General features: G+C 38.4%; 3 protein-coding genes across 3 annotated transcripts; 1 reads left to right on the forward strand and 2 right to left on the reverse strand.

Moving 5' to 3' along the window:
• Nucleotides 1-2,031: 2,031 nt before the first annotated feature.
• On the reverse strand, nt 2,032-19,077 carry LOC146728619 (zinc finger protein 862-like). The gene is made up of 3 exons (XM_085496113.1): nt 18,775-19,077; nt 15,205-15,477; nt 2,032-2,975 (listed from the first exon to the last, which is right to left on the reverse strand). The coding sequence occupies exons 1-3, from the start codon at nt 19,013-19,015 to the stop codon at nt 2,032-2,034; spliced, it is 1,458 nt and encodes a 485-aa protein (XP_085352239.1). The 5' UTR covers nt 19,016-19,077.
• A 4,633-nt stretch (nt 19,078-23,710) lies between these two features.
• On the forward strand, nt 23,711-25,429 carry LOC102804553 (zinc finger protein 862-like). Its single transcript, XM_006817803.2, has one exon. The coding sequence runs from the start codon at nt 23,711-23,713 to the stop codon at nt 25,427-25,429; it is 1,719 nt and encodes a 572-aa protein (XP_006817866.2).
• Nucleotides 25,430-26,006: 577 nt separating this feature from the next.
• On the reverse strand, nt 26,007-31,592 carry LOC146728620 (uncharacterized). Its single transcript, XM_085496114.1, has one exon. It carries the CDS (start codon nt 31,590-31,592, stop codon nt 26,007-26,009), a length of 5,586 nt encoding a protein of 1,861 aa, XP_085352240.1.
• Nucleotides 31,593-72,089: the final 40,497 nt, after the last annotated feature.

A 72,089-nucleotide genomic window follows, 5' to 3' on the forward strand; every position in this document is an offset into this window, starting at 1 on the left:
TTTGATTGTGTAAACAGAAATAACAAAGATTATCGATGTATCCAAAAATCAAATATATACGTTTTGTGATTTTGCAAGAACACTAGAAAACACTATCAATTTGCCTCAGTATTGCCATCTCGTACTTTGCGGGATTATTACGAGATCTTTATCGTATATCACACCGCTTGATGTTAGTTTGTGTGTACGTTGTGTAAACCGGAAACAAAAACTATCAACAGAGTGAGTTTAACAACACAGAAGATAACAACAATGAGGACAATTAGAAAGACACATTTTTGTTATCAGGCTTGTAGTGGTCAACAAAGATTCCATCACAATTCTGGTCAGCCAATCACGCCGGTGCCATTCAAATATTTTATAATCCCTGTAAAATGTGGATATATTTTTTTTGTATAACAATATTTGTGAAGAATAATCCGAAATTTTGTTTTCTGTGTGTAGTTTCAACCATTATTTGTAACCATGTTTAAATTATTTGTAATTATATACTTTTGTTTTAAACAAACATTGCGATTACATTTGAAACTTTTAGTGGTGCAAGTTTTGTGTGTGTGATTTGAACTTGTGTGTTTGGGGAAATGAAATTCTAATTAAGTTTATCTGATGGAACATTAACGGACTAACTAACAAACTCCTGGATTTAGACTTTATCACGTTTCTTACATGCCTTGACATTATTTGTCTCACAAAACATGAGCTAGTAATTCCACACAATTCGGTTTACCAAATTATACTGCATGTTACTGGAAAGAAATTTCCATTTTTGTGAAGAATTCCACAAGGATATTCTGTTTACGTAGTCTGCACTATGCTAGTATATAATTTTTACTTGTCACCGGACGAATCCAAATATGCAAATGATGTTACATTCCAGGTGTGGTGTGTGAAAATTTCAATGCTTGCACTGCCAACCTACCTGATGATATTTTGGCGAGGATGATTTTATCTCCGATGACGACGTAAACAGTGGTGCAGATCTTTGTCATAAGTAATTTTTTTCATATTAAAAATGGCTGATATTTCAAAAGCGTGGCAGTGGTAATTTTACTTTTCTTAATGGGGAAGATGATAGTGTGCTTGTTTGTCTTATTATCACGTGACAGCCTATTCATAACATGTGCTACGTACGTAGACGACATGATTAAATCTTATCATCGACCTATTAGTTTTAATTTACGTTCATTTTTAAACCTCTGTCAAAACAAATGTCACAACAATATCAATAATTGTTCTGTTTTTAATTGTAAGTGGAATAACAATCTGAGAGATTTTGTGTTAGACTTTTGGAAAGTAGATGATTGTGACAACTCATAAAAGAAATTACTATGTATATTGACGACGGTAAAATTGATTCGGCTGTGAATATTTCAGGTTTATTTAATACCCCGGAGAAGTATGACATCGAATTTGAGGACTTTTACAGTGAAATGTAAGAATACGTTAATTCAGCAATCTCCATAAATCGATCTAATACCAATGACAAATATGACAATGTGCATAAAATAATTTAAACCAACCAACAGTCTGTTGCAATTCCGATGACAAATTCGTGAAAATACATATAAATTGCGTAAACGAAGAGTGAACGCAAAAGTCCTGTAACCTGTAACCACGAATTCCCAACAGTATTGTCTGGTGTATTGTTATGGTCTGTGGCTAGGCTGCTCCACTCTCTGTGTAATGTATATCCAAATTTACAAGCCCGAATATGGACGGTAATGTGAGGGGGCTTACACTTATTGCAGGTCTATTGGGATTTCGTGGTTACTGGACTTTTGCGTTCACCCAAGGCCTGTCATGTATTTACAACACAATATATCTGTCCATGTTGTTAATCAGCCTAGGAAGTTAACGTTTTGGCAAAAAGCAAAATGCTCCTAAGCACTAAGAAATTAGGAGCAAAATGCTCCTAAACCTAAAATTTTAGGAGCAAAATTGTTTCATTCGTAAAACAAATAATATATGTTATGTTAAACTTTGCGTATACAACTACAATAATGACATACTGTAATGCGAGATACTGTTCTGTTACAAAAAGTCTTGATTTGTATCCTGGTCGGAGACTGCATGTACGATGTTATCAGGCCACATCAGTTTCACATTTGGTCGTTTGGCCCGCACTGATTCATGCATCCATATGTGAACAGAACTTGAAGGATCAAATTCAGCCATGCTAGGTCCTTCCAGGCTGATACGTATTAGATCACCCACACTTTCTGGATACAGAAAATTACGCTGTTCATTCTTGATACGCCTTTGTGCAGAAAAACCACGTTCACACTGGGCTGTGGTTACGGGCAGTGCGATCATTATCTGACACAGGTGGAGTACATTCTTATAATTATCACAATACGGCGTCTTTGTTAAGCACAGGGCCCATGGAGATGACTGCGTTTTATCACGAAACTGATTAAGCACCAGAAGCTTTAGTTGTCTCAACTCAGCAGGTACATTTGATGCAACACACCCGTTTTTCTCTAAGATTGGACCAAACCATTGCAAAAGGAAAGCTAATTCTTCTTGCCAATATACCATAAGCCTGGTAACATCATCTGGCCATGCATCATGATTGAACAGCACAGACAAACAGCAGACAACTTTAGCTGGCCTCTCTGCATTTGCTGTACCCAACAAGTTGTCAAATCGTGTTTTGAGAGCATATTGTACGGTTTCATCACATGTGTTGTTTATGTCAGCTTGTAACTGTGTCATTATTTGAGTTGGGCGTCCTTTTAGTTTGGTTTCTTGGAAAGTAACTTGCTCCGAATCGTCATCTGTACTGGCAATATTCTCATTTATTTGTTTAGTGTTCATTATTTCCTTGAACTTCTCCAGGGAACCATTTTCAACAGGCAGCATTTTCATTAACTCAACTGTCGCGATACACGATTTAACAGCTTGTATTGCCTGAGTGAGAATCACGTCATTTGTTTGTAGAGTGCGACTCAACGTTGCAATCTCCGAAAATAAATCTAACAAAAAATGGCAATATGCAGCGAATTTCAGGGTGGTCATTGTACGTACAACTTTTGTGGCCCGACCTTTGATGTCCGCGTTTCGTGTTGTTGAAGCAAGATGTTCACTGTGGGCTAATACAGCGGCGTACTGACCAGCCGTAGTTGGATTGTTTTTATCGACTTGTTTGGTTGGTAGAAAAAGGGACTCACTAAAACGAAGGACCGCGAAGGACCGAAGGACCGAGCCGAAGGATCGAAGGACTTAAACGGGCGTAATGACTATAAACCGCTGATAAAAATAACGTTGATATACGTTGCATTTTATCGGAGATTAATAATATGAGCGAAGGAACTCAAATATATTATAAATATAATCGTGATTCGTGGCAAATATGAGTGAAGGACCTCGATTATATTATAAATATGAGCGAAGGACCACGATTATATTATAAATAAGAGCGAAGGACCATGATTACGTGGCAAATATGAGCGAAGAACCGTAATTACGTGGCAAATATGAGCGAAGGACCTCGATTATATTATAAATATGAGCGAAGGACCACGATTATATTATAAATAAGAGCAAAGGACCATGATTACGTCGCAAATATGAGCGAAGAACCGTAATTACGTGGCAAATATGAGCGAAGGACCTCGATTATATTATAAATATGAGCGAAGGACCACGATTAAGTTATAAATAAGAGCGAAGGACCATGATTACGTGGCAAATATGAGCGAAGGACCGTGATTACGTGGCAAATATGAGCGAAGGACCTCGATTATATTATAAATATGAGCGAAGGACCACGATTATTATAAATAAGAGCGAAGGACCATGATTACGTGGCAAATATGAGCGAAGGACCTCGATTATATTATAAATATGAGCGAAGGACCACGATTATATTATAAATAAGAGCGAAGGACCATGATTACGTGGCAAATATGAGCGAAGGACCGTGATTACGTGGCAAATATGAGCGAAGGACCTCGATTATATTATAAATATGAGCGAAGGACCACGATTATATTATAAATAAGAGCGAAGGACCATGATTACGTGGAAAATATGACCGAAGGACCGTGATTACGTGGCAAATATGAGCGAAGGACCTCGATTATATTATAAATATGAGCGAAAGACCACGATTATATTATAAATAAGAGCGAAGGACCAATATTACGTGGCAAATATGAGCGAAGGACCTCGATTATATTATAAATATGAGCGAAGGACCACGATTATATTATAAATAAGAGCGAAGGACCGTGATTACGTGGCAAATATGAGCGAAGGACCGTGATTACGTGGCAAATATGACCGAAGGATCGTGATTACGTGGCAAATATGAGCGAAGGACCTCGATTATATTATAAATATGAGCGAACAACCACGATTATATTATAAATAAGAGCGAAGGACCATGATTACGTGGCAAATATGAGCGAAGGACCGTGATTACGTGGCAAATATGAGCGAAGGACCTCGATTATATTATAAATATGAGCGAAGGACCAAGATTAAATTATAAATAAGAGCGAAGGACCATGATTACGTGGCAAATATGAGCGAAGGACCTCGATTATAATATAAATATGAGCGAAGGACCACGATTATATTATAAATATGAGCGAAGGACCACGATTATACTATAAATAAGAGCGAAGGACCAATATTACGTGGCAAATATGAGCGAAGGACCTCGATTATATTATAAATATGAGCGAAGGACCACGATTATATTATAAATAAGAGCGAAGGACCATGATTACGTGGCAAATATGAGCGAAGGACCTCGATTATATTATAAATATGAGCGAAGGACCACGTTTATATTATAAATATGAGCGAAGGACCATGATTACGTGATAAATATGAGCTAATCTATGCCAAACAACTATTAACTTTATGGTCAGTTCGAAAGATAATCTTCAAGGTAGGTTGGGATACAATCAACTCGATGGTCAAAGATTTATTATATGTAACAAGTTATTTCTCGAAAATGTCCACAAATGTGCATGTGCGAGAGGAGTTGTATTCGTTTTAACTGTGTTTATTGGCCCTGTCATGCAAATGTTAACAATTATCTTGTTGCATAGAACACTAGACAATATGCACTTTTAAATGTAAATGCAGGAAATCGTGAATGCAGATTTATAGGATATGTGAATGAATTGTCAACAATATATTAACGGAATGCGAAAGCCCGGTGCATGGGTGACCATATAATGCTCACTGTAGTAATGTTGAAAAGAAAGTTTAAGATCGTTGCACCGTGACCAAACTTTACCCGAATGATATCTTCACCAGAAATCATAGATGATGAATAACTATGTATATGGGATATATTCCCCATTTACATTTCATGTCAGTCATTCCTGTTGTTGGTGAGTAAGTAATTACTCAATTAGCTTAACTATTTATAGTATATTCCAATATTTTTCAAAACGTATTTGTGTTGATTCATATTTTGTATTTTTTCAGTAGATAAATTCACTACTTTAGATACAATCTAAGACAGGATACACCAATAGTGAAAATATCATGTTTTTAAAATTTCATACATTATATATTTACTATGCTCCTAATAAAATATAATCACCCCGTGTTGTACTTTACTTTCGTAATAGAAACGATTTTCTTTAAGATGGTCGACAGACACTGGAAAAACGGGAAAGCGACAAAAAAAAAGATATTTTTAAAATTATATATTGCCAATGGTAATGAGAGCTTTAAGTTATCAAAGAACGTCAATATTACTTCGGGACACTTATTTCAATAAAACATAACTGATTGAATGAATTACGTGGTGTCTCTAACATTATTTTCAATCATATTATTTTCAGTGTCCCTGAAAATGTTATCGTCAATGAAGATGATGTCAATAAGAATGCAGGTTCTACAATATCAAACGTTTGGTGATTTGCAGTATGTATGTTTGTAATACACTCATATGTAATGAATGTGACATCACCGAGGACAAACGTTCCTCCTAGCATTTGTACACGTTCGAGTCATGGGAAGTAATAATGCGAAGCAATTCTGTGATAATTAAATGGTATGTTATTGTTATGATAAAATAAAAGAATACATTCCAAAATTATGATCAGCCAAACATACTAACTTTTATTTATTTATTTTGATAATATTATAGTAATAATTGCATGTACATTTAAATTTCAGACACCTTCTGTATGTCGGCCGACAACTGGGTGAATTAAATAATGAGGTATGGTATAACCCATATATAGTCAATCTGTTAGACTTATGAATGTAATCATTTATTTAATAACACTCATATATATGTCCAGCAGATACATAATTTGTTGTCCTGCAGATTATTAATGCGTATACAAAATTGTTAAGGAAATCATTACCGGATGAGGTAAAGTGCAACACATTAAACACCTCTAGTTCAGAGTTCACATTATAGTTTGGTATCGATTACTTTGCATCGCTATTTTAGTTATATTCCTTTATTGGACAGCAACAATTGTATTGCAGATCGCAAACTAAATATGTGTTAGTAGCACGTCTCTGTTACCCACAGTCGTATCCAACATGGCCTATGATAGCTATATAACACAGGTGAGGGACATTACGTAACATCGTTTGTTATTTGTGGGTTGTAACGTATTTTAAATCATGTCATTGACAATGTTTTTCGATAGGGTTACATTCGTGGTGTAGTCTATGATTTCTTACAGTTAATGTTGTTAAATGTAACTTTGCATAATCGGAAAGAATACATTTTTCAGCTCTTCTATAAATGTGTTTATACTTAGCTTTACAATTCATTAATTTACATTGTATTTATTTCACAGAAGTCGAAATTGTTCGATCTCCAGAAGTTGTTCATACCCATACATGTCCCAAGTAAAGCCGGAGGCCACTGGAGTACGACTATTATTACATGATATAAGTACCAAGATTGGGGTGTGGTTAATATGGTTATTTTAGCAATTATTTCAAACTATGTTATCACGCAGAAGAAGTCCCTGTTTTTTTTGTTTTTAATCCATTATAATGTAGCCTTGACTCCAGTCATTTAGTTGCCCTTCTCAGTGCATCCGAGAATGATCTGCTGAATTGCAACGTTAATACATAGACGGCACAGGATTCTGTGTCGTCACTGATTGGCTGTCTCCATGACCTCAGTTCATTCTCATGAAAACTCTCATGCGCTGACCGAGTCGTAAATAAGGTCCGCTCACGCCCAGAACGATTTAGTAGTCTATTATATAATCAAGTTTAATTATAATGTCAATTGCCTAAATAAAACCAAATGAAATGACTCCAGTTCATTTCCCATTGACACATTATATGATAATTAATGTTATTTGTTTAATTATTGATAGTTTATATTTGCTATTCTTACAAGCAGGGTATAACTCGTCAAAATAATGACACCGACTGTGGCGTGTTAAAGTTTTGTATTTAATGTTCACCAAGTTACGATGTCGCTTGTTTTTGTTTTTATTTTGATTACCAACATTAGCAATGATTGGGCATTTTGACACATTTTTCTAACCATGCAGGCCGGGATGAATTGCCGTTGTTTAGTGGATAGTGGGCTCGCATCACATAAGTGAGATATATGAGTTCCATCCGACCCTTAATTGTTCACTGGATTTCAATTTGCTTTTCCTTCATGTTGAACATACAATGCGTATGCGTAATTCAATGCGTAATTACAGTCAGTCCCGCGAAATTTAATTAAGTCAGGCATATTCGGTTAAAAGGATTTCGGATGGATCAAACTTGTGCACTGTGTCAATTGTTGAATTGTTGAATTATGGGTATTCTTAATGAGGACAATAATGTATTACCATATTATAGCACACGGGAAGTTTATAAACATAAACTAATTATTAATTGTTATTTATTTCAGTATCTCAAGAGCTGCATTTTACAGGAAACTCTTCGCTTTAGTGTAGGTTATCAACAGTTAAAACAGTTAAATAATCAATCCAATCATGTTAAATAATTGTGCAAATACTTAAACAGGTATATAAAGTTAGGTAACATACAAATGTGATTTTGACAAAATCAAATAATGTACATAGAGTAGACATGCACGTGCGTGTTTTATAGTGGTGATATATAAGGGCATTCCATTCTTGATTCTTGATATGTGAGCTACTGGTATATTATCAACATGTCAAAATGGCGATATTAACACATAAATTATTACTTTGGTCCTATTGCATTCATAGTGCATTATATTATTTATTGTATACAAAATGAACTCAGTTAAGAATGTACCGTATATTAAATTTTGTTGGCATTGCTTATTAGTGTGGCTCTAAATATCTGCGCTCTGAAATAATGATTGTATATGTTGTTCTGTGCCTGTGACTTAAAGTAGTTTCTGAAACACATTCATAATATGATGTGCAATCACTCATTTATTTGTAACTTTGTGCTCAGTTTTGCTGTTATTTAAATACTAGAAATGATTAACGTATTTCTAAGAACAAGTAAACATATAAAATTTTGCGTCTATATAGTCAAAATGGAGCTGTGATTGTGGTAAGGAAATTGTTAAATGGAAGTCATTTGTTTATATATATCGTTATTCACAACATTTTCAAATCCATCATTATTTGTTGTAATAATATATTCACATATACCTATTATTTCACGTTATATTCCAGTTTGATGACTTAATACCCCACATAGACAAAGTATTGGAATGTACGGGGACGGCGAATTGTGATACACATTTAACTAGGCATATCAAGTATCTAGAAGAATACAATCAGAACTATAACCGTTAAGAAACAACATCACAGTAATGTATGGAGTGAAGTATGTCTCAAATAAAGTAATTATTTGTTTCTAATTTAATATTACCAGCATTTTTGCATAAAGTGTAAGTGTGCAAAAATAATAGATAATAGCAAACCTAAATAATATCGCAAAATTGTATTGATTGCATGCGAATATATACTGCTGTTTTTAGTGCGCATATACCAGTGTTATTTGTTATATTTTGTTAATTTCAGGCCCATGACCAGCTTCTACGTCTCTTGGGGAGAAGTTTACCACAACCGAGTACGCTGAGAGTGTGTTTATAATTCAACACTATATGTCATTCATCAAAATTTTCATTAGGCGCAAAGTGTAGATACGATGTCACATTGTTACACATTGTATGTGTTTGCTATTACAGCTTATATTTGTATGAATTTTAACGATATAAACACTAGGGAAAGATCACCAGTGTCGTTAACACTTGACATACTTGTTTTTTTGTCTGCAATACATTTTAACTGTCAAAGGTCAAGGAAACACTATATATTATCATTATTTTATTTTCATTTCTCTAAAGAAATATACCCCATTAACCTGGGGGAACAGGTTACAATGCATATAAAAAAGAAAGTTACAAGCGTGACTTTAATCTTCTCAATAAAATATAATATTATAACTCATCTATTGGAGAACACTAACAAATTATATCCAATCTGAAAAGCTGTGTATACAAATCTTGCAAGAATTTGGATGATGTTATCTTGAGAAAATATATATATTGTGGTTCAACGCAGTTAATTTAATCAAAAATTGGTTTTCGAATATGGTAACTTATATGCTGGACAAACTACCAGAAAATGAGTCTTAACAGCATCTGTACATATTTGGCAGGTTTTATTTTCCACTGGAGTTCCATAATATCTACCGCTCTCAATGTATAACTTAAGAGCACTGAAAGTTAGTTAAAGCTTGTCTGTACAGGGGAACACGAACGATATCCAAATAATAAAAATATTTGTTTTAAATTGGCGAAACGTTCGTAACTTATTTCTATTGTTTGGGGATCTACGAACATCGTCAAATAAAGCACTTTCCAACGTTTTAAATAACAATCTCTCTCTTTCTTTCTTTCCAATTAACAACGTTATTTCATCTCATCAGTAAATCTATTCTCCCAAATAGTGTGCATATTTTGTTTACTTAATAATTTCATAATAGCTAAAGCAAAAGATGGCTTTCCTATCAGTGCCAATTTTTCGAACTCTCCATAGGCTTTATAACGAGTGGATTAGAAGACATTTTTAGATTAAGTTTTCAAAATTAAATACGGATTATATTTCTGTGGAGATCGCACGAGTTGCTCCATAACTGCATTGTTGGTTGTATTTTCTCCCACACTAATATATATTTACACCACTTTAACTGAACATCTTCTATTGGTTTACATTACCAATTTCCTAAAACTGCGGCTCCTTAGTTTAAAATTCGTTCAATTTTAGAGTTAAATATTTTTTGAAGTAATTTTTGAGAAATCTTGTTACCAATTCCTTTCCTGACCACGTACGCTGCATTTGAAGCTTTTCCAGTCAAAATTCCAAATTCCAACTTAAATGAACCATTTTCGGCAAAGACAACACCTAGATATGTATAATTTACAACAATATCAATTTGATTTCTAAATATTTTCAAATCCAAGTTATCGTCATCACAGTCAACAATATCCTTATTGAAGATAATAATTTCAGTTTTAGTGGTGTTTACAAACATTTTCCACGTATAACAATAAAATTGGAATCTGGCAAGTAACTATCAGCACTATCAGATACAATAACGGTGTCGTCGGCATACATAAAACATGTTAGTGGATAATCATCCAATTCAAAGCCTTTTCTTAATCGTTTAGAAAAAACAAAAATTGGGCTTAATATGCCCCTTGCTGTACCCCAATCTCAGATGTATACGTTTTTGTATAACCATGCGGTAATTTTACACAAGATTTAACCACACTGTACACACTCATTAAAAGATTGACTATTTTACAACTAAAGCTTACTCTAACAAGCTTTAAAAATAAACTAGCTCGATCAACATAGTCAAACGCCTTTTTAAAATCTACAAAACAAACGTACAATCTTTTTCTAGCGACTCTATATTTTTCAATTAGCGTTGACAGGATAAAAATATTATCCTCAGTGCTGTGATTTGCCCGGACGCCTGCCTGATTATCACAGAGAATATTATTTGTATCAAGCCATTTGACTATTCTTTCGTTAATAATAATTGTAAAAAACTTACCAAAACAACTCAATAGAGAAATGCCACGGTAATTGGCGGGATCGTGTATGCTACCTTTCTTAAAAATCGGACAAATCAGTAATCAAATCTTGATTACTATTTTGAATAACTCATTTCTAAAGGCATCAAATCCGGGTGGTTTTTTTCATTTTTAATTTCTTTATTGCAGCTATCACTTCTTCCGTACTAATCTCCATATCAAGTTGTAAAGTATCAATATAATCTTGTCGTGTATTATCATCAGTGGGAATTTCAGAGCCCACTGTCTCGGAAACTGGTGCTTTACTCAAACGCTCAAAATAATTAAACTAATCTGTCTTCGAAATATATGTATGTATATAAGGTCTAAATTGTAGCTCTGACTGTTGAATATTGAAATCTAGCGCAGACTGACATCTCTGAGTTGTGAGTGAGTCCATCACATGGTAAACTATACACAGCATATTTAATAGTGTATTGAATTTTAACTTGTTTAGCCCAATATGTATGTACACAATTATTTCAAACACAGAGATTTAATTGAAAATTTCTACTTTAATTATTCCTCTTATGTTTGTTTTGCGGAATGTTTGAATGCAGCGCACAGTCGCTGTGCACCAGTGAACGATACATGTAAAAAATACAGGCACAGTATTTTGTAAGTATTTTGTGTTTTTTGTACCAATGACTTTTAGTTTCTCTTTAGTTTTTAGTTTTTGCTTATCAAATAAATATATCAGTTCTTCTATATTATATATATATAGTGACTGATAATCAGATAATTGTTTTACTTGCCATGTTGCCATGTGATGTGTAATTTTCAATATTGAAACTCTATCTTCCTTGTCATCGCTTTAAATAACGTGATACTGTTGTATTTTCATTTTTGTTGGAAGTTTCCCGATGGATGTACTTTATAAAGAAGCAGTATCTGTACTGGTTTCAACTCTTCGAAATATTACAATATTACAATACATGTGGTTTAAAGGAAACGCCAATACATTTATTAATCTTGTTACGCGTTTAGTGTTATGTACTCGTCAGTGCCTCGGTCATTCGAATAGAGTCACGTGACAGTTTAGCATAGACAAAAATAAATGATTAATTTGATAATTGTTGTATAATAATTTCTCTTTTTTTAGCTCCGCTTACGACTTTGTCGATCGGAGCTTATCATATAAGTGATTGTCCGTCTTCGTTCGTCGTACGTGTCAACTTTTTCATTTTCAACTTATTCTTGAAAACTACAATTCTTATTGCTTTGATTCTTGGTGTCCTGTACCTTGAGTAGACCTCTCTTAGATTTTTTCATTTCGTGTTGACATCTTTAATTCTCCAATTTTGATGAATATTTTTGTCATTTTTGGTAAAAGTTATATTTTTGACTGATTGATTTGATATTATATATATATATATATATATATATATATAGGTACTACATGTATACCTCTCTCAGATTAATACATTTTGTGACGATATCTTTAATTCTCAAATTTTGATGAATATTTTTATTTAAAATTGATATTTTCAACTTCTTGTTGAAAACCAAAGTCCGATTACTTTGATATTATAGATATTGTTTGTTCATTTTCTAATGAAATATTCAGTTCTTTAATTGAAATGTGCATTGCTAACAGCGGAGCGGAGCCGACAATACGTGATATTGAATAGCATACATTACAGTGATTGTTGCTATTTTAAATTTATTGAGCGAATCTACGTTCTTTTAAACGCGGTCCTTCGCTCATATTTATAATATAATCGTGGTACATCATTCATATTTATGATATAAACGTGGTCCTTCCCTAGTATTTGTCACGTAATCATGGTCCTTTGCTCATATTTATAATATAAACGTAGTCCTTCGCTCATATTTATCACGTAATCATGGCCCTTCGCTCATATTTATAATATAAACGTGGTCCTTCGCTCGTATTTATAACGTAATCATGGTCCTTCGCTCATATATTTATAATATAAACGTGGTCCTTCGCTCGTATTTATAACGTAATCATGGTCCTTCGCTCATATATTTATAATATAAACGTGGTCCTTCGCTCATATTTATCACGTAATCGTGGTCCTTCGCTCATATTTGTAATATAAACGTGGTCCTTCGCTCATATTTATAATATAAACGTGGTCCTTCGCTCATATTTATCACGTAATCATGGTCCTTCGCTCATATTTATAATATAATCACTGTCCTTCGCTCATATTTATAATATAAACGTGGTCCTTCGCTCATATTTATAATATAATCACTGTCCTTCGCTCATATTTATAATATAAACGTGGTCCTTCGCTCATATTTATCACGTACTCATGTCCTTCGCTCATATTTATCACGTAATCATGGTCCTTCGCTCATATTTATAATATAATCACTGTCCTTCGCTCATGTTTATCACGTACTCATGTCCTTCGCTCATATTTATCACGTAATCATGGTCCTTCGCTCATATTTATAACGTACTCATGGTCCTTCGCTCATATTAATAACGTACTCATGGTCCTTCGCTCATATTTATCACGTATCTCGTGGTCCTTCGATCATATTTATAACGTACTCATGGTTCTTTGCTCATATCTATTATATAAACGTGGTCCTTCGCTCATATTTATAATATAAACGTGGTCCTTCGCTCATATTTATAATAAAATCATGGTCCTTCGCTCATATTTATCACGTAATCGTGGTCCTTCGCTCATATTTATAATATAAACGTGGTCCTTCGCTCATATTTATAATAAAATCATGGTCCTTCGCTCATATTTATCACGTAATCGTGGTCCTTCGCTCATATTTGTAATATAAACGTTGTCATATTTATAATATAAACGTGGTCCTTCGCTCATATTTATAATATAATCACAGTCATTCGCTCATATTTATCACGTACTCATGTCCTTCGCTCATATTTATCACGTAATCGTGGTCCTTCGCTGATATTTGTAATATAATCACTGTCCTTCGCTCATATTTATAACATAATCACTGTCCTTCGCTCATATTTATCACGTACTCATGTCATTCGCTCATATTTATCACGTAATCATGGTGCTTCGCTCATATTTATCACGTAATCATGGTCCTTCGCTCATATTTATAATATAATCACTGTCCTTCGCTCATATTTATCACGTACTCATGTCCTTCGCTCATATTTATCACGTAATCGTGGTCCTTCGCTCATATTTAGCACGTGCTCATGTCCTTCGCTCATATTTGTCACGTAATCATGGTCCTTCGCTCATATTTATCACGTATTCATGTCCTTCGCTCATATTTATCACGTAATCGTGGTCCTTCGCTCATATTTAGCACGTACTCATGTCCTTCGCTCATATTTGTCACGTAATCATGGTCCTTCGCTCATATTTATCACGTACTCATGTCCTTCGCTCATATTTATCACGTAATCATGGTCCTTCGCTCATATTTATCACGTAATCATGGTCCTTCGCTCATATTTATAATATAATCACTGTCCTTCGCTCATATTTATAACGTACTCATGGTCCTTCGCTCATATTTATCACGTAATCGTGGTCCTTCGCTCATATTTATAATGTACTCATGGTCCTTCGCTCATATTTATAACGTACTCATGGTCCTTCGCTCATATTTATAACGTACTCATGGATCTTCGCTCATATTTATAACGTACTCATGGTTCTTTGCTCATATCTATTATATAAACGTGGTCCTTCGCTCATATTTATAATATAAACGTGGTCCTTCGCTCATATTTATAATATAATCATGGTCCTTCGCTCGTATTTATAACGTACTCGTGGTCCTTCGCTCATATTTATCACGTAATCGTGGTCCTTCGCTCAAATTTATAATATAATCGTGGTCCTTCGCTCATATTAGCCACGTAATTACGGTCATTCGCTCATATTTACAATAAAAACGAGGTCCTTCGCTCATATTTATAATATAATTGTGGTCATTCGCTTTTATATTTATCATGTAATGTATTTATCAAGGTATTTTTGTAAATTCAATCGCTGCTGCATAATTTGTGAACAAATGCAACGTATAACAACGTAATTGGTATCAGCGTTTTATAGTCATTACACCCGTTTAAGTCCTTCGGTCCTTCGGTTAGGTCGTTCGGCCGGGTCCTTCGGTCCTTCGTTTTAGTGAGTACCGTAGAAAAATACGTAACGCTCGTTCCACGTGTGGCGCCCATCTTGTACCAGTAACTGACTTTGGAGTATAAACATTCACCCCTAATTCCATAGCAAGAGATCCAAGTTCCCTGTAACTCTTGGGTGAATAATGGTATGTTTTCCATATCATATTCAAGACATCGTGTACATTCCTCACCATAGCAACGTTTTTTTGAACGGCTAACATCGCAAGTTCCAGGCGATGCGGCATGCAATGGATTGACACCAAATAGTTAGCCACGCCGTCACGAAGCAAAGTAGAGACACTTCTGTTTCTTCCCAGGTTTACTGCTGCCCCATCTGCGCAAAAACCAATTAATTTTGTGCTCCAACTTTCGTCAACATATTCACACAAAGCTTTGGTGGCACTCAGTACGCCATCTGCAAGTGCGTGTTCAACCACATTTTGCCCGAGCAGATTCACTGTCGCCTTCCCATTTTTGTCAACACGTCGTACGTACACGATTTGCTTTTTTGAGCGTCATAAAACATAATTTTCTTTTTCTTGGCCTGACCGAAACATGGCTGAATTCAAACTCTAACTTCTCTCAGTATAATTTACCGTCTTATAATTTAATTACATGCAACCGTGACATTTCAAAAGGCGGAGGCGTAGCACTGTACATTCACGAATCCTTGTCTTTTACCCGTATTAACACATTCAAAATTATGCATCGTGAATCGATCTTTGTGGAAACCCGCATAAACAACAAAAAGATTATCATAGGCGTTAAGTACCGTACACCTAACACCCCATATCATGAATATTTTAACAGTTTGGAGCTATGTCTACACCAGTTGTCAGCCAAGGCTATTGATTCTATTATACTTGGCGACGTGAACATTGACACGTCTGTTGATTCCCCACCTGCCACTCACTACAACACTATTCTCAATTCGTACAAAATTTTCCAAATTATTAACACACCTACTAGGGTCACTGATACTTCTAGTACTGCAATTGATCACGTTCTTACGAATGCCTCCGGCTATTTTATACAAAGTGGAACTATTCACACAGATATTAGCGACCATTTTCCCGTTTTTTGTAATTTTGAAAATTTTCAGCACGCTTTTAAAAAAGAGGATACGGTCTTGAAATATGACTATACTAATTACAACCAATCCATGTTTATTGCGGACTTGAACGAGATATCTTGGCAGCCAGTGTATGATCACTCCGACCCTAGTGATGCATATAATACATTTTATGACTTATTTTATACGGTTTTGTGTAAGCATTTGCAGGTCAAATTAAACAAAAGGAAATTAAAACATCCATCTAAACCATGGTTGTCAAAAGGTATAATTAAATCAGTTCAAACCAAACACAAATTATTTGCCAAGATGAAAAAAAATCCTGGCAACTTTGAAAAACAAACGGAATATAGAACATATAGAAACCTTTTGACTAAACTCCTCAAGTCAGCAAAGAAACGCTATTATTCAAATAAATTCAAGTCCGCGCATGGCAATACTAACACAACTTGGCGAGTAATAAATAATATTTTAAATAAATCAACTAAAACATTACCACGTACTTTAAATTCATTTAGTCAGTTGCCCTGTGAAAAAATCCTGACAGAAACAACAGATATTGTTGAAGAGTTTAACCATTTTTTCACCAATATCGAATCAAAACTCGGGATAACATTACTGCCCCGGGCGACTTTACTGATTTAACTGGCAATTATAGTGACTCTTTTTATTTTCGTCCTGTGAATGAGAGTGATATATTCAATGAAATCACTGCCCTAGATCCTGGAAAATCAGTAGGACATGATGGTGTCCCCCCCTAAAATTGTCAAGCATGCTAGCCATATCATTTCTCACCCCCTTGCCCACATTATCAATTGTTCAATTCGCCAAGGTATATTTCCTAATGCTCTTAAAATAGCGAAGGTCATTCCCATTTATAAAAAAGCTTCCGCAAATGATGTCAACAACTACCGTCCAATATCCATTCTACCTATTTTTAGCAAAGTATGCGAATCAATCGTTAATAAGCAATTAATTACATATCTTGAGAAAAATCCATACTCATTGATACTCAATTTGGCTTCCGTAAAAAACACAGTACAAAACTTGCCTTGGCTGACTTGGTGTCCGACATAGCTGACAATCTGGACCTCGGCCATATCACCTTTGGTATTTTTATCGATCTCAAAAAAGCCTTTGACACCATTAATCATGAAATACTGTGCTGCAAACTAGAACACTATGGTATTAGAGGTCTTCCTCTATTATGGTTTAAAAACTACTTTTGTAATCGCCAACAATTTGTATGTATTGAAAACACTTCATCTTTGCCACGACCTATTACCTGCGGGGTTCCGCAAGGGTCGATTCTAGGCCCAATCTTATTTTTAATATATATTAATGATATAGCCAACTCTACCAATTCCTTTCATTTTCGACTCTTTGCAGATGATACTAACCTATTTAAATTTATTCAAAACAATAAAATCAATCTCTCAGAAATTGATAATGATTTTCAAAGGGTTCGTGAATGGTGCAGTGCTAACAAACTTACTATTAATTCTGAAAAAAAACAATTACATGATAATTAAAATACCACAACGATCGGTCACTACTGAGGGCAACCTGGAAATTAACGGTTCACCGATAGAGGGCGTATATGTTGTCAATTACCTTGGTGTCTCCATTGACCAGAATATGTCATGGAAAGCCCACATTGATAAAATTTGCAAAGTTATCGCACCAAAAATTGGATTAATTTCACAACTACGTCATTTTGTACCTAGGAATATCCTAATTCTCTTATACAATTCCTTAATTCTACCACACATTGCATATTGCCTGGAAATCTGGGGTAATACATATGCTACTCTACTGCAACCAATATATCTCTTACAGAAAAAAATAGTACGCCTCATCACTTTCTCTGATTCGTATTCCCATGCTGCTTCTCTTTTCAAAAAACTAAGAATACTAGACATTTTTTCACTCTGCAAGTTACAAACCAGTTTATTTGTCTTTGATCTCAGCAATAAATATTTTGTACATGATATTTACAACTATTTGGATCCTTTGTCCCATAATTATCAAACCCGTTTAGCATGTAGCTTGAACTACTATACTCCAAAACTGAATCTTACACTCAACCAACACAGTTTTAAATACTCTGCAACAAAACATTGGAACTCTTTGCCTGATGCATTTAAAACCATCACTAGGAGACATATATTCAAAGCAAAATTAAAAAACTATCTCTTAAAAATTTGATTTGTAATATTTTTTCTCTTTCTCTCTTTATTTGGAGATTTGTGTGATTAAACTATGAAATTATATATACAGAAGTTACGGACTCGACTAGTTCTAATGAACTATATCTGTAATCCCCACCAAAAAAAAGAAAAGTTATCTAAGTAGAATTCGTTATTTATTTATTTATTTATATATTTATTTATATATATATATATATATATATATTTATTTATTTATTTATTTATTTATTTATTTATTTATTTATTTATTTATTTATATGTATTTACTACCTGTGCAACTTCTACCTTTACCGTTGTTTTTTTTTTTTTTTTTTTTTTTGGTGAAATAAATTTCATTCATTCAAATTTCATTCATTCATTTCGCATTCCTTTGCAGCGTTATCGGTGTCACCATCGATAAGAATGGAAATGTAGTTGGCATTTTTAATATTGCCCGATAACTCCCTTTTCATTCCATCTGCGATATTCGCTATAATTTCAGCGCACTTGTGTGTATTATCGTATGTTGGGTTTATGTCAACTCCATTTTTACGGTGAAGTAGCAGTAACTTTGGAAACATCGAATACGGCATTTCATGTTTAGCAATCATATATACCAAAGTAACTAATATGCTGGTTGCTGGCTGCTGGTTGCTGGCTGCTGGTCGCTGGTTGTTGGTCGCTAGATCAAAATTTGTTAGTATGCGATTATTTAAAAATTTGCTTCAGTTTAGATGATGGCCACATCACTTGGTGACTGGACCACCTACCGTACACACTGTCAAAACCAAAGTTATTTTTGAATTTTCGATATCCACCCAGCTGATGAAAAAGTAATAATAATAATAACAATCTTTATTGATATCGTATCCCCTCTGGGATCTAGATTAGAATACAATAAGGATATAAGGAACAATAAAATACATAAGTAATAATAATAATAAAAAAGAAATAAATAGTAATACTGTGAAAATATTATTATATAAATATTTTTTGGTGTTATTTTGAGGCAGCTGGTAAATTGCTTTTCATGAAGTTCTCTCTTTTAGTGAAACAGTCGCTGATAAACTTGGCAATTGCTTGGACAGTTTCAGAATTTTTGTTATTGAGAAGTGCTTTCAGATTACCGGATAAGTTTAAGTTTTCAAACAAAGCATCTCTTTCAAATTTGTACAGGATACAATTGAAGAGGAAGTGTTCTTCGTCTTCAATTTCATTGGAGTCACAGACAGGGCATGTTCTATTTAAGATATCTATGTTGTGATATCGCTCAACTTCAATCTGAATTATGTGGGCACTTATCCTCAGTTTAGTCATAGATGATCTGTGGATGGTTTTTTTAATAATTTCAGGGTATTTTTCAAGTGCAAAATCAGTTTTCAGCTGTCTGTAGGTACGAAGTTTATTTTTGTGATTAGTGCCTTTATTGTCATTATGCATTGTTTCTGTGCAGTGTTTTTCAAACATATTTTTTAGTTTTTTTTGTAGCTATTGCAAGTATTGCAGAACTTGTCACCAACATTCTCTTTATCCGATCATCACAGGTATTTGTCATTGTAATACCAGAAATGTGTATATTTTTGTGAATAAACTTGGTATGATGCAACTGGTCATTTTGTGGTTACATTTATTCAAAAGTAATATGCCTGATAGTTTAACAGAAATAAAGTTTTCAGACTTAAAAAATATCGCGCGAGTTACGCCCTCTACGATGATCAGCTTAACGTTTGTTGCAGTCCGAAGGAGGCGCCATTCACACCTCAGTACATGTCAGGCTAATCCAAAATAATCAAAAAAAAGGTGAAACAGACCTGTAAAACGTGGGGGGGGGGACATTTCGACCTACAATTCACTCAATAGTATAGAGATTATTGGACTGAAATGCCCTTTCTACGACTTTCTTATTTTTCTAGTTTGATCAGTAATTTCCAGACTTCACCGATATAAATAATTATATGTTTAATGGCAGCATAAAATGGCCAGAAATTATATTTATCTATATTTAACCAGGATAGTCCATTCATTTTCTTCCCGAAGGAGTTCTATGGTTTCCAATGGAAATCAAGAATGGAATGGAATAGATAAATAACTACTAGCAAACCCCCAGAGTAGTAAAGACTAAACCAATATAATAAGAAGCGTAACACAATCTGGCTTCATCACAAATATGTTATAAACAGGAATGTTGTCAAACATCATTTGTGAAACAGAAATGTCAAATTTATAGTTAATGGTCAGTCTTTTAAAAACCATTCTGAATGTTACAGGTTTATACATACAAAATGTGCATATATAAATCAAATTTGTTTTTTTATGGTATGACCGTATTTCATATTTATGAATCATGTTAGTGAAAGCAGACCATTTACTTCCAGAGTCACTTTATTTAAATAACGCAAAATAACAAGTTATTAAATTGAAAGTAGGAACAGAATTAAGTAGTCGGTAATGTTGAAAACTCCCCATGCATATAGTGTACTTCTATCACTGCCACACATGCTTTTTTATATGATACCTTTGGCGCAAACACAAAGTTACATTGCTATTGAGGAAAATGTAGAAATATTGATCAGTCAGGATGGCAATAGATCAGTCTACCCCCTTCAGAGCTAAAAAACACAAAAAGTCAAAATCACAACAATTTGTTAACTATGGAAATGCCATAAACGAAGGGCAAATCAAAAACTACATACTGTAGAATACTTTATTTGCGCTTGGAATTTATTTCCGCCATTTTAGTCGAAGGGATCATTTTGTGAAAATAAAATCCAGCGAATATACTTTTTTCTTATATTTCACATTCAGCTCATCAAAATTCCGTGAAAATAAATTCAATACAAAACGCCCAAAAAGCTTTTTCAGCGAAAATCAATTCCAGCTAAAATAAAGTATTTACGGTGTTACTCTATTATCTAAATAGATGGTACTTTTAACTAATCTTCAGCCAAGTGAGGAAATCCTGCCTTTTTCAGGACTTGCTTGTGTTTATTTGTTAAAGCAAACTGAACTGTGATTGGCATTACAACAAGTAAAGGTTCAAAGTTGGGTTGAATTGTTCGCACACAATGTAAACTCAGATGATAGTAAGCATTTTGCTTTTTTTCCCCATTAGATATGTACCACTTGTTTGAAGCTCTGTTATAGCAAGGCCTGACTTCTGGGTGCTTAATTATCAAGTCGTATGGCTCCGTTTTCTCTTTATTACTGTACGAGTCATTGCATCCATAACACTTTGAAATTAATCCATGTAAAAATACAATTTCATAAGTATCTCTATCTGTGTCAATTGCTGTATATAGTTTCAGCTGTTCGGGGCTGGAAGTTTCTAACATTACATGTGCAGGTGTCTGCGTGATCTTATAATTTTCTAATTTTGTTACAATTTCTCTTATTTCTTTTTGGTTATAACTAAACTGTAACATAATCTTGTCCTTTTCTCTATACCCAAGAAGTAACAGAACAAAGAGCCGATGCTTGCAGGCCACAACCCCTTGTCGAATAGAATTTTGACTATCAGCAAATGGACAATTGCATCTCGGCATTTCAGCAAGTGTAATAAAATATATGTTCTCATCACTGCCTTCAATGCACAGAGATGCCTGTGTTGGAGAATTTACCTCAATCTCAGTCATTTTATAGTTGAACATTAGTTTGGCTTTTTGAAGAGAGGCATTTAAACTATTACTTATGTTCACTCTGGTTCTTCCTTTTGGCCTTATATCAATATCTCTACCCTTATCTGCTCGATGAGATGCTTCTGGATTCGACTGAAAAGTTGATGTAGATGGCATAAGTGGACCACCATTTCCATCATACTGAGTATCTAGTTCCTTCATTAGCACATTCACCGTTTTATCTTCCTTTTTTCTTTTCTTTTTTGTTTTACCGCATAGGATGGGCCTTTACCACTTTTGGCCGTGCCTTCACAATAGCTTATAATTTGTTGCCCATATTTAAATGAATCAGCAACATCATATACAGCTGCCTCGGGTAATGTGATATCTGAACCACCACTGAGTGTCATGGATGCATGACTTGCCTCTGCTAGATTTGTATTGGGGCATGACAATGGTTTATGTCGGTACGCTTCCATGACATGATGACGTCTTTTGTCCCACCAATGTAACCATCGAAGTAATCCGGAATTTCCACTCTCTTTGATGAAAGTTTCTATTTCCCTGTAGTATGTCATATACTCATTCACTGTGACAGAATACACAAGTTCATTTACAAGAGATTTGAATTTTGTTACTGTATAGTTTTTGTTTAACTGTCTCATAAAAGCACTGTTGGCATGTCGGAGAGCACACTGCATAAGATGTAGACGACAACTTACAACATTTTCATCACAGTATTGTCTTACAAATCTTTTTTCATGACTACAATGAAGAGCACCATCTTCATCAAGCATCCAGCCTGCAACAGGTTTGATGAACTGTTTAATAGCAGAGTTTGTAAAGCTGGACATCATTTCATCAAACATTTCTAGGAACAACTCTACTGTTTCACTATTTTCTTGTTCACAGTCCATTCGGGCTAACCAAACGACCCTTTTCAACAAAGGATGGTAAGTACTCACACTAACACTTTTGAGTTTATGTCTCTTTGACTTTACTCTGTTGTGCTTAAAATCCATGAAACACCATTCATCACACATCATGTGTTCTGTATCCATAATATGTGTGGCTGTTTTCAGTCGCTCCACAGATGACTTGATGACGTAAGTTTGATACTGTTCTGGACAGTTGGTTTGAAACTCGTGTTTAGAAATTTTACCATCTTTGCAGGTTGACTGAATTACAAACCACCAGCCTAGGAAGTTGCGAGTACCTACTCGCAAATGCGCCTAAAAAATACGTCTATGCGAGTAAAAACTTTTAAATATCCGCATTTAGCTTGCAGTTTTCAGAAACTACTCGCATTTTGCGAGTGAAAATTGAAGCAGCTGAAACATGCCGTGCACGCGTCAGACTAGACGAGATACCGAGCATCTTTGAATAGTTAACGATGTACTCGGAAAGTCTAGTTTCAGGCGCATGGCAAGTGTCATGTTGCAATTGAGAGCGTACAAGCCAAAATAAAAAAAATAGTAACATTGTAAATATGTGATTGGCAGTTTTTGTTTCTAGTCAAAATACGGGCATACAGTTTTTTTTAAATGAACGGCGGTTTACACTGTCGGCGGCTCTTTGATTGTCAACAAAATAATTTTCATTGGCTAATGTGACTGCGTTTTTCAGTCTCAAGTCGCGTTGGAAACATTGATAATCTAAGTCACACTGTCGCTTTCTCCGCTCGAACAAGACATGGCGAATAAGCAGATTACTAATTTCTTTCGGCCGGTTGAGCAGAACGAAATTCCAACAACTAACACCGGGACATCAGATCCTACATCCTCGCATCTAGCCACAAAACGGAAGATTGCATGGGATTCAATTTTGGGCACGAGTACGCGATCAAAATCTCGGAAGCCAAAACAAGATGGAAAAATTGTGAGATGGATCGAGCAATTCGAGTGGTTAGACGTTGACACAAGTGAAGGCGGCCGACAACTCGAGGCTGGCAACATATATCGAGTATGGTGTAAATGGTGTCGATCGACACGAGAGAAGACAGATTATGCCTCAGAACGTGGTAAACTGGTCGAAAAAAAAGAAAGTCTGACCGAACATAGCGCCTCATCAAGACACATTCACGCACGTGATAAATTCTTTGCCGGACCTGTTGAAACAAGTTCACTCGCCAAAGCATTCCGGAAATCAGCTGACCACAGTGTTGATAAAACTGTAGCTGAATTGAAAATTAAGTTCAACATAGCATATATGATTGCTAAACATGAAATGCCGTATTCGATGTTTCCAAAGTTACTGCTACTTCACCGTAAAAATGGAGTTGACATAAACCCAACATACGATAATACACACAAGTGCGCTGAAATTATAGCGAATATCGCAGATGGAATGAGAAGGGAGTTATCGAGCAGTATTAAAAATGCCAACTACATTTCCATTCTTATCGATGGTGACACCGATAACGCTGCAAAGGAATGCGAAATCGTGTACGTACGACGTGTCGACAAAAATGGGAAGGCGACAGTGAATCTGCTCGGGCAAAATGTGGTTGAACACGCACTTGCAGATGGCGTACTGAGTGCCACCAAAGCTTTGTGTGAATATGTTGACGAACGTTGGAGCACAAAATTAATTGGTTTTTGCGCAGATGGGGCAGCAGTAAACCTGGGAAGAAACAGAAGTGTCTCTACTTTGCTTCGTGACGGCGTGGCTAACTATTTGGTGTCAATCCATTGCATGCCGCACCGCCTGGAACTTGCGATGTTAGCCGTTCAAAAAAACGTTGCTATGGTGAGGAATGTACACGATGTCTTGAATATGATATGGAAAACATACCATTATTCACCCAAGAGTTACAGGGAACTTGGATCGCTTGCTATGGAATTAGGGGTGAATGTTTATACTCCAAAGTCAGTTACTGGTACAAGATGGGCGCCACACGTGGAACGAGCGTTACGTATTTTTCTATCAACGAAACAAGTCGATAAAAACAATCCAACTTCGGCAGGTCAGTACGCCGCTGTATTAGCCCACAGTGAACATCTTGCTTCAACAACACGGAACGCGGACATCAAAGGTCGGGCTACAAAAGTTGTACGTACAATGACCACCCTGAAATTCGCTGCATTTTGCCATTTTTTGTTAGATTTATTTTCGGAGATTGCAACGTTGAGTCGCACACTACAAACAAATGACGTGATTCTCACTCAGGCAATACAAGCTGTTAAATCGTGTATCGCGACAGTTGAGTTAATGAAAATGCAGCCTGTTGAAAATGGTTCCCTGGAGAAGTTCAAGGAAATAATGAACACTGAACAAATAAATGAGGATGATGCCAGTACAGATGACGAATTGGAGCAAGTTACTTTCCAAGAAATCAAACTAAAAGGACGCCCAACTCAAATAATGACACAGTTACAAGCTGACATAAATAACACATGTGTTGGGGAGTAAATGTAGTGTGTAGCAGTTAACTCCCCGGGGTAGGATTCGGGAAGACTATACCGGAACAGAACCAGACAGATCAGTTGTATACAAAAAACACAGTGATGGTTTATTGCCAGATAGACTGATATAGTAAGTAGTAACAACAGATGAACCCTGGTGAAATACACAAATTCTGAGTATATATACTCTCTGAACGAGCGTGATAGAAAACACAACTCTATAAAGTAGTAATCGTAACGCAAATATAAATTGGCGGGAATGTGTACGATAGGTCAATAACATCTCGCCTGTGATAGGCTAAAATTAAAACAATCTGATTGGCTGAGAGATTTATCTCAGAATCCGAGACGTAACGTTACATGACTGCTTCTCTAAATTCTCCGCGCCTCAAAAATAAAAACATATGAAAATGTATGTCTACTACATTATCAATGAAATCATGTACCTCGAACAATAATAACGGTATTGGATAAAAGATTCAAGTAAATAAAGTGTCCACGGAAGGCATTTCAGCCGACTGTCCATATTTATTTGGTTGAATATTACGAATAAAAACATAAAAATGAAATTGAAATTTCGAAAGTCACATTAAATCAGCAATTCTTATTCGGGCTGCCACGGCAGAATCCCTTGTTGGTCGCTTAGGAATAGTGTCACCAGTCATCTGGGTGGTGGTGACATCTTTGTCAGCGGTTAGTCCAATATTTTGTATTGTCTCTGCAGGTAATCTAACATCTGATTGATTATTACTTTCAGGCGACGTTAATTCCTTGGAAACAACTTCTAACGGATACAATTTATGTATCGGCCGATTGGTAGGTCCGTTAGCTGTATTTAACTCAGCGGATCTCACAAGTTGGTCGTTGCCGTAAACTAATTTAGTTACGGTGCCAAGATGCCATTTCTGGCGTTTATCCACATCACTGTGGATTATCACAACATCTCCAACTTTTATTGTATTCCCTTTACTTCCTGTAGTTGGGTGTCTCTCTCGAAGGGCAGTCAAATATTCGGTCGACCATCTTCGCCAAAATTGAGCATGTAATCTTGACAAGTGGACATAACGATTATTCATTTCACGGTGGTCTGAGAACTGATAAGTAGGATCGCGTATTTCGTCGTCAGTGACTTCGATATATGGCAATGAGGTCAATGTCCGCCCGTGAAGTAGGTGATTCGGAGTCAATGCTATGTTGTCATTAATACTTGATGACACGTACGTAAGGGGTCGATCATTGAGAACGGCTTCAATTTCTGTTACTAATGTTGAGAGTTCGTCGAATGTTATTAACGCTCGACCCAGTGTCTTCTTAATAGCATTTTTTGTTAGCCCAATTAATCTCTCCCAAAAACCTCCATACCACGGGGCACGTTTCGGTATAAAAGTCCATTGCACTCGGTGTGCAGCGAGAAAGTCTCGGACTTCCGGTGTATCAAATAGAGTGCGAATTTCATCAGCCGCGGAAATGTAGGTCGATGCATTATCAGACAACATGCGACTTGGAAGTGAACGTCTGGCAGCAAATCTTCTGAATGCGTGCATGAACGTTTTTGTTGACAAATCAGGCACAAGTTCGAGGTGAATCGCACGTGTCACCCCGCAAGTAAATAAACAAACGTACGCTTTATCGCGTGTTCCATCAGCTGATTTCGTAAATAGATTTCCCGTGAAATCTACACCAGTTATAGTGAAAGCAGGGACAATGTTCACTCGGTAACTCGGCAACGGTGCCTGAACTGGGTTTGCGTACGGTTTCCCTGTAACTTTATTGCATTTCACACACTTATGAATGACGTTACGCACAATAATCCGTATTTTAGGTATCCAATATTTCTGTCGTATATGCGTCACTGTAGATTGAACTCCTTCATGACACATCAGATAGTGTGCTTTCCAAATGATCAAGTCCGTTAGTTTGTGATGCGAGGGTATTAATGCTGGAAATTTCGTCACAAAATCTAATGCAGCATTATGGATTCTACTTCCACAGCGGAGTATATTATCTTCGTCCACGAACAAATTCAGTTGTTGAACGATGGGAGCACATCGAGTTAAATTAAATTTAACGGATTGGATTGTATCGCCGTAGTATTGACGTTGAATATGTTTGACCCACATATTTTCAGCGCGGTTCAGTTCATCAGCGGTTATCATTCCAGTGTTTATATCGTTAGATTTAATCCGGTTGATAAAACGTAGCACATAGCTGGTCACACGTAATAATTTGTCCAAATCGTTATATCTGGAAATATCCATAATACGATGAATTCCCCGATCAGTAGGATTAGTAACAGCACACGATTGATTATCAATAGTATTTTCCCGTGCTGGAGTAGTGATAATTCCAACATCGTGGGCAGGTAGTTCATTGACCCCACCTCTCGTGCGTGGGTTAATTAGATCAGTTTCATTTGGCTCAATCGCAGAATGCAATACATTTGCATCAAAGGCAGGACAACTCGGCCAATCGCTTGTTGTTGGTAGCCATTTTGGGCCTTTCCACCACAAATCAGAATTTTCCAGGTTTTCGTAGGTAATCCCTCTGGTTAGTAAGTCAGCGGGATTTTCTTCGGTGGGACAATATTTCCTAGTAGACTGAAATTCACAAATTTCATCCACACGATTTTTCACGAAGATCGGCAGTTTCTTGCCACTATTTAACCAGTGAAGCGTGATTTGGCTGTCTGACCACAAATAGAAATTAGTAATGTTATACGTGTCAGATAGCGCATCTTTGACATATTTACTGAGACGTGTAGCAATTAATGTTGCCATAAGTTCCAATCTTGGTAGCGTAGTTTCGGTCATTGGCGCGATTCTGGTTTTCGCCATCACAAAGGAAGTTTGTTGTGCACATCTTAGGTAGATCACCGCACCATATGCTTTGGGACTGGCGTCGGCGAAAGCGTGTAATTCGAACTCGGCATCAGGATTGACTTCAGGGAAATATTGACGTTTCACCTGAATATTTCTTGCATCGTTAAGATCCTCAGCAATATGCATCCACGTCGAACATAGGTCCGAGTTAAGCGGTTCGTCCCAGCCTAGTTCGAGTTTCCATAACAACTGTATGAATAACCGGGCTTTAACGTGGACTGGAGTTAGGTAACCAATCGGGTCGTATAACGCGGAAGTGAAACTGACAACGTCGCGTTTCGTAATTAGATCAGTTAATAGCGGTACATTATTAACTTTGGGGTAGGTCAACTTATCCGATTTTGTCGACCATCGCATTCCCAAAACAGACACAGTTTCGGCGGGCTCATTGAGGTTGTCGCGTTTGGAAAGTTCGTTCAATTGTTCACAATTAGAAGACCACGCCCTGAGTTTAAATCCGCTCGTCGTCATTAGCTTGTTGGCTTCTTTATAGTATTTTATGGCATTTTCCGTAGTATCAACACCATCGATCACATTATCAACATAAATATTGTTCTTTAATGTTTTGGCTGTAGAAAGTGTGTTGTTGGCGTCTAAATGCGTTTTTATAACCGCATTTAAGATAAACGGCGAGCAAACAGCGCCAAACAATACTGTTTTAAATTGTAATGTTATGAATTTACCTTCTGGGTCAGACGCGTCTAACAGCCACAGAAATTTCGTGAATTTCCTCTCGTCTTCTTCCAATCTAACATTCAGAAAGGCCTTTTCAATGTCACTCGTTAATGCAATGTTATTTGAGCGAAATCGTAGTAGAATGGCTGGTAGGTCATTTATCAACGATGGGCCGGTTTGTAGACAGTCATTCAAGCTCGGAAAGCTAGCACCCTGACTACAACTGCAGTCATACACAATTCTAATGGGTGTAGTTGCCGAGTCCTTCTTTATCGCTCTATGCGGTAAATAGTGTCCGATTCTTGTATCGTCTTCGTTAACTTCTTCGATGAAATCACGACGTCGTTGCTCGGCGATGATGTCATCATACTTTTTGATTACATCGGGTGTTAGTCGGCGAATCATGTTACGTGTACGGTTCACAGTAACACTATAGTTCGTCGGCAGTGGTGGGTGATCCTCTTTCCATGGTAGTCGTGCGACGTATTTTCCTTGGTCGACCCTCAGATGCGTGTCTTTATACGATTCGTAGCTCATACGTTTGTCAGTTTCCGGTCTTTCTTTAATTCCAATTAGTTCCAAGTCCCACACATTTTGGACTTTTGCGTCGTCGCCTCGGCGAGTATATTGAATATCCACGTTATCAACAATTTCGCGGCCATTTTCCGTTACAATAGTATTCTTGGTAACATAATTGTCCGGAGTAGAAATCATGTGAAGCATACGTACATTAGGATCCACTGTATTAGTAGTTCCAGAGGGCCCGGAGAGCAAATATCCAAATTTGGAGGATACGGCGGTTGGACCGACCATACCAGAAATTACTTGAGATCCAACGTAATTCCAATATTGATCAGCCCCTATTAATATATCAATAGGAAGTTTCTCATCATCAGAAACTGGATGAGCGAAATGTAATCCCTTCAAATAGCTCATGTTATGAATTTCCTGGGAAATGTGATTAGTCAAGTCCGAAGATATTTCAGGTATAATCATTGCGTCGATCGTCGAGGTATTTCCATTCAATTCATGTGCGGTTAACTCAGTGAATGCCATGGCGCGTACATTGGACGTTTTGTCGCCAAATGTTGATAGTTTGATGTGCTCGCGGCGTGTCGTTTTCGCGGACAACTCTCGGGCAAATTTCTCTGTTGTGAATGTCATATTTGCCCCTTCATCGAAAAGAACAACAGCGCGTATAGGATTTCCGTTCCCGGCTGATATCGGCACAAGCGCGGTTTTCAACAGCACGGGTCCGATGGCGGTTTTCTTATTTAGCAAAGGGTTAGCTTTGGTCAGGGTCACGGTGATTTCAGAAGTAGTAGTTGACGATGTAGATGACCGTTCAGGCTTGTTCGCGTCGTAGTGTAGAGCGGTATGATGGCGTTTCTTGCAGACGCGACACGAGTATTTCGATTTGCACTCAGAAACTCTGTGCTTACCGAAACAATTGAAGCAAAGTCGATCTTTCTTAACAATGTCCAGTCTCTTACGTGTATCAGTAATTATCGTACAGTTCGATGCGAAGTGCGTACCCTTGCAAAAGGGACACGTTTGCGGTCTCTTTTTCGTTGACTGTGCTGTTGTGTGAAACGCAGCGGTTAATTCCGGCTGCAATGTATCATTCATGGTGAATAAACCGTCTATTGGCTTACCGGCTTGCAGTGTGTCTATTTCACGTAGAATTGCTTTGCGTAGGTCAGGTAAGGTCCAGGCTGAACTACCATGATCTCTGGCAATCTGTTTGCGTATGCTTGGAGGTAGTTTCTCTCTTATCATAGGAACTAAAAGTTCGCCATAGGTAAGCTCATCCTTCCCTAACGATTGTAGTCCTCGGACGTGACTCTCGAGTGAGTCATAGAAGTGTCTCAAACTGTTCGCGTCATCCACGGGTTTACTTAGATTCCATAACGCAGTCATATGGGTGTCAATAATTAGATGCTTTTGTCCGTATCTTTCCTCTAGTAGCTCGATCGCGTGTGAGTAGTTAGCATCCGTCAGCGTCAAACCGCCGACAGTTCTTGCAGCTTCATCTTTCAACATACTTCGTAAATAAACAAACTTTTGAATGTTATCTAAGGTAGTGTCAGAGTGAATGGATGACTTGAAGATATCAAAGAAACTTGCCCATTCTAAAACATTACCGGAAAAGGTTTGTAATTCGATCTTTGGTAGCGCGACTGTTTTCCGCGTTGGATGTGGTTGAGTGTTACTGCTGTTTGTTGTCTCAGGCGTCGTCTTCAGTCTGTTCTTTCTCACAAACATGGCGATATTGTGATTGCGTTCATATATATCAGCTTGATAGTCACCGGACGTTTCGTTTTCCGCATCAAAGTCTTCGTCTGAGGTGAGATCCAAAATGTTAACTTCTAGGTCGGCAAGTAGATGGAACTTACTTGTAAGTTGATCATTAAGCCCTTCCAGCGTGTCGAGCGTGGCCTGTTTATCGGCGCTGTCTTCTTCGTACTTGGCCGTGAGTGCATCGGCTTTGTTGAATAGTCTGGTCATCTGTGAGCGTTGACCTCGACGCGATCTTTTTAGTTTCTGTAACGCTGCAGCTTGTTGATCACCATTGGCGTTTTCTCCTTGCCCGGCGGGTTGTTCTGACTCCGGCATCTTGCTTGTAGATCCTGGTCTCGGCACCAAAAATGTTGGGGAGTAAATGTAGTGTGTAGCAGTTAACTCCCCGGGGTAGGATTCGGGAAGACTATACCGGAACAGAACCAGACAGATCAGTTGTATACAAAAAACACAGTGATGGTTTATTGCCAGATAGACTGATATAGTAAGTAGTAACAACAGATGAACCCTGGTGAAATACACAAATTCTGAGTATATATACTCTCTGAACGAGCGTGATAGAAAACACAACTCTATAAAGTAGTAATCGTAACGCAAATATAAATTGGCGGGAATGTGTACGATAGGTCAATAACATCTCGCCTGTGATAGGCTAAAATTAAAACAATCTGATTGGCTGAGAGATTTATCTCAGAATCCGAGACGTAACGTTACATGACTGCTTCTCTAAAACATGTGATGAAACCGTACATGCTCTGAAAACACGATTTGACAACTTGTTGGGTACAGCAAATGCAGAGGGGCCAGCTAAAGCTGTCTACTGTTTGTCTGTGCTGTTCAATCATGATGCATGGCCAGATGATGTTACCAGGCTTATGGTATATGGGCAAGAAGAATTAGCTTTCCTTTTGCAATGGTTTGGTCCAATCTTAGAGAAAAACGGGTGTATTGCATCAAATGTACCTGCTGAGTGGAGGCAACTAAAGCTTCTGGTGTTTAATCAGTTTCGTGATAAAACGCAGTCATCTCTATGGGCCCTGTGCTTAACAAAAACGCCGTATTGTGATAATTATAAGAATGTACTCCACCTGTGTCAGATAATGATCGCACTGCCAGTAACCACAGCCCAGTGTGAACGTGGCTTTTCTGCACAAAGGCGTATCAAGAATGAACAGCGTAATAGACTGCATCCAGAAAGTGTCAGTGATCTAATACGTATCAGCCTGGAAGGGCCTAGCATGGCTGAATTTGATCCTTCAAATTCTGTTCACATATGGATGCATGAATCAGTGCGGGCCAGACGACCAAATGTGAAACTGATGTGGCCTGATAACATCGTACATGCAGTCTCCGACCAGGATACAAATCAAGACTTTTTGTAACAGAACAGTATCTCTCATTACAGTATGTCATTATTGTAGTTATTTACGCATGAAACAATTTTGCTCCTAAAATTTTAGGTTTAGGAGCATTTTGCTCCTAATTTCTTAGTGCTTAGGAGCATTTTGCTTTTTGCCAAAAAGTTAACTTCCTAGGCTGACCACATACCATTTCGTTGTTCTTTTATTTGATATCTGTATAATAAATAGTTATCGTTGTATAGCACTGTTGGCATGTCGGAGAGCACACTGCATAAGATGTAGACGACAACTTACAACATTTTCATCACAGTTATGTCTTACAAATCTTTTTTCAAGACTACAATGAAGAGCACCATCTTCATCAAGCATCCAGCCTGCAACAGGTTTGATGAACTGTTTAATAGCAGAGTTTGTAAAGCTGGACATCATTTCATCAAACATTTCTAGGAACAACTCTACTATTTCACTATTTTCTTGTTCACAGTCCATTCGGGCTAACCAAATGACCCTTTTCAACAAAGGATGGTAAGTACTCACACTAACACTTTTGAGTTTATGTCTCTTTGACTTTACTCTGTTGTGCTTAAAATCCATGAAACACCATTCATCACACATCATGTGTTCTGTATCCATAATATGTGTGGCTGTTTTCAGTCGCTCCACAGATGACTTGATGACGTAAGTTTGATACTGTTCTGGACAGTTGGTTTGAAACTCGTGTTTAGAAATTTTACCATCTTTGCAGGTTGACTGAATTACAAACCACATACCATTTCGTTGTTCTTTTATTTGATATCTGTATAATAAATAGTTATCGTTGTATGTATTAACACATTTATTTTGGAGTTCATCTAATTTTTTTGATGCTACTTGGCTTCCAAGTGTCCTGTATTTCATATTTCTTGCTTGCATTTTGTCATACAAATTGAATGCAGTTTCTTCTATATCTTCACGACACTTTGCATTTTGCACAGCATTCATTAAAATCTGTGAAGATAGCTCACATGGTTTTTTATTGGGATTGTTTTTCACTGCTTCCTGCATTTCAGAAGGGAATGTAGGTCGCTTCACAGGGTTACAAGTATGTGCGCCATAATGGTAAATAGTTACGGTATTGCTATTTTGGGGGAATTCCCATATTTTTACAGTATTGCATGCAAAATATTTCATTTTGCGCTCACATTCTGCGCAAACAATATCTTTGTCCTGTTTCAGATAATGCCTTGAATTGCAAGTTTCATAATATGTACGAAATGGGCACTGATAATTTACACATTTGTAACTTCCTTTACACACAGATCGTAAACGTCTCCCATGTTTTTTTGTGAAAGCTTTGGTAAATGACCTATTATAGCGTCTCCAGTTTCTCCCATCTAAAGTACTTTTCATGGTATTGCCTGGGGTTGGGTCATATTTTAGACGATAAGCACATGTCCCATCAATATCATATGGCAATTTGTTAACAGCTTTTGGTGTCAGGAATGAAAATTCATTTGCTGGTATTACCCTTCCTTTTACTGGAACATTTCCCTCGTCAGACCATTCAGAAGCAGCACTGTCACTGCTAAGAGGTTTATACATGTCATTTTCATTACCTTATCCCTGATTTTTGGAAGATAATTCATGAAAAGCTGCAGGGGAGGATGTGAGATCAATGAAAATATTCCCAGCAACAGGAGATTCAGTGAGATCAATCACTTGGTTGCGAATGTCCGAATTATTATCTGATATTACACTCATACAATTTGTCTTTTTTCTCCATTTCACAGTTTCATCATCAGAACTTGAAATGTTCTTTTGCCTGTCACTGATGCAACCATAATTCATGTCTCCTGAATCAGTATCTGATGTTAGTACCATCGTACGTTTTCTTGCCTTTCTTTTCAATTTCACACTTTCATTATCAGAACTTGAAATATCCTTTTGCCTGTCACTGATGTAACTATCATTCATGTCTCCTGAATCAGTATCTGACGTTAGTACCATCGTACGTTTTCTTGCCTTTCTTTTCAATTTCACACTTTCATCATCAGAACTTGACATATTCTTTTGCCTGTCACTGATGTAACTATCATTCATGTCTCCTGAATCAGTATCTGATGTTAGTACCATCGTACGTTTTCTTGCCTTTCTTTTCAATTTCACACTTTCATCATCAGAACTTGACATGTTCTTTTGCCTGTCACTGATGTAACTATCATTCATGTCTCCTGAATCAGTATCTGATGTTAGTACCATCGTACGTTTTCTTGCCTTTCTTTTCAATTTCACACTTTCATGATTAGAACTTGACATGTACTGTTGCCTATCAATGATGCAACCTTTCTTCACATCTACTGAATCAGTATCAGACAATTTTCCTTACTTTCATGTTGATCACCGTTACTTAAAATATTTCTATTATCTTGCAGCTCTCTCAATGCATTACCACATTCTAAAGAAAAAAAGTATACAAAAAAGTCTAAGATATATCAAAACACACACAATTTGGATGCCATATTTATAGGACTAGGAATCCATACAGTTAACAATAATGTTGTCGGCTGTGGATGTCGTGTACAGAGTGAAGTGGAAGATACTCATAGCCCCCACTTGTCTTGTTGATTTGTTTTGAATTCAAAATATTCCTATAACCTGGTTAAGGGTGGGTCAGTTTGTATTTACATTGGTCAAGTTATCTCAGAAACAAGTCATTGTCAATGACACGTCCCCGTTCCGTTCATATTTGAGTGACATATACATTCAAAGCAGATCATGACCGAAATGCACCTGCATATGTACAACACGTTGTACTAAATCTGAACAAAATCCATCCATGTATGACTGAGATCCGGTTCCGAAATTGTGAAAATACGTGATTTTGATGCATTTTCGGCCTTAAAATGGCCGCTATTCGGCTATCGTTAATCGGATCATGAAAAAATGCATGTGCATATGTGCCATATAATGTGAGATACAGGTGATCACGAACGCACACAGGGCAAAACATAAGTCCCCGTTTTCGGACTACATCCGAACGGAGACTAATAATGACAGAGACAAAATGACTGGAATTTGATATTGCTGCCGGACAGCCATATGTCACTTTGTCTTTATACAATGTCAAATTCAAGAAATAACAGGCAAACCAAAACATTTTGAATGCCAGATCACAGTTTGATACAAGTAAATGAAAAAAAAAATAATAGAGAAAAGTCATGTGGGGTGGCTATATTGATGATTGAGGGTGCTGTGCAAATTGGTGCACAGTAATAATAATAAAAAAAGATTCAAGAGGTTGCATAAAGAATCTATAAAAATGTTTCCTTAAAAGCATATGAGGGCACTATATCAGTGATAGAGGGCGCTGTACATCACAGGAGCTAAAAGTATATTGACATGCATATGTAAGCTTGGTTACTATGTAAAAGGCCAGATTCTCACATACAAAATGACCACCAGGCAGCCATATTTGATCAAATCAGGAAATAAATCCATGTGCATATGTATACCTCCTCACTGTGTCTTTGTACCTAGTATCATTGAAATCAGTCAAGGCATCTCTGAGAAATATCAATGAACAGACAAAAGCCATGATTGACAATCAAATGACTGCCAGTCGACCATATTTGATCATTTCATAAAAGTAAAACAATGTGCATCTGTATGGGTGGTCCCTGTGCCATCTCAGTGAAATTACTCTGGACAGACGGACGGACTGACTGACAAATGCAAAACTACAAGCCCCCTACTGGACTTTGTCCAGTGGGGAGCCAATAAGTGACCTTGATATGTTGATGTCATTTTCATTAACACTGGAATAAATAACATCAGTGTTTCCTCTGGCTTATTTGCTTGTTTAACCATTGTGGCTAACTATTAATAAATATTGTAAGCCAAACAAATGTTAAACTGATTATGAGATAACAAACTAAATATAACACTGCATACATGAGCATAACTTTGTATATTATCATTTTAGCCACAGACAGTTATTAGCCAGTTTGGCTAAACAGCTGTGTACACTTTTAGCCACTTGACCAGTTTATTAGCCATTTGTATGTCTAGTGAGTGGCAGAGGAAACACTGTACAATACAGTTATGTTGGCTTAGATATGCAAGTGTGTTTGAAAGAGATGTCCATATCAAAGTGCAGTGATATTTAGTGTGGTGATATGGACAAAATCATGCTAGCCATCTTCAAGAAATAACTTTTATTTTTACAGGAATTAGCCACTTTTGATTAAATATGGGAACAAATTTAAATGCACATCTATTGTTAACCATTTTATCATTGCACAAGGATACAACAAAATTGGTATTTTTCAAGAAATGAAGATGGACAGAGCAAAGCCCGGATTCTGACATTAAAATAACCACAACTTTGCCATATTTGATCAAATTATTTAGGAAACAAAGAGATGTGTCATCATTCAGGAAATTATTATGGACACAGACAAATTACAAGTCCCCATCTCAGATTTTGTACAAATCTTTGTAAAAGGATATGCATAAAAAGGCAAAATTGGCGGTTGTTTCAGAAACAAAATTGTCAGCCTGAGCCAGACAAAATAAAAGTAGTTTAATTTTTTTTAATAAACAATTACCAAACTGGACTTTTTATACACATAGTGTAACAGCTACATCCAAATGTAAATATTGTGAATAAAAAATATATATGCTTTAAATATGTACCTGTTGTGCATTCTTCCAAGGTAACAATTTTAAGAACAACTGAAGGCACTGAACAAAACACTTGCTGCAAAGTCTGATTAGCCTGTCCACTCCCAAGCGAAATACTTGATGTTTCCAAGAAGCAATCCAACTCAATAAAGTTGAAGAGAGCTTCAACATTTGAGTCACTCTGGAAATATGATGCTGTCCAGGGGTTATTATTACGCAAGAATCTCACTAAAATTACACCACTGAAATAAAGCATACAATATTAATTACATAAAAGTTGTACAGTATATGCAAATAGTAATGATCATCACATATAATGTAGAACATGAAATTTGCACAGTTCTATTTCCACATAATTCACAGGAGAAGCTCTGGATTTTTTTAAACAAGGGAACAGGGGCGCAGCGCCCTCATGCCATGGCCATGTGCTCCCTTACCCTGGGGAGCAGATCCTTTGGCAACCATAAAATTCTCATTGACCAGGGATTACATGTGGCCACAGTCTTCAACTGTGACCTGTCTGTTAGTAATTTCGGCCCCAAGGAAGCCATAGAATGCTCCATTTAAACTTAGAATTATCAAAAACTCCACACCCTGGTAGGGAGAACCCTGTCTCCCCACTTGGTGGCTCCGCTGAATTGCAGTGCTCCCTCTTGCAGTTTTATTTCTAGAAAAACCCCTGAAGCTCTTGGCACAACATTAAAAATGTGTGAAAATTTAGTTTGTAGTTTGGTTTTCTACTTTTGACATGAAATGCTGTGAGTATTACAGGTTTTTGTAATGGCAAGACTTATTTTTGTGGGGAAAAAAACATTACATGTACCTGTGTATGAAAAAAATATATACCAGAAAACAAACAAAAAGTTGGGTTCATATGGCATGTCCTCAGTCTTAGGGCTGGATCTGTTGATTCCTGATGGGGAACCATGTTAGCTAAATGGCACTTATTTTTATTTTGCATAAATCAGCTGTAACTGATTTTCAACCACTGTGCCAGCTATCGAAATACCAAAATATAACAAATTCGATTTGAAACACGACAGATTTGATTCTATGTTTCATGTACTGATGATTTGGATTCACTGTATAAAAGCTCACTGCACTATTTAGATTTCTAGCTCCTTAATCAGTAAATAAAAAAAAACTCTCGTCCTCCCCTAAAAATTAAGAAGTCAAAAATGCTAACCAAATAACGTATTTTGCACGGCCTTACTTTAAAAATGTCCAGGTTCTGTAGGATTGAGGCATATTTAGATGGTGCTGCTTCTGCCCCACCCCCCCATCTAAAAAAATCATCCCAAAAACTGTCAGATTTTGAGCCCCATACGCCCGAAAATCTTCAGGAAACTCCAAACTCCATTTGTTGCTTATTCCCCCTAAAAATAAAATGGTTTATCGATTCTCAGTGTGATGCAGTAGTCAGATTATACTAGGCCTTTTTTATGGTAAATACTAGGATTTGGTATTTTATTTGGAACATACACAATAATAATGTTTGTGCAATGTCCAATAATTATACAAAAGTAAAATAGACATGTGGCTGAGGCATCTCTATCGTCTGTGTCATGTTTTCTGTAAACTTAATAGTTCAAATTCATTTCTTGGAAGTAGTTTTAAACTTTTATGGCCACACTCAACAAACGTACATTTTGTTATTGATATAAAATTTATATTTACATACCCAAATTTCGACATTTTCGTAGCTGCTGTTTTCTAGTCCCATCAGTAGGCAAGCGCGCGAACTGCGACAAGAACGTTGGTGGCGCAGTCTAGTCGAACATCGGATCGAAATATAATTTGGAAAATCGTGTTATTTTCGGGAAGTTTCGATGTCATGGTGTCAACGCTTTTCTACCTTGTGTTATTATATGAGTAGTAGGGGAATGTACCGGCGACTGACTAACTATGCCGATCCCACTTTAGGTAATTTTTTATTAGCCAAGAAACGTTCCGAGCGCCTGTGGTACAGTCCCGAAAATTCGCTGACCACGAGGCAAGTATAATCAGCGATAACGCAATGACGTCGCCAGAGAACACGGCCACTCTCAGGAAATCACATCAACTCCCGATGATTCTAGGCCCCTCGATCTGATGTTCGTCAAGTTCCTTGAGCTATACGTTGCGAAAGATCACTCGCCGCTTATCGATCAGTTCCTGAGTCGCATCAATTCGGTCATCGACGACACAGTCCAACGCTGTACGTCCACTAATTTGGTGCAACACAAGTTCGACAGTCACTCTGATTACTTCACGGCGTGGGAATAACATAAACTCGTCCGTGGGCTGCAACACCCTGAACTCAGTTCTTTCCTAGCTTTTCGTACGCCGACTTGATGCTTTCCTGAACACGTTCGTGTTCACGGTTTCAACACAATCCCGCTTTCAGCTGCTGCCATCTTTCACTCTGTCCTGCACCTTGCGCGCGGAGTCGCGTGACATCTTGGGACGCACCAATCACTGCCGTGCGTCTCAACGGGCGTCAATCATGAGGCCAAAACTTTTCCATGACGTCACAAATACGGGTTACCATAATAAATAACGCACGGGCCCGTAATAACAAGGAATATAAAGAAAACTACATAGATTTAAAGAAACAGTAAAATTTCCCTGGTTTCACACTCCCCCGGTCTGTCCAAGGATGCCATAGTGCACAGAAGCACTAGGGCATACCAAGGCAGACCCAAACGAAGCAGGGTAATGTGGAAACAAGGTCAACAAACTTGAAAAGCACAGCATTAGCGAAATCGTGGGCGTTATTCGATCGTCAATAGAACCTTTACATATAATGTCCTTAGAAATGTTTTCTTTAGAAATGTTTCAGAAGATAGAGACGTGTACACCTAATTGATTCACACTAGACAATACGCACACTCATTCAAACTCCTCACGAGTACCTGTTGGCCTTAGCCAGAACTAGAGGATATAGGGAATACCGAGCATTTCCATATTGCATCTGGCGTTTGAATATATAGGCAAGCCTCGCCACGGGCATCCAAGACGAACAGACAACAGGCAAGGTGAAAACTAATTCATGACAGTTCAGTAAAGCAATGTTGCAAGTATACGCTACCAAAATGATGGTAATACTGCAAACCGCAGATGCCAATCATGACGACAATGCACACCGCTCTGCAATCTCAAACAAGGCGACGGCTGATCAAACCGACCCTCTCTAACTGATACACTAATACACATTGGGTGACGGTATCTAAACAAGACAGTGGCAAAGTACTGAAAAGTGTGGCAAAGTACTAAAAACTTGTGGCAAAGTGCTGAAAAGTAGTGACAAAGTGCTGAAAAGTGTGGCAAAGTACTGACAAGTAGTGCAAAGTGCTGAAAAGTGTGGCAAAGTAATCAAAAGTAGTGGCAAAGTAGTAGCAAAGTACTGGAAAGTGTAGCAAAGTACTGAAAAATTGTGGCAAAGTGCTAAAAAGTAGTGGCAAAGTGGCAAAGTAATCAAAAGTAGTGGCAAAGTAGTAGCAAAGTACTGGAAAGTGTAGCAAAGTACTGAAAAATTGTGGCAAAGTGCTAAAAAGTAGTGGCAAAGTGCTGAAAAGTGTGGCAAAGTGCTGAAAAGTAGTGGCAAAGTGCTGAAAAGTGTGGTAAAGTACTGAAAAGTAGTGACAAAGTGCTGAAAAGTAAGGGCAAAGTGCTGAAAAGCGGAGCAAAGTGCCGAAAAATAGTGGCAAATTATTGGCAAAGTACTGAAAAGTGACGCAAAGTACTGAAAAGTTGTGGCAAAGTGCTGAAAAGTAGTGGCAAAGTGCTGAAAAGTGTGGCAAAGTGCTGAAAAGTAGTGGCAAAGTATTGAAAAGTGTGGCAAACTTCTGAAAAGTTGTTGCAAAGTGCTAAAAAGTAGTGGCAAAGTGCTGAAAATTGTGGCAAAGTGCTGAAAAGTAGTGGTTGAGTAGACGCAAAGTACTGAAAAGTTGTGGCAAAGTGCTGAAAATTGTGGCAAAGTGCTGAAAAGTACTCTCAAAGTGCTGAAAAGTGTGGCAATATACTGAAAAGATGTGGCAAAGTGCTGAAAAGTAGTGGCAAAGTGCCTGAAAGTGTGGCAAAGCACTGAAAAGTAGTGGCAAAGTGCTGAAAAGTAGTGGCAAAGTGCTGAAAAGTGTGGCAAAGTGCTGAAAAGTAGTGGTTGAGTAGAGGCAAAGTACTGAAAAGTGTGGCAAAGTACTGAAAAGTTGTGGCAAAGTGCTGAAAAGTAGTGACAAAGTGCTGAAAAGTGTGGCAAAGTACTGACAAGTAGTGCAAAGTGCTGAAAAGTGTGGCAAAGTAATCAAAAGTAGTGGCAAAGTAGTAGCAAAGTACTGGAAAGTGTAGCAAAGTACTGAAAAATTGTGGCAAAGTGCTAAAAAGTAGTGGCAAAGTGGCAAAGTAATCAAAAGTAGTGGCAAAGTAGTAGCAAAGTACTGGAAAGTGTAGCAAAGTACTGAAAAATTGTGGCAAAGTGCTAAAAAGTAGTGGCAAAGTGCTGAAAAGTGTGGCAAAGTGCTGAAAAGTAGTGGCAAAGTGCTGAAAAGTGTGGTAAAGTACTGAAAAGTAGTGACAAAGTGCTGAAAAGTAAGGGCAAAGTGCTGAAAAGCGGAGCAAAGTGCCGAAAAATAGTGGCAAATTATTGGCAAAGTACTGAAAAGTGACGCAAAGTACTGAAAAGTTGTGGCAAAGTGCTGAAAAGTAGTGGCAAAGTGCTGAAAAGTGTGGCAAAGTGCTGAAAAGTAGTGGCAAAGTATTGAAAAGTGTGGCAAACTTCTGAAAAGTTGTTGCAAAGTGCTAAAAAGTAGTGGCAAAGTGCTGAAAATTGTGGCAAAGTACTGAAAAGTAGTGGCAAAGTGCTGAAAAGTGTGGCAAAGTGCTGAAAAGTAGTGGTTGAGTAGACGCAAAGTACTGAAAAGTTGTGGCAAAGTGCTGAAAATTGTGGCAAAGTGCTGAAAAGTACTCTCAAAGTGCTGAAAAGTGTGGCAATATACTGAAAAGATGTGGCAAAGTGCTGAAAAGTAGTGGCAAAGTGCCTGAAAGTGTGGCAAAGCACTGAAAAGTAGTGGCAAAGTGCTGAAAAGTAGTGGCAAAGTGCTGAAAAGTGTGGCAAAGTGCTGAAAAGTAGTGGTTGAGTAGAGGCAAAGTACTGAAAAGTGTGGCAAAGTACTGAAAAGTTGTGGCAAAGTGCTAAAAAGTGTGGCAAAGTGCTGAAAAGTACTGTCAAACTGCTAAAAAGTAGTGGGAAAGTGGCAAAGTGTGGCAAAGTGCTGAAAAATAGTGGTAAAGTAGTGGCAAAGTACTGAAAAGTGTGGCAAAGTACTGAAAAGTTGTGGCAAAGTGCTGAAAAGTAGTGGCAAAGTGCTGAAAAGTAGAGGCAAAGTGCTGAAAAGCGTGGAAAAGTGCAGCAAAGTAGTGGTTGAGTAAAGGCAAAGTACTGAAAAGTGTGGTAATGAATGTAATGTAATGAAAAGTTGTGGCAAAGTGCTGAAAAGTAGTGGCAAAGTGCTGAAAAGTATTGGCAAAGTACTGAAAAGCAGTGGCAAAGTACTGAAAAGTGTGGCAAGGTTCTGAAAAGGTGTTGCAAATACTAAAAAGTAGTGGCAAAGTGCTGAAAAGTAGTGTCAAAGTGCTTAAAAGTGTGGCAAAGTACTGAAAAGTAGTGGCAAATTGCTGAAAAGTAGTGGAAAAGTAGAGGTAAAGTACTAAAAAGTGTTGCAAGATACTGAAAAGTGGCAAAGTGCTGAAAAGTAATGGCAAAGTGCTGAAAAATGTGGCAAAGTGCTGTAAAGTAGGGCAAAGTAGTGACAAAGTACTGAAAAGTGTGGTAAAGTTCTGAAAAGTTGTGGCAAAGTGCTGAAAAGTAGTGGCAAAGTACTGAAAAATAGTGGCAATGTAGTGGCAAAGTGCCTGAAAGTGTGGCAAAGCACTGAAAAGTAGTGGCAAAGTGCTGAAAAGTAGTGGCAAAGTGCTGAAAAGTGTGGCAAAGTGCTGAAAAGTAGTGGTTGAGTAGAGGCAAAGTACTGAAAAGTGTGGCAAAGTACTGAAAAGTTGTGGCAAAGTGCTGAAAAGTAGTGACAAAGTGCTGAAAAGTGTGGCAAAGTACTGACAAGTAGTGCAAAGTGCTGAAAAGTGTGGCAAAGTAATCAAAAGTAGTGGCAAAGTAGTAGCAAAGTACTGGAAAGTGTAGCAAAGTACTGAAAAATTGTGGCAAAGTGCTAAAAAGTAGTGGCAAAGTGGCAAAGTAATCAAAAGTAGTGGCAAAGTAGTAGCAAAGTACTGGAAAGTGTAGCAAAGTACTGAAAAATTGTGGCAAAGTGCTAAAAAGTAGTGGCAAAGTGCTGAAAAGTGTGGTAAAGTACTGAAAAGTAGTGACAAAGTGCTGAAAAGTAAGGGCAAAGTGCTGAAAAGCGGAGCAAAGTGCCGAAAAATAGTGGCAAATTATTGGCAAAGTACTGAAAAGTGACGCAAAGTACTGAAAAGTTGTGGCAAAGTGCTGAAAAGTAGTGGCAAAGTGCTGAAAAGTGTGGCAAAGTGCTGAAAAGTAGTGGCAAAGTATTGAAAAGTGTGGCAAACTTCTGAAAAGTTGTTGCAAAGTGCTAAAAAGTAGTGGCAAAGTGCTGAAAATTGTGGCAAAGTACTGAAAAGTAGTGGCAAAGTGCTGAAAAGTGTGGCAAAGTGCTGAAAAGTAGTGGTTGAGTAGACGCAAAGTACTGAAAAGTTGTGGCAAAGTGCTGAAAATTGTGGCAAAGTGCTGAAAAGTACTCTCAAAGTGCTGAAAAGTGTGGCAATATACTGAAAAGATGTGGCAAAGTGCTGAAAAGTAGTGGCAAAGTGCCTGAAAGTGTGGCAAAGCACTGAAAAGTAGTGGCAAAGTGCTGAAAAGTAGTGGCAAAGTGCTGAAAAGTGTGGCAAAGTGCTGAAAAGTAGTGGTTGAGTAGAGGCAAAGTACTGAAAAGTGTGGCAAAGTACTGAAAAGTTGTGGCAAAGTGCTAAAAAGTGTGGCAAAGTGCTGAAAAGTACTGTCAAACTGCTAAAAAGTAGTGGGAAAGTGTGGCAAAGTGTGGCAAAGTGCTGAAAAATAGTGGTAAAGTAGTGGCAAAGTACTGAAAAGTGTGGCAAAGTACTGAAAAGTTGTGGCAAAGTGCTGAAAAGTAGTGGCAAAGTGCTGAAAAGTAGAGGCAAAGTGCTGAAAAGCGTGGAAAAGTGCAGCAAAGTAGTGGTTGAGTAAAGGCAAAGTACTGAAAAGTGTGGTAATGAATGTAATGTAATGAAAAGTTGTGGCAAAGTGCTGAAAAGTAGTGGCAAAGTGCTGAAAAGTATTGGCAAAGTACTGAAAAGCAGTGGCAAAGTACTGAAAAGTGTGGCAAGGTTCTGAAAAGGTGTTGCAAATACTAAAAAGTAGTGGCAAAGTGCTGAAAAGTAGTGTCAAAGTGCTTAAAAGTGTGGCAAAGTACTGAAAAGTAGTGGCAAATTGCTGAAAAGTAGTGGAAAAGTAGAGGTAAAGTACTAAAAAGTGTTGCAAGATACTGAAAAGTGGCAAAGTGCTGAAAAGTAATGGCAAAGTGCTGAAAAATGTGGCAAAGTGCTGTAAAGTAGGGCAAAGTAGTGACAAAGTACTGAAAAGTGTGGTAAAGTTCTGAAAAGTTGTGGCAAAGTGCTGAAAAGTAGTGGCAAAGTACTGAAAAGTCGTGGCAAAGTGCTGAAAAGTGTGGCAAAGTACTGAAAAATAGTGGCAATGTAGTGGCAAAGTACTGACAAGTGTGGCAAAGTACTGAAAACTTGTGGCAAAGTGCTGAAAAGTAGTGGCAAAGTAATGAAAAGTTGTGGCAAAGTGCTGAAAAGTAGTGGCAAAGTGCTGAAAAGTATTGGCAAAGTACTGAAAAGTAGTGGCAAAGTACTGAAAAGTGTGGCAAGGTTCTGAAAAGGTGTTACAAATACTAAACAGTAGTGGCAAAGTGCTGAAAAGTAGTGTAAAAGTGCTTAAAAGTGTGGCAAAGTACTGAAAAGTAGTGGCAAATTGCTGAAAAGTAGTGGAAAAGTAGAGGTAAAGTACTAAAAAGTGTTGCAAGATACTGAAAAGTGGCAAAGTGCTGAAAAGTAATGACAAAGTGCTGAAAAATGTGGCAAAGTGCTGTAAAGAAGGGCAAAGTAGTGACAAAGTACTGAAAAGTGTGGTAAAGTTCTGAAAAGTTGTGGCAAAGAGCTGAAAAGTAGTGGCAAAGTACTGAAAAATTGTGGCAAAGTGCTAACAATTAGTGGCAAAGTGCTGACAAGTAGTGGCAAAGTGCTGAAAAGTGTGGCAAAGTGCTGAAAAGTAGTGGCAAAGTACCGAAAAGTAGTGTCAAAGTGCTGAAAAGTGTGGCAAAGTACTGAAAAGTAGTGACAAAGTGCTGAAAAGTAAGGGCAAAGTGCTGAAAAGCGGAGCAAAGTGCCGAAAATAGTGGCAAATTATTGGCAAAGTACTGAAAAGTGTTGCAAAGTACTGAAAAGTTGTGGCAAAGTGCTGAAAAGTAGTGGCAAAGTGCTGAAAAGTGTGGCAAAGTGCTGAAAAGTAGTGGCAAAGTATTGAAAACTGTGGCAATCTTCTGAAAAATTTTTGCAAAGTGCTAAAAAGTAGTGGCAAAGTGCTGAAAAGTACTGGTAAAGTGCTGAAAATTGTGGCAAAGTGCTGAAAATTGTGGCAAAGTGCAGAAAAGAACTCTCAAAGTGCTGAAAAGTGTGGCAATGTACTGAAAAGATGTGGCAAAGTGCTGAAAAGTAGTGGCAAAGTGCCTGAAAGTGTGGCAAAGCACTGAAAAGTAGTGGCAAAGTGCTGAAAAGTAGTGGCAAAGTGCTGAAAAGTGTGGCAAAGTGCTGAAAAGTAGTGGTTGAGTAGAGGCAAAGTACTGAAAAGTGTGGCAAAATACTGAAAAGTTGTGGCAAAGTGCTGAGAAGTGTGGCAAAGTGCTGAAAAGTACTGTCAAAGTGCTACAAAGTAGTGGGAAAGTGCTAAAAAGTGTGGCAAAGTGCTGAAAAATAGTGGTAAAGTAGTGGCAAAGTACTGAAAAGTGTGGCAAAGTACTGAAAAGTTGTGGCAAAGTGCTGAAAAGTAGAGGCAAAGTGCTGAAAAACGTGGAAAAGTGCTGGAAAGTAGTGGTTGAGTAAAGGCAAAGTACTGAAAAGTGTGGCAAAGTAATGAATAGTTGTGGCAAAGTGCTGAAAAGTAGTGGCAAAGTGCTGAAAAGTAGTGGCAAAGTACTGAAAAGTGTGGCAAGGTTCTGAAAAGGTGTTGCAAATACTAAAAAGTAGTGGCAAAGTGCTGAAAAGTAGTGTCAAAATGCTTAAAAGTGTGGCAAAGTACTGAAAAGTAGTGGGAAATTGCTGAAAAGTAGTGGCAAAGTAGAGGTAAAGTACTAAAAAGTGTTGCAAGATACTAAAAAGTGGCAAAGTGCTGAAAAGTAATGGCAAAGTGCTGAAAAATGTGGCAAAGTGCTGTAAAGTAGTGCAAAGTAGTGACAAAGTACTGAAAAGTGTGGCAAAGTACTAAAAACTTGTGGCAAAGTGCTGAAAAGTAGTGACAAAGTGCTGAAAAATGTGGCAAAGTACTGAAAAGTAGTGGCAAAGTGCTGAAAAGTGTGGCAAAGTAATGAAAAGTAGTGCCAAAGTAGTAGCAAAGTACTGGAAAGTGTGGCAAAGTACTGAAAAATTGTGGCAAAGTGCTAAAAATTAGTGGCAAAGTGCTGAAAAGTAGTGGCAAAGTGCTGAAAAGTGTGGCAAAGTGCTGAAAAGTAGTGGCAAAGTACTGAAAAGTAGTGGCAAAGTGCTGAAAAGTGTGGCAAAGTACTGAAAAGTAGTGACAAAGTGCTGAAAAGTAAGGACAAAGTGCTGAAAAGCGGAGCAAAGTGCCGAAAAATAGTGGCAAATTATTGGCAAAGTACTGAAAAGTGTCGCAAAGTACTGAAAAGTTGTGGCAAAGTGCTGAAAAGTAGTGGCACTGTGCTGAAAAGTGTGGCAAAGTGCTGAAAAATGTGGCAAAGTACTGAAAAATAGTGGCAATGTAGTGGCAAAGTACTGACAAGTGTGGCAAAGTACTGAAAACTTGTGGCAAAGTGCTGAAAAGTAGTGGCAAAGTAATGAAAAGTTTTTGCAAAGTGCTAAAAAGTAGTGGCAAAGTGCTGAAAAGTAGTGGCAAAGTGCTGAAAAGTGTGGCAAAGTGCTGAAAAGTAGTGGCAAAGTACTGAAAAGTAGTGGCAAAGTGCTGAAAAGTGTGGCAAAGTACTGAAAAGTAGTGACAAAGTGCTGAAAAGTAAGGACAAAGTGCTGAAAAGCGGAGCAAAGTGCCGAAAAATAGTGGCAAATTATTGGCAAAGTACTGAAAAGTGTTGCAAAGTACTGAAAAGTTGTGGCAAAGTAGTAGCAAAGTACTGGAAAGTGTGGCAAAGTACTGAAAAATTGTGGCAAAGTGCTAAAAATTAGTGGCAAAGTGCTGAAAAGTAGTGCAAAGTGCTGAAAAGTGTGGCAAAGTGCTGAAAAGTAGTGGCAAAGTACTGAAAAGTAGTGGCAAAGTGCTGAAAAGTGTGGCAAAGTACTGAAAAGTAGTGACAAAGTGCTGAAAAGTAAGGACAAAGTGCTGAAAAGCGGAGCAAAGTGCCGAAAAATAGTGGCAAATTATTGGCAAAGTACTGAAAAGTGTCGCAAAGTACTGAAAAGTTGTGGCAAAGTGCTGAAAAGTAGTGGCAGTGTGCTGAAAAGTGTGGCAAAGTGCTGAAAAGTGTGGCAAAGTACTGAAAAATAGTGGCAATGTAGTGGCAAAGTACTGACAAGTGTGGCAAAGTACTGAAAACTTGTGGCAAAGTGCTGAAAAGTAGTGGCAAAGTAATGAAAAGTTTTTGCAAAGTGCTAAAAAGTAGTGGCAAAGTGCTGAAAAGTAGTGGCAAAGTGCTGAAAAGTGTGGCAAAGTGCTGAAAAGTAGTGGCAAAGTACTGAAAAGTAGTGGCAAAGTGCTGAAAAGTGTGGCAAAGTACTGAAAAGTAGTGACAAAGTGCTGAAAAGTAAGGACAAAGTGCTGAAAAGCGGAGCAAAGTGCCGAAAAATAGTGGCAAATTATTGGCAAAGTACTGAAAAGTGTCGCAAAGTACTGAAAAGTTGTGGCAAAGTGCTGACAAGTAGTGGCAGTGTGCTGAAAAGTGTGGCAAAGTGCTGAAAAGTGTGGCAAAGTACTGAAAAATAGTGGCAATGTAGTGGCAAAGTACTGACAAGTGTGGCAAAGTACTGAAAACTTGTGGCAAAGTGCTGAAAAGTAGTGGCAAAGTAATGAAAAGTTTTTGCAAAGTGCTAAAAAGTAGTGGCAAAGTGCTGAAAAGTACTGGTAAAGTGCTGAAAATTGTGGCAAAGTATTGAAAAGTAGTGGCAAAGTGCTAAAAAGTGTGGCAAAGTGCTGAAAAGTAGTGGTTGAGTAGACGCAAAGTACTGAAAAGTTGTGGGAAAGTGCTGAAAATTGTGGCAAAGTGCTGAAAAGAACTCTCAAAGTGCTGAAAAGTGTGGCAAAGTGCTGAAAAGTAGTGGCAAAGTGCTAAAAAGAAGTGGCAAAGTGCTGAAAAGTAGTGGCAAAGTACTGAAAAGTTGTGGCAAAGTGCTGAAAAGTACTGTCAAAGTGCTGAAAAGTGTGGCAATGTACTGAAATGATGTGGCAAAGTGCTGAAAAGTAGAGGCAAAGTGTCTGAAAGTGTGGCAAAGCACTGAAAAGTAGTGGCAAAGTGCTGAAAAGTAGTGGCAAAGTGCTGACAAGTGTGGCAAAGTGCTGAAAAGTAGTGGTTGAGTAGAAGCAAAGTACTGAAAAGTGTGGCAAAGTACTGAAAAGTTGTGGCAAAGTGCTGAAAAGTGTGGCAAAGTGCTGAAAAGTACTGTCAAAGTGCTAAAAAGTAGTGGCGAAGTGCTGAAAAGTGTGGCAAAGTGCTGAAAAATAGTGGTAAAGTAGTGGCCAAGTACTGAAAAGTGTGGCAAATTACTGAAAAGTAGTGGCAAAGTGCTGAAAAGTAGTGGCAAAGTGCTGAAAAGTAGTGGCAAAGTGCTGAAAAGCGTGGAAAAGTGCTGCAAAGTAGAGGTTGAGTAAAGGCAAAGTACTGAAAAGTGTGGCAAAGTAATGAAAAGTTGTGGCAAAGTGCTGAAAAGTAATGGCAAAGTGCTGAAAAGTATTGGCAAAGTACTGAAAAATAGTGGCAATGTAGTGGCAAAGTACTGAAAAGTAATGGCAAGGTGCTGAAAAGTGTGGCAACGTGCTGAAAATTGTGGCAAAGTGCTGAAAAGTACTGTCAAAGTGCTGAAAAGTGTGGCAATGTACTGAAAAGATGTGGCAAAGTGCTGTAAAGTAGGGCAAAGTAGTGACAAAGTACTGAAAAGTGTGGCAAAGTACTAAAAACTTGTGGCAAAGTGGTGAAAAGTAGTGACAAAGTGCTGAAAAGTGTGGCAAAGTACTGAAAAGTAGTGGCAAAGTGCTGAAAAGTGTGGCAAAGTACTGAACAATTGTGGCAAAGTGCTAAAAATTAGTGGCAAAGTGCTGAAAAGTAGTGGCAAAGTGCTGAAAAGTGTGGCAAAGTGCTGAAAAGTAGTGGCAAAGTACTGAAAAGTAGTGGCAAAGTGCTGAAAAGTGTGGCAAAGTACTGAAAAGTAGTGACAAAGTGCTGAAAAGTAAGGGCAAAGTGCTGAAAAGCGGAGCAAAGTGCCGAAAAATAGTGGCAAATTATTGGCAAAGTACTGAAAAGTGTCGCAAAGTACTGAAAAGTTGTGGCAAAGTGCTGAAAAGTAGTGGCAAAATGCTGAAAAGTGTGGCAAAGTGCTGAAAAGTAGTGGCAAAGTATTGAAAACTGTGGCAATCTTCTGAAAAGTTTTTGCAAAGTGCTAAAAAGTAGTGGCAAAGTGCTGAAAAGTACTGGTAAAGTGCTGAAAATTGTGGCAAAGTACTGAAAAGTAGTGGCAAAGTGCTGAAAAGTGTGGCAAAGTGCTGAAAAGTAGTGGTTGAGTAGACGCAAAGTACTGAAAAGTTGTGGCAAAGTGCTGAAAATTGTGGCAAAGTGCAGAAAAGAACTCTCAAAGTGCTGAAAAGTGTGGCAATGTACTGAAAAGATGTGGCAAAGTGCTGAAAAGTAGTGGCAAAGTGCCTGAAAGTGTGGCAAAGCACTGAAAAGTAGTGGCAAAGTGCTGAAAAGTAGTGGCAAAGTGCTGAAAAGTGTGGCAAAGTGCTGAAAAGTGTGGTAAAGTTCTGAAAAGTTGTGGCAAAGTGCTGAAAAGTAGTGGCAAAGTACTGAAAAGTAGTGGTTGAGTAGACGCAAAGTACTGAAAAGTTGTGGCAAAGTGCTGAAAATTGTGGCAAAGTGCTGAAAAGAACTCTCAAAGTGCTGAAAAGTGTGGCAATGTACTGAAAAGATGTGGCAAAGTGCTGAAAAGTAGTGGCAAAGTGCCTGAAAGTGTGGCAAAGCACTGAAAAGTAGTGGCAAAGTGCTGAAAAGTAGTGGCAAAGTGCTGAAAAGTGTGGCAAAGTGCTGAAAAGTAGTGGTTGAGTAGAGGCAAAGTACTGAAAAGTGTGGCAAAGTACTGAAAAGTTGTGGCAAAGTGCTAAAAAGTGTGGCAAAGTGCTGAAAAGTACTGTCAAACTGCTAAAAAGTAGTGGGAAAGTGCTGAAAAGTGTGGCAAAGTGCTGAAAAATAGTGGTAAAGTAGTGGCAAAGTACTGAAAAGTGTGGCAAAGTACTGAAAAGTTGTGGCAAAGTGCTGAAAAGTAGTGGCAAAGTGATGAAAAGTAGAGGCAAAGTGCTGAAAAGCGTGGAAAAGTGCAGCAAAGTAGTGGTTGAGTAAAGGCAAAGTACTGAAAAGTGTGGCAAAGTAATGAAAAGTTGTGGCAAAGTGCTGAAAAGTAGTGGCAAAGTGATGAAAAGTATTGGCAAAGTACTGAAAAGTAGTGGCAAAGTACTGAAAAGTGTGGCAAGGTTCTGAAAAGGTGTTGCAAATACTAAAATGTAGTGGCAAAGTGCTGAAAAGTAGTGTAAAAGTGCATAAAAGTGTGGCAAAGTACTGAAAAGTAGTGACAAATTGCTGAAAAGTAGTGGAAAAGTAGAGGTAAAGTACTAAAAAGTGTTGCAAGATACTGAAAAGTGGCAAAGTGCTGAAAAGTACTGGTAAAGTGCTGAAAATTGTGGCAAAGTACTGAAAAGTAGTGGCAAAGTGCTGAAAAGTGTGGCAAAGTGCTGAAAAGTAGTGGTTGAGTAGACGCAAAGTACTGAAAAGTTGTGGCAAAGTGCTGAAAATTGTGGCAAAGTGCAGAAAAGAACTCTCAAAGTGCTGAAAAGTGTGGCAATGTACTGAAAAGATGTGGCAAAGTGCTGAAAAGTAGTGGCAAAGTGCCTGAAAGTGTGGCAAAGCACTGAAAAGTAGTGGCAAAGTGCTGGAAATTAGTGGCAAAGTGCTGAAAAGTGTGGTAAAGTTCTGAAAAGTTGTGGCAAAGTGCTGAAAAGTAGTGGCAAAGTACTGAAAAGTAGTGGTTGAGTAGACGCAAAGTACTGAAAAGTTGTGGCAAAGTGCTGAAAATTGTGGCAAAGTGCTGAAAAGAACTCTCAAAGTGCTGAAAAGTGTGGCAATGTACTGAAAAGATGTGGCAAAGTGCTGAAAAGTAGTGGCAAAGTGCCTGAAAGTGTGGCAAAGCACTGAAAAGTAGTGGCAAAGTGCTGAAAAGTAGTGGCAAAGTGCTGAAAAGTGTGGCAAAGTGCTGAAAAGTAGTGGTTGAGTAGAGGCAAAGTACTGAAAAGTGTGGCAAAGTACTGAAAAGTTGTGGCAAAGTGCTAAAAAGTGTGGCAAAGTGCTGAAAAGTACTGTCAAACTGCTAAAAAGTAGTGGGAAAGTGCTGAAAAGTGTGGCAAAGTGCTGAAAAATAGTGGTAAAGTAGTGGCAAAGTACTGAAAAGTGTGGCAAAGTACTGAAAAGTTGTGGCAAAGTGCTGAAAAGTAGTGGCAAAGTGCTGAAAAGTAGAGGCAAAGTGCTGAAAAGCGTGGCAAAGTGCTGAAAAGTACTGTCAAACTGCTAAAAAGTAGTGGGAAAGTGCTGAAAAGTGTGGCAAAGTGCTGAAAAATAGTGGTAAAGTAGTGGCAAAGTACTGAAAAGTGTGGCAAAGTACTGAAAAGTTGTGGCAAAGTGCTAAAAAGTGTGGCAAAGTGCTGAAAAGTACTGTCAAACTGCTAAAAAGTAGTGGGAAAGTGCTGAAAAGTGTGGCAAAGTGCTGAAAAATAGTGGTAAAGTAGTGGCAAAGTACTGAAAAGTGTGGCAAAGTACTGAAAAGTTGTGGCAAAGTGCTGAAAAGTAGTGGCAAAGTGCTGAAAAGCAGTGGCAAAGTGCTGAAAAGCGTGGAAAAGTGCAGCAAAGTAGTGGTTGAGTAAAGGCAAAGTACTGAAAAGTGTGGCAAAGTAATGAAAAGTTGTGGCAAAGTGCTGAAAAGTAGTGGCAAAGTGCTGAAAAGTATTGGCAAAGTACTGAAAAGTGTGGCAAGGTTCTGAAAAGGTGTTGCAAATACTAAAAAGTAGTGGCAAAGTGCTGAAAAGTAGTGTAAAAGTGCTTAAAAGTGTGGCAAAGTACTGAAAAGTAGTGGCAAATTGCTGAAAAGTAGTGGAAAAGTAGAGGTAAAGTACTAAAAAGTGTTGCAAGATACTGAAAAGTGGCAAAGTGCTGAAAAGTAATGGCAAAGTGCTGAAAAGTGTGGCAAAGTGCTGTAAAGTAGGGCAAAGTAGTGACAAAGTACTGAAAAGTGTGGTAAAGTTCTGAAAAGTTGTGGCAAAGTGCTGAAAAGTAGTGGCAAAGTACTGAAAAGTCGTGGCAAAGTGCTGAAAAGTGTGGCAAAGTACTGAAAAATAGTGGCAATGTAGTGGCAAAGTACTGACAAGTGTGGCAAAGTACTGAAAACTTGTGGCAAAGTGCTGAAAAGTAGTGGCAAAATGAAGAAAAGTGTGGCAAGATTCTGAAAAGTTGTTGCAAAGTGCTGAAAAGTAGTGGCAAAGTGCTGAAAAGTAGTGTCAAAGTGTTGAAAAGTGTGGCAAAGTATTGAAAAGTAGTGGCAAAGTGCTTAAAAGTGTGGCAAAGTGCTGAAAAGTAGTGGCAAAGTAGAGGCAAAGTTCTAAAAAGTGTTGCAAAGTACTGAAAATTTATGGCAAAGTGCTGAAAAGTAATGGCAAAGTGCTGAAAAGTGTGGCAACGTGCTGAAAATTGTGGCAAAGTGCTGAAAAGTACTGTCAAAGTGCTGAAAAGTGTGGCAATGTACTGAAAAGATGTGGCAAAGTGCTGAAAAATAAAAAAAAATCAGTACTTTGCCACACTTTTCAGTACATTGCCACTACTTTTCAGCACTTTGCCACTACTTTTCTGCACTATGCCACTACTTTTCAGCACTTTGCCACAACTTTTCAGTACTTTGCCACACTTTTCAGTACATTGCCACTACTTTTCAGTACTTTGCCACTACTTTTCAGCACTTTGCCACAACTTTTCAGTACTTTGCCACTACTTTGCTTCAAATTTTCAGCACTTTAACACACATTTCAGCACTTTGCCACTACTTTTCAGCATTTTGCCAGTACTTTTCAGCACTTTGCCACTACTTTTCAGTACTTTGCAACTACTTTTCAGCACTTTGCCACTACTTTTCAGCACTTTGCCACTACTTTTCAGCACTTTGCCACAACTTTTCAGTACTTTGCCACACTTTTCAGTACATTGCCACTACTTGTCAGTACTTTGCCACTACTTTTCTGCACTATGCGACTACTTTTCAGCATTTTGCCACAACTTTTCAGTACTTTGCCACACTTTTCAGTACATTGCCACTACTTTTCAGCACTTTGCCACTACTTTTCTGCACTATGCGACTACTTTTCAGCACTTTGACACAACTTTTCAGCACTTTGCCACACTTTTCAGTACATTGCCACTACTTTTCAGCACTTTACCACTACTTTTCTGCACTATGCCACTACTTTTCAGCACTTTGCCACAACTTTTCAGTACTTTGCCACACTTTTCAGTACATTGCCACTACTTTGCCACAACTTTTCAGTACTTTGCCACACTTTTCAGCACTTTGCCACAACTTTTCAGCACTTTGTCACACTTTTCAGTACTTTGCCACATTTTCAGTACATTGCCACTACTTTTCAGCACTTTGCCACTAGTTTTTAGCACTATGCGACTACTTTTCAGCTCTTTGCTACAACTTTTCAGTACTTTGCCACACATTTCAGCACTTTGCCACTACTTTTCAGCACTTTGCCAGTACTTTTCAGCACTTTGCCACTACTTTTCAGTACTTTGCCACAACTTTTCAGTACTTTGCCACATTTTTCAGTACATTGCCACTACTTTTCAGCACTTTGCCACTACTTTTCTGCACTATGCCACTACTTTTCAGCACTTTGCCACAACTTTTCAGTACTTTGCCACACTTTTCATTACATTGCCACTACTTTGCCACAACTTTTCAGTACTTTGCCACACTTTTCAGCACTTTGCCACAACTTTTCAGCACTTTTCCACTACTTTTCAGCACTTTGCCACACTTTTCAGTAATTTGCCACTACTTTTCAGCACTTTGCCACTACTTTTTAGCACTTTGCCACACTTTTCAGCACTTTGCCACAACTTTTCAGTACTTTGCCACATTTTTCAGCAATTTGCCACTACTTTTCAGTACTTTGCCACTACTTTTCATCACTTTGCCACAACTTTTCAGTACTTTGCCACTACTTTGCCCCAACTTTTCAGCACTTTAACACACATTTCAGCACTTTGCCACTACTTTTCAGCACTTTGCCAGTACTTTTCAGCACTTTGCCACAATTTTTCAGTACTTTGCCACACTTTTCAGCACTTTGCCACTACTTTTCAGTACTTTGCCACTACTTTTCAGCACTTTGCCACAACTTTTCAGTACTTTGCCACTACTTTTCTGCACTATGCCACTACTTTTCAGCACTTTGCCACAACTTTTCAGTACTTTGCCACACTTTTCAGTACATTGCCACTACTTTGCCACAACTTTTCAGTACTTTGCCACACTTTTCAGCACTTTGCCACAACTTTTCAGCACTTTTCCACTACTTTTCAGCACTTTGCCACACTTTTCAGTACTTTGCCACTACTTTTCAGCACTTTGCCACTACTTTTTAGCACTTTGCCACACATTTCAGCACTTTGCCACAACTTTTCAGTACTTTGCCACATTTTTCAGCACTTTGCCACTACTTTTCAGTACTTTGCCACTACTTTTCAGCACTTTGCCACAACTTTTCAGTACTTTGCCACTACTTTGTCCCAACTTTTCAGCACTTTAACACACATTTCAGCACTTTGCCACTACTTTTCAGCACTTTGCCAGTACTTTTCAGCACTTTGCCACTACTTTTCAGCACTTTGCCACAACTTTTTAGCACTTTGCCACTACTTTTCAGCACTTTGCCAGTAATTTTCAGCACTTTGCCACAACTTTTCAGTACTTTGCCACACTTTTCAGCACTTTGCCACTACTTTTCAGTACTTTGCCTCTACTTTTCAGCACTTTGCCACTACTTTTCTGCACTATGCCACTACTTTTCAGCACTTTGCCACAACTTTTCAGTACTTTGCCACACTTTTCAGTACATTGCCACTATTTTTCAGCACTTTGCCAGTACTTTTCAGCACTTTGCCACAACTTTTCAGTACTTTGCCACACTTTTCAGCACTTTGCCACTACTTTTCAGTACTTTGCCACTACTTTTCAGCACTTTGCCACAACTTGTCAGTACTTTGCCACTACTTTGCTTCAACTTTTCAGCACTTTAACACACATTTCAGCTCTTTGCCACTACTTTTCAGCATTTTGCCAGTACTTTTCAGCAATTTGCCACAATTTTTCAGTACTTTGCCACACTTTTCAGCACTTTGCCACTACTTTTCAGTACTTTGCCACTACTTTTCAGCACTTTGCAACTACTTTTCAGCACTTTGCCACTACTTTTCAACACTTTGCCACTACTTTTCAGCACTTTGCCACAACTTTTCAGTACTTTGCCACACTTTTCAGTACATTGCCACTACTTGTCAGTACTTTGCCACTACTTTTCTGCACTATGCGACTACTTTTCAGCACTTTGCCACAACTTTTCAGTACTTTGCCACACTTTTCAGTACATTGCCACTACTTTTCAGCACTTTGCCACTACTTTTCTGCACTATGCGACTACTTTTCAGCACTTTGACACAACTTTTCAGCACTTTGCCACACTTTTCAGTACATTGCCACTACTTTTCAGCACTTTACCACTACTTTTCTGCACTATGCCACTACTTTTCAGCACTTTGCCACAACTTTTCAGTACTTTGCCACACTTTTCAGTACATTGCCACTACTTTGCCACAACTTTTCAGTACTTTGCCACACTTTTCAGCACTTTGCCACAACTTTTCAGCACTTTGTCACACTTTTCAGTACTTTGCCACATTTTCAGTACATTGCCACTACTTTTCAGCACTTTGCCACTAGTTTTTAGCACTATGCGACTACTTTTCAGCTCTTTGCTACAACTTTTCAGTACTTTGCCACACATTTCAGCACTTTGCCACTACTTTTCAGCACTTTGCCAGTACTTTTCAGCACTTTGCCACTACTTTTCAGTACTTTGCCACAACTTTTCAGTACTTTGCCACACTTTTCAGTACATTGCCACTACTTTTCAGCACTTTGCCACTACTTTTCTGCACTATGCCACTACTTTTCAGCACTTTGCCACAACTTTTCAGTACTTTGCCACACTTTTCATTACATTGCCACTACTTTGCCACAACTTTTCAGTACTTTGCCACACTTTTCAGCACTTTGCCACAACTTTTCAGCACTTTTCCACTACTTTTCAGCATTTTGCCAGTACTTTTCAGCACTTTGCCACTACTTTTCAGTACTTTGCAACTACTTTTCAGCACTTTGCCACTACTTTTCAGCACTTTGCCACTACTTTTCAGCACTTTGCCACAACTTTTCAGTACTTTGCCACACTTTTCAGTACATTGCCACTACTTGTCAGTACTTTGCCACTACTTTTCTGCACTATGCGACTACTTTTCAGCATTTTGCCACAACTTTTCAGTACTTTGCCACACTTTTCAGTACATTGCCACTACTTTTCAGCACTTTGCCACTACTTTTCTGCACTATGCGACTACTTTTCAGCACTTTGACACAACTTTTCAGCACTTTGCCACACTTTTCAGTACATTGCCACTACTTTTCAGCACTTTACCACTACTTTTCTGCACTATGCCACTACTTTTCAGCACTTTGCCACAACTTTTCAGTACTTTGCCACACTTTTCAGTACATTGCCACTACTTTGCCACAACTTTTCAGTACTTTGCCACACTTTTCAGCACTTTGCCACAACTTTTCAGCACTTTGTCACACTTTTCAGTACTTTGCCACATTTTCAGTACATTGCCACTACTTTTCAGCACTTTGCCACTAGTTTTTAGCACTATGCGACTACTTTTCAGCTCTTTGCTACAACTTTTCAGTACTTTGCCACACATTTCAGCACTTTGCCACTACTTTTCAGCACTTTGCCAGTACTTTTCAGCACTTTGCCACTACTTTTCAGTACTTTGCCACAACTTTTCAGTACTTTGCCACACTTTTCAGTACATTGCCACTACTTTTCAGCACTTTGCCACTACTTTTCTGCACTATGCCACTACTTTTCAGCACTTTGCCACAACTTTTCAGTACTTTGCCACACTTTTCATTACATTGCCACTACTTTGCCACAACTTTTCAGTACTTTGCCACACTTTTCAGCACTTTGCCACAACTTTTCAGCACTTTTCCACTACTTTTCAGCACTTTGCCACACTTTTCAGTACTTTGCCACTACTTTTCAGCACTTTGCCACTACTTTTTAGCACTTTGCCACACTTTTCAGCACTTTGCCACAACTTTTCAGTACTTTGCCACATTTTTCAGCAATTTTACACTACTTTTCAGTACTTTGCCACTACTTTTCATCACTTTGCCACAACTTTTCAGTACTTTGCCACTACTTTGCCCCAACTTTTCAGCACTTTAACACACATTTCAGCACTTTGCCACTACTTTTCAGCACTTTGCCAGTACTTTTCAGCACTTTGCCACAATTTTTCAGTACTTTGCCACACTTTTCAGCACTTTGCCACTACTTTTCAGTACTTTGCCACTACTTTTCAGCACTTTGCCACAACTTTTCAGTACTTTGCCTCTACTTTTCTGCACTATGCCACTACTTTTCAGCACTTTGCCACAACTTTTCAGTACTTTGCCACACTTTTCAGTACATTGCCACTACTTTGCCACAACTTTTCAGTACTTTGCCACACTTTTCAGCACTTTGCCACAACTTTTCAGCACTTTTCCACTACTTTTCAGCACTTTGCCACACTTTTCAGTACTTTGCCACTACTTTTCAGCACTTTGCCACTACTTTTTAGCACTTTGCCACACATTTCAGCACTTTGCCACAACTTTTCAGTACTTTGCCACATTTTTCAGCACTTTGCCACTACTTTTCAGTACTTTGCCACTACTTTTCAGCACTTTGCCACAACTTTTCAGTACTTTGCCACTACTTTGTCCCAACTTTTCAGCACTTTAACACACATTTCAGCACTTTGCCACTACTTTTCAGCACTTTGCCAGTACTTTTCAGCACTTTGCCACTACTTTTCAGCACTTTGCCAGTACTTTTCAGCACTTTGTCACTACTTTTCAGCACTTTGCCAGTAATTTTCAGCACTTTGCCACAACTTTTCAGTACTTTGCCACACTTTTCAGCACTTTGCCACTACTTTTCAGTACTTTGCCTCTACTTTTCAGCACTTTGCCACTACTTTTCTGCACTATGCCACTATTTTTCAGCACTTTGCCACAACTTTTCAGTACTTTGCCACACTTTTCAGTACATTGCCACTATTTTTCAGCACTTTGCCAGTACTTTTCAGCACTTTGCCACAACTTTTCAGTACTTTGCCACACTTTTCAGCACTTTGCCACTACTTTTCAGTACTTTGCCACTACTTTTCAGCACTTTGCCACAACTTGTCAGTTCTTTGCCACTACTTTGCTTCAACTTTTCAGCACTTTAACACACATTTCAGCTCTTTGCCACTACTTTTCAGCATTTTGCCAGTACTTTTCAGCAATTTGCCACAATTTTTCAGTACTTTGCCACACTTTTCAGCACTTTGCCACTACTTTTCAGTACTTTGCCACTACTTTTCAGCACTTTGCAACTACTTTTCAGCACTTTGCCACTACTTTTCAACACTTTGCCACTACTTTTCAGCACTTTGCCACAACTTTTCAGTACTTTGCCACACTTTTCAGTACATTGCCACTACTTGTCAGTACTTTGCCACTACTTTTCTGCACTATGCGACTACTTTTCAGCACTTTGCCACAACTTTTCAGTACTTTGCCACACTTTTCAGTACATTGCCACTACTTTTCAGCACTTTGCCACTACTTTTCTGCACTATGCGACTACTTTTCAGCACTTTGACACAACTTTTCAGCACTTTGCCACACTTTTCAGTACATTGCCACTACTTTTCAGCACTTTACCACTACTTTTCTGCACTATGCCTCTACTTTTCAGCACTTTGCCACAACTTTTCAGTACTTTGCCACACTTTTCAGTACATTGCCACTACTTTGCCACAACTTTTCAGTACTTTGCCACACTTTTCAGCACTTTGCCACAACTTTTCAGCACTTTGTCACACTTTTCAGTACTTTGCCACATTTTCAGTACATTGCCACTACTTTTCAGCACTTTGCCACTAGTTTTTAGCACTATGCGACTACTTTTCAGCTCTTTGCTACAACTTTTCAGTACTTTGCCACACATTTCAGCACTTTGCCACAACTTTTCAGCACTTTGCCAGTACTTTTCAGCACTTTGCCACTACTTTTCAGTACTTTGCCACAACTTTTCAGTACTTTGCCACACTTTTCAGTACATTGCCACTACTTTTCAGCACTTTGCCACTACTTTTCTGCACTATGCCACTACTTTTCAGCACTTTGCCACAACTTTTCAGTACTTTGCCACACTTTTCATTACATTGCCACTACTTTGCCACAACTTTTCAGTACTTTGCCACACTTTTCAGCACTTTGCCACAACTTTTCAGCACTTTTCCACTACTTTTCAGCATTTTGCCAGTACTTTTCAGCACTTTGCCACTACTTTTCAGTACTTTGCAACTACTTTTCAGCACTTTGCCACTACTTTTCAGCACTTTGCCACTACTTTTCAGCACTTTGCCACAACTTTTCAGTACTTTGCCACACTTTTCAGTACATTGCCACTACTTGTCAGTACTTTGCCACTACTTTTCTGCACTATGCGACTACTTTTCAGCATTTTGCCACAACTTTTCAGTACTTTGCCACACTTTTCAGTACATTGCCACTACTTTTCAGCACGTTGCCACTACTTTTCTGCACTATGCGACTACTTTTCAGCACTTTGACACAACTTTTCAGCACTTTGCCACACTTTTCAGTACATTGCCACTACTTTTCAGCACTTTACCACTACTTTTCTGCATTATGCCACTACTTTTCAGCACTTTGCCACAACTTTTCAGTACTTTGCCACACTTTTCAGTACATTGCCACTACTTTGCCACAACTTTTCAGTACTTTGCCACACTTTTCAGCACTTTGCCACAACTTTTCAGCACTTTGTCACACTTTTCAGTACTTTGCCACATTTTCAGTACTTTGCCACTACTTTTCAGCACTTTGCCACAACTTTTCAGTACTTTCCCACTACTTTGCCAGTAATTTTCAGCACTTTGCCACAACTTTTCAGTACTTTGCCACACTTTTCAGCACTTTGCCACTACTTTTCAGTACTTTGCCAGTACTTTTCAGCACTTTGCCACAACTTTTCAGTACTTTGCCACACTTTTCAGCACTTTGCCACTACTTTTCAGTACTTTGCCACTACTTTTCAGCACTTTGCCACAACTTGTCAGTACTTTGCCACTACATTGCTTCAACTTTTCAGCACTTTAACACACATTTCAGCTCTTTGCCACTACTTTTCAGCATTTTGCCAGTACTTTTCAGCAATTTGCCACAATTTTTCAGTACTTTGCCACACTTTTCAGCACTTTGCCACTACTTTTCAGTACTTTGCCACTACTTTTCAGCACTTTGCAACTACTTTTCAGCACTTTGCCACTACTTTTCAACACTTTGCCACTACTTTTCAGCACTTTGCCACAACTTTTCAGTACTTTGCCACACTTTTCAGTACATTGCCACTACTTGTCAGTACTTTGCCACTACTTTTCTGCACTATGCGACTACTTTTCAGCACTTTGCCACAACTTTTCAGTACTTTGCCACACTTTTCAGTACATTGCCACTACTTTTCAGCACTTTGCCACTACTTTTCTGCACTATGCGACTACTTTTCAGCACTTTGACACAACTTTTCAGCACTTTGCCACACTTTTCAGTACATTGCCACTACTTCTCAGCACTTTACCACTACTTTTCTGCACTATGCCTCTACTTTTCAGCACTTTGCCACTACTTTTCTGCACTATGCCACTACTTTTCAGCACTTTGCCACAACTTTTCAGTACTTTGCCACACTTTTCAGTACATTGCCACTATTTTTCAGCACTTTGCCAGTACTTTTCAGCACTTTGCCACAACTTTTCAGTACTTTGCCACACTTTTCAGCACTTTGCCACTACTTTTCAGTACTTTGCCACTACTTTTCAGCACTTTGCCACAACTTGTCAGTACTTTGCCACTACTTTGCTTCAACTTTTCAGCACTTTAACACACATTTCAGCTCTTTGCCACTACTTTTCAGCATTTTGCCAGTACTTTTCATCAATTTGCCACAATTTTTCAGTACTTTGCCACACTTTTCAGCACTTTGCCACTACTTTTCAGTACTTTGCCACTACTTTTCAGCACTTTGCAACTACTTTTCAGCACTTTGCCACTACTTTTCAACACTTTGCCACTACTTTTCAGCACTTTGCCACAACTTTTCAGTACTTTGCCACACTTTTCAGTACATTGCCACTACTTGTCAGTACTTTGCCACTACTTTTCTGCACTATGCGACTACTTTTCAGCACTTTGCCACAACTTTTCAGTACTTTGCCACACTTTTCAGTACATTGCCACTACTTTTCAGCACTTTGCCACTACTTTTCTGCACTATGCGACTACTTTTCAGCACTTTGACACAACTTTTCAGCACTTTGCCACACTTTTCAGTACATTGCCACTACTTTTCAGCACTTTACCACTACTTTTCTGCACTATGCCTCTACTTTTCAGCACTTTGCCACAACTTTTCAGTACTTTGCCACACTTTTCAGTACATTGCCACTACTTTGCCACAACTTTTCAGTACTTTGCCACACTTTTCAGCACTTTGCCACAACTTTTCAGCACTTTGTCACACTTTTCAGTACTTTGCCACATTTTCAGTACATTGCCACTACTTTTCAGCACTTTGCCACTAGTTTTTAGCACTATGCGACTACTTTTCAGCTCTTTGCTACAACTTTTCAGTACTTTGCCACACATTTCAGCACTTTGCCACAACTTTTCAGCACTTTGCCAGTACTTTTCAGCACTTTGCCACTACTTTTCAGTACTTTGCCACAACTTTTCAGTACTTTGCCACACTTTTCAGTACATTGCCACTACTTTTCAGCACTTTGCCACTACTTTTCTGCACTATGCCACTACTTTTCAGCACTTTGCCACAACTTTTCAGTACTTTGCCACACTTTTCATTACATTGCCACTACTTTGCCACAACTTTTCAGTACTTTGCCACACTTTTCAGCACTTTGCCACAACTTTTCAGCACTTTTCCACTACTTTTCAGCATTTTGCCAGTACTTTTCAGCACTTTGCCACTACTTTTCAGTACTTTGCAACTACTTTTCAGCACTTTGCCACTACTTTTCAGCACTTTGCCATTACTTTTCAGCACTTTGCCACAACTTTTCAGTACTTTGCCACACTTTTCAGTACATTGCCACTACTTGTCAGTACTTTGCCACTACTTTTCTGCACTATGCGACTACTTTTCAGCATTTTGCCACAACTTTTCAGTACTTTGCCACACTTTTCAGTACATTGCCACTACTTTTCAGCACGTTGCCACTACTTTTCTGCACTATGCGACTACTTTTCAGCACTTTGACACAACTTTTCAGCACTTTGCCACACTTTTCAGTACATTGCCACTACTTTTCAGCACTTTACCACTACTTTTCTGCATTATGCCACTACTTTTCAGCACTTTGCCACAACTTTTCAGTACTTTGCCACACTTTTCAGTACATTGCCACTACTTTGCCACAACTTTTCAGTACTTTGCCACACTTTTCAGCACTTTGCCACAACTTTTCAGCACTTTGTCACACTTTTCAGTACTTTGCCACATTTTCAGTACTTTGCCACTACTTTTCAGCACTTTGCCACAACTTTTCAGTACTTTCCCACTACTTTGCCAGTAATTTTCAGCACTTTGCCACAACTTTTCAGTACTTTGCCACACTTTTCAGCACTTTGCCACTACTTTTCAGTACTTTGCCAGTACTTTTCAGCACTTTGCCACAACTTTTCAGTACTTTGCCACACTTTTCAGCACTTTGCCACTACTTTTCAGTACTTTGCCACTACTTTTCAGCACTTTGCCACAACTTGTCAGTACTTTGCCACTACATTGCTTCAACTTTTCAGCACTTTAACACACATTTCAGCTCTTTGCCACTACTTTTCAGCATTTTGCCAGTACTTTTCAGCAATTTGCCACAATTTTTCAGTACTTTGCCACACTTTTCAGCACTTTGCCACTACTTTTCAGTACTTTGCCACTACTTTTCAGCACTTTGCAACTACTTTTCAGCACTTTGCCACTACTTTTCAACACTTTGCCACTACTTTTCAGCACTTTGCCACAACTTTTCAGTACTTTGCCACACTTTTCAGTACATTGCCACTACTTGTCAGTACTTTGCCACTACTTTTCTGCACTATGCGACTACTTTTCAGCACTTTGCCACAACTTTTCAGTACTTTGCCACACTTTTCAGTACATTGCCACTACTTTTCAGCACTTTGCCACTACTTTTCTGCACTATGCGACTACTTTTCAGCACTTTGACACAACTTTTCAGCACTTTGCCACACTTTTCAGTACATTGCCACTACTTCTCAGCACTTTACCACTACTTTTCTGCACTATGCCTCTACTTTTCAGCACTTTGCCACAACTTTTCAGTACTTTGCCACACTTTTCAGTACATTGCCACTACTTTGCCACAACTTTTCAGTACTTTGCCACACTTTTCAGCACTTTGCCACAACTTTTCAGCACTTTGTCACACTTTTCAGTACTTTGCCACATTTTCAGTACATTGCCACTACTTTTCAGCACTTTGCCACTAGTTTTTAGCACTATGCGACTACTTTTCAGCTCTTTGCTACAACTTTTCAGTACTTTGCCACACATTTCAGCACTTTGCCACAACTTTTCAGCACTTTGCCAGTACTTTTCAGCACTTTGCCACTACTTTTCAGTACTTTGCCACAACTTTTCAGTACTTTGCCACACTTTTCAGTACATTGCCACTACTTTTCAGCACTTTGCCACTACTTTTCTGCACTATGCCACTACTTTTCAGCACTTTGCCACAACTTTTCAGTACTTTGCCACACTTTTCATTACATTGCCACTACTTTGCCACAACTTTTCAGTACTTTGCCACACTTTTCAGCACTTTGCCACAACTTTTCAGCACTTTTCCACTACTTTTCAGCATTTTGCCAGTACTTTTCAGCACTTTGCCACTACTTTTCAGTACTTTGCAACTACTTTTCAGCACTTTGCCACTACTTTTCAGCACTTTGCCACTACTTTTCAGCACTTTGCCACAACTTTTCAGTACTTTGCCACACTTTTCAGTACATTGCCACTACTTGTCAGTACTTTGCCACTACTTTTCTGCACTATGCGACTACTTTTCAGCATTTTGCCACAACTTTTCAGTACTTTGCCACACTTTTCAGTACATTGCCACTACTTTTCAGCACGTTGCCACTACTTTTCTGCACTATGCGACTACTTTTCAGCACTTTGACACAACTTTTCAGCACTTTGCCACACTTTTCAGTACATTGCCACTACTTTTCAGCACTTTACCACTACTTTTCTGCATTATGCCACTACTTTTCAGCACTTTGCCACAACTTTTCAGTACTTTGCCACACTTTTCAGTACATTGCCACTACTTTGCCACAACTTTTCAGTACTTTTGCCACACTTTTCAGCACTTTGCCACAACTTTAAGCACTTTGTCACACTTTTCAGTACTTTGCCACATTTCAGTACATTGCCACTACTTTTCAGCACTTTGCCACTAGTTTTTAGCACTATGCGACTACTTTTCAGCTCTTTGCTACAACTTTTCAGTACTTTGCCACACATTTCAGCACTTTGCCACTACTTTTCAGCACTTTGCCAGTACTTTTCAGCACTTTGCCACTACTTTTCAGCACTTTGCCACTACTTTTCTGCACTATGCCACTACTTTTCAGCACTTTGCCACAACTTTTCAGTACTTTGCCACACTTTTCATTACATTGCCACTACTTTGCCACAACTTTTCAGTACTTGCCACACTTTTCAGCACTTTGCCACAACTTTTCAGCACTTTTCCACTACTTTTCAGCACTTTGCCACACTTTTCAGTACTTTGCCACTACTTTTCAGCACTTTGCCACTACTTTTTAGCACTTTGCCACACTTTTCAGCACTTTGCCACAACTTTTCAGTACTTTGCCACATTTTTCAGCAATTTGCCACTACTTTTCAGTACTTTGCCACTACTTTTCATCACTTTGCCACAACTTTTCAGTACTTTGCCACTACTTTGCCCCAACTTTTCAGCACTTTAACACACATTTCAGCACTTTGCCACTACTTTTCAGCACTTTGCCAGTACTTTTCAGCACTTTGCCACAATTTTTCAGTACTTTGCCACACTTTCAGCACTTTGCACTACTTTTTCAGTACTTTGCCACTACTTTTCAGCACTTTGCCACAACTTTTCAGTACTTTGCCACTACTTTTCTGCACTATGCCACTACTTTTCAGCACTTTGCCACAACTTTTCAGTACTTTGCCACACTTTTCAGTACATTGCCACTACTTTGCCACAACTTTTCAGTACTTTGCCACACTTTTCAGCACTTTGCCACAAACTTTTCAGCACTTTTCACTACTTTCAGCACTTTGCCACACTTTTCAGTACTTTGCCACTACTTTTCAGCACTTTGCCCACTACTTTTAGCACTTTGCCACACATTTCAGCACTTTGCCACAACTTTTCAGTACTTTGCCACATTTTTCAGCACTTTGCCACTACTTTTCAGTACTTTGCCACTACTTTTCAGCACTTTGCCACAACTTTTCAGTACTTTGCCACACTTTTCAGTACATTGCCACTACTTTGCCACAACTTTCAGTACTTTGCCACACTTTTCAGCACTTTGCCACACTTTCAGCACTTTGTCACACTTTTCAGTACTTTGCCACATTTTCAGTACATTGCCACTACTTTTCAGCACTTTGCCATAGTTTTTAGCACTATGCGACTACTTTTCAGCTCTTTGCTACAACTTTTCAGTACTTTGCCACACATTTCAGCACTTTGCCACTACTTTTCAGCACTTTGCCAGTACTTTTCAGCACTTTGCCACTACTTTTCAGCACTTTGCCACTACTTTTCTGCACTATGCCACTACTTTTCAGCACTTTGCCACAACTTTCAGTACTTTGCCACACTTTTCATTACATTGCCACTACTTTGCCACAACTTTTCAGTACTTTGCCACACTTTCAGCACTTTGCCACAACTTTTCAGCACTTTTTCCACTACTTTTCAGCACTTTGCCACACTTTTCAGTACTTTGCCACTACTTTTCAGCACTTTGCCACTACTTTTTAGCACTTTGCCACACTTTTCAGCACTTTGCCACAACTTTTCAGTACTTTGCCACATTTTCAGCAATTTGCCACTACTTTTCAGTACTTTGCCACTACTTTTCATCACTTTGCCACAACTTTTCAGTACTTTGCCACTACTTTGCCCCAACTTTTCAGCACTTTAACACACATTTCAGCACTTTGCCACTACTTTTCAGCACTTTGCCAGTACTTTTCAGCACTTTGCCACAATTTTTCAGTACTTTGCCACACTTTTCAGCACTTTGCCACTACTTTTCAGTACTTTGCCACTACTTTTCAGCACTTTGCCACAACTTTTCAGTACTTTGCCACTACTTTTCTGCACTATGCCACTACTTTTCAGCACTTTGCCACAACTTTTCAGTACTTTGCCACACTTTTCAGTACATTGCCACTACTTTGCCACAACTTTTCAGTACTTTGCCACACTTTTCAGCACTTTGCCACAACTTTTCAGCACTTTTCCACTACTTTTCAGCACTTTGCCACACTTTTCAGTACTTTGCCACTACTTTTCAGCACTTTGCCACTACTTTTTAGCACTTTGCCACACATTTCAGCACTTTGCCACAACTTTTCAGTACTTTGCCACATTTTTTCAGCACTTTGCCACTACTTTTCAGTACTTTGCCACTACTTTTCAGCACTTTGCCACAACTTTTCAGTACTTTGCCACTACTTTGTCCCAACTTTTCAGCACTTTAACACACATTTCAGCACTTTGCCACTACTTTTCAGCACTTTGCCAGTACTTTTCAGCACTTTGCCACTACTTTTTCAGCACTTTGCCACAACTTTTTAGCACTTTGCCACTACTTTTCAGCACTTTGCCAGTAATTTTCAGCACTTTGCCACAACTTTTCAGTACTTTGCCACACTTTTCAGCACTTTGCCACTACTTTTCAGTACTTTGCCTCTACTTTTCAGCACTTTGCCACTACTTTTCTGCACTATGCCACTACTTTCAGCACTTTGCCACAACTTTTCAGTACTTTGCCACACTTTTCAGTACATTGCCACTATTTTTCAGCACTTTGCCAGTACTTTTCAGCACTTTGCCACAACTTTTCAGTACTTTGCCACACTTTTCAGCACTTTTGCCACTACTTTTCAGTACTTTGCCACTACTTTTCAGCACTTTGCCACAACTTTTCAATACTTTGCCACTACTTTGCTTCAACTTTTCAGCACTTTAACACACATTTCAGCTCTTTGCCACTACTTTTCAGCATTTTGCCAGTACTTTTCAGCAATTTGCCACAATTTTTCAGTACTTTGCCACACTTTTTCAGCACTTTGCCACTACTTTTCAGTACTTTGCCACTACTTTTCAGCACTTTGCAACTACTTTTCAGCACTTTGCCACTACTTTTCAACACTTTGCCACTACTTTCAGCACTTTGCCACAACTTTTCAGTACTTTGCCACACTTTTCAGTACATTGCCACTACTTATCAGTACTTTGCCACTACTTTTCTGCACTATGCGACTACTTTTCAGCACTTTGCCACAACTTTTCAGTACTTTGCCACACTTTTCAGTACATTGCCACTACTTTTCAGCACTTTGCCACTACTTTTCTGCACTATGCGACTACTTTTCAGCACTTTGACACAACTTTTCAGCACTTTGCCACACTTTTCAGTACATTGCCACTACTTTTCAGCACTTTACCACTACTTTTCTGCACAATGCCACTACTTTTCAGTACTTTGCCACTACTTTTCAGTACTTTGCCACACTTTTCAGTACATTGCCACTACTTTGCCACAACTTTTCAGTACTTTGCCACACTTTTCAGCACTTTGCCACAACTTTTCAGCACTTTGTCACACTTTTCAGTACTTTGCCACATTTTCAGTACATTGCCACTACTTTTCAGCACTTTGCCACTACTTTTTAGCACTTTGCCACACTTTTCAGCACTTTGCCACAACTTTTCAGTACTTTGCCACATTTTTTCAGCACTTTGCCACTACTTTTCAGTACTTTGCCACAACTTTTCCAGTACTTTGCCACTACTTTGCCCCAACTTTTCAGCACTTTAACACACATTTGAACACTTTGCCACTACTTTTCAGCACTTTGCCAGTACTTTTCAGCACTTTGCCACAATTTTTTCAGTACTTTGCCACACTTTTTCAGCACTTTGCCACTACTTTTCAGTACTTTGCCACTACTTTTCAGCACTTTGCCACAACTTTTCAGTACTTTGCCACTACTTTGCCCCTACTTTTCAGCACCTTGCCACTACTTTTCAGCACTTTGCCACTACTTTCAGCACTTTGCCACTACTTTCAGCACTTTGCCACTACTTTTTCAGCACATTGCCACAACTTTTCAGTAATTTGCCACACTTTTCAGTACATTGCCACTACTTTTCAGCACTTTGCCACTACTTTTCTGCACTATGCGACTACTTTTCAGCACTTTGACACAACTTTCAGCACTTTGCCACACTTTTCAGCTCTTTGCCACAACTTTTCAGTACTTTGCCACACTTTTCAATACTTTGCCACTACTTTTCAGCACTTTGTCACAGTTTTCAGTACTTTGCCAGGACTTTTCAGTACTTTGCCACAATTTTCAGCACTTTGCCACTAATTTTCAGTACTTTGCCACTACTTTTCAGTACTTTCCCACTACTTTGCCACTACTTTTCAACACTTTTCAGCACTTTTCCACTACTTACAGCACTTTGCCACACTTTTCAGTACTTTGCCACTACTTTTCAGCACTTTGCCACAACTTTTCAGTACTTTGCCACACTTTTCAGTACATTGCCACTACTTTCAGCACTTTGCCACTACTTTTCTGCACTATGCGACTACTTTTCTGCACTTTGACACAACTTTTCAGCACTTTGCCACACTTTTCAGTACATTGCCACTACTTTTCAGCACTTTACCACTACTTTTCTGCACTATGCCACTACTTTTCCAGCACTTTGCCACAACTTTTCAGTACTTTGCCACACTTTTCAGTACATTGCCACTACTTTGCCACAACTTTTCAGTACTTTGCCACACTTTTCAGCACTTTGCCACAACTTTTCAGCACTTTGTCACACTTTCAGTACTTTGCCAGTACTTTTCAGTACTTTGCCACACTTTTCAGCACTTTGCCACAACTTTTCAGTACTTTGCCACACTTTTCAATAGTTTGCCACCACTTTTCAGCACTTTGTCACACTTTTCAGTACTTTGCCAGGACTTTTCAGTACTTTGCCACACTTTTCAGCACTTTGCCACTACTTTTCTGTACTTTGCCACTACTTTTCAGCACTTTGCCACAACTTTTCAGTACTTTCCCCCTACTTTGCCAGTACTTTTCAGCACTTGCCAGTACTTTCAGCACTTTGCTGCACTACTTTTCAGCACTTTGCCACAACTTTTCAGTACTTTGCCACATTTTTCAGTCAGTACATTGCCACTACTTTTTAGCACTTTGCCACTAGTTTTTAGCACTATGCGAATACTTTTCCGCTCTTGCCACAACATTTCAGTACTCTGCCACACTTTTCAGCACTTTGCCACTACTTTTCAGCACTTTGCCACTACTTTTCAGCACTTTGCCACTACTTTTCAGCACTTTGCCACAACTTTTCAGTACTTTGCCACACTTTTCAGTACATTGCCACTACTTTTCAGCACTTTGCCACTACTTTTCTGCTCTATGCCACTACTTTTCAGCACTTTGCCACAACTTTTCAGTACTTTGCCACACTTTTCAGTACATTGCCACTACTTTGCCACAACTTTTCAGTACTTTGCCACAATTTTCAGCACTTTGCCACAACTTTTCAGCACTTTGCCACTACTTTTTAGCACTTTGCCACTATTTTTCAGCACTTTGCCAGTACTTTTCAGCACTTTGCCACTACTTTTTAGCACTTTGCCACTATTTTTCAGCCATATTGCCAGTACTTTTCAGCACTTTGCCACAACTTTTCAGTACTTTGCCACACTTTTCAGCACTTTGCCACTACTTTTCAGTACTTTGCCACTACTTTTCAGCACTTTGCCACAACTTTTCAGTACTTTGCCACTACTTTGCTCCAACTTTTCAGCACTTTAACACACATTTCAGCACTTTGCCACTACTTTTCAGCATTTTGCCAGTACTTTTCAGCACTTTGCCACAATTTTTCAGTACTTTGCCACACTTTTCAGCACTTTGCCACTACTTTTCAGTACTTTGCCACTACTTGTCAGCACTTTGCCACAACTTTTCAGTACTTTGCCACTACTTTGCCCCTACTTTTCAGCACTTTGCCACTACTTTTCAGTACTTTGCAACTACTTTTCAGCACTTTGCCACTACTTTTCAGCACTTTGCCACTACTTTTCAGCACTTTTGCCACAACTTTCAGTACTTTGCCACACTTTTCAGTACATTGCCACTACTTTTCAGCACTTTGCCACTACTTTTCTGCACTATGCGACTACTTTTCAGCACTTTGACACAACTTTTCCGCACTTTGCCACACTTTTCAGTACATTGCCACTACTTGTCAGCACTTTGCCACAACTTTTCAGTACTTTGCCCCTACTTTTCAGCACTTTGCCACTACTTTTCAGTACTTTGCAACTACTTTTCAGCACTTTGCCACTACTTTTCAGTACTTTGCCACTACTTGTCAGCACTTTGCCACAACTTTTCAGTACTTTGCCACTACTTTGCCCCTACTTTTCAGCACTTTGCCAC

Source organism: Saccoglossus kowalevskii, chromosome 22 (assembly GCF_978046115.1).
Source record: "Saccoglossus kowalevskii chromosome 22, keSacKowa6.1, whole genome shotgun sequence".
In the NCBI taxonomy this organism is placed as follows: domain Eukaryota; kingdom Metazoa; phylum Hemichordata; class Enteropneusta; family Harrimaniidae; genus Saccoglossus; species Saccoglossus kowalevskii.

Bases quoted from the DNA above. Each gene is read 5' to 3' on its own strand.
- LOC146728619 (XM_085496113.1), bottom strand. From the start codon at position 19,015: ATGATTGCTAAACATGAAATGCCGTATTCGATGTTTCCAAAGTTACTG. The intron at 15,478-18,774 runs GAAATTTGAATG...GTTTTTGCGCAG, and splicing joins GGAATGCGAAATGAATGAAT to ATGGGGCAGCAGTAAACCTG. The intron at 2,976-15,204 runs GTACAAGATGGG...ATTTTTTGTTAG, and splicing joins TACTCCAAAGTCAGTTACTG to ATTTATTTTCGGAGATTGCA.
- LOC102804553 (XM_006817803.2), top strand. From the start codon at position 23,711: ATGGCGAATAAGCAGATTACTAATTTCTTTCGGCCGGTTGAGCAGAAC.
- LOC146728620 (XM_085496114.1), bottom strand. From the start codon at position 31,592: ATGCCGGAGTCAGAACAACCCGCCGGGCAAGGAGAAAACGCCAATGGT.